At 37.8% G+C, this 70,991-nt stretch overlaps 4 protein-coding genes, 1 long non-coding RNA gene and 1 pseudogene across 5 annotated transcripts; 2 read left to right on the top strand and 4 right to left on the bottom strand.

Moving 5' to 3' along the window:
- Positions 1 to 27,002: 27,002 nt before the first annotated feature.
- Positions 27,003 to 27,814, bottom strand: LOC114934877 (uncharacterized). Its single transcript, XR_014924676.1, has 2 exons — positions 27,565 to 27,814; positions 27,003 to 27,363 (listed from the first exon to the last, which is right to left on the bottom strand). It is a non-coding gene; the product is annotated as an uncharacterized LOC114934877 (long non-coding RNA).
- Positions 27,815 to 39,587: 11,773 nt separating this feature from the next.
- On the bottom strand, positions 39,588 to 41,136 carry LOC146723244 (uncharacterized). The gene is made up of 2 exons (XM_085482719.1): positions 40,735 to 41,136; positions 39,588 to 40,166 (listed from the first exon to the last, which is right to left on the bottom strand). Exons 1-2 carry the CDS (start codon positions 41,134 to 41,136, stop codon positions 39,588 to 39,590), a joined length of 981 nt encoding a protein of 326 aa, XP_085338845.1.
- Positions 41,137 to 41,255: 119 nt separating this feature from the next.
- Positions 41,256 to 44,062, bottom strand: LOC146723243 (uncharacterized). Its single transcript, XM_085482718.1, has 3 exons — positions 43,901 to 44,062; positions 41,985 to 42,446; positions 41,256 to 41,672 (listed from the first exon to the last, which is right to left on the bottom strand). The coding sequence occupies exons 1-3, from the start codon at positions 44,060 to 44,062 to the stop codon at positions 41,256 to 41,258; spliced, it is 1,041 nt and encodes a 346-aa protein (XP_085338844.1).
- A 1,485-nt stretch (positions 44,063 to 45,547) lies between these two features.
- On the top strand, positions 45,548 to 46,618 carry LOC146723242 (uncharacterized). The gene is made up of 2 exons (XM_085482717.1): positions 45,548 to 45,789; positions 45,928 to 46,618. The coding sequence occupies exons 1-2, from the start codon at positions 45,548 to 45,550 to the stop codon at positions 46,616 to 46,618; spliced, it is 933 nt and encodes a 310-aa protein (XP_085338843.1).
- A 2,105-nt stretch (positions 46,619 to 48,723) lies between these two features.
- On the bottom strand, positions 48,724 to 49,299 carry LOC146723241 (uncharacterized). The gene has a single exon (XM_085482715.1). The coding sequence runs from the start codon at positions 49,297 to 49,299 to the stop codon at positions 48,724 to 48,726; it is 576 nt and encodes a 191-aa protein (XP_085338841.1).
- Positions 49,300 to 66,167: 16,868 nt separating this feature from the next.
- Positions 66,168 to 68,776, top strand: LOC146723240 (uncharacterized; annotated as a pseudogene).
- The last annotated feature ends 2,215 nt before the right edge of the window (positions 68,777 to 70,991 follow it).

The following is a 70,991-nucleotide window of genomic DNA, read 5'->3' as shown; positions in this document are numbered from 1 at the left end:
TCCGTAATATTTCTATCTGTCAATCCTAGCAATAAGTCGTGTACGCGTCTGTATCATCTGGTCGCGTTTCGTCCGATTATACTGTGCTGTGTATAATGGTTTGAATCACGGGAGAACCACAGGAAGGTGGCCCCGAATAAACTCTACTTTCACCAGAGCAACCGTGTGTCATTGTAAATCTGAGTCTCCCCTCTTCCCGAATCCTGGCACCGACGAGCCGATCCGTGGCGTCGGGAAAGGTGCTTCGTTACATGGCGCCCGAACAGGGACCTGACTCGACCGTCTGAGACTCCGGTTTGCAATCCACATGCTTGGGTGGATCTACCGCCTAGATAAAGAGGAAGCCGTCCGATACCTCGCCACCCGCGATCTAGACCCAGAAGGGAGATTAATCGACCTCCGCCGCCGCATAAGAGACCACGTAATGGCCAATCAGCCAAACACCGGAGCGGCCGAAACGCTCCACGCGCCGCTTAGCCGCGAAGAACGTTACCGGAGTGCACGCGGAACCCCCGAACCACCAGAAGCCGACCCGGCTAAGGCCCTCAACCAGATACGCAAATGGGGATGCCATTTTGATGGTAAGGACCCCCTCGCTTTCCTCGAGCATCTGGAGGAACTCAGTGTGGCCTATGGTCTGGAAGACCACAATCTTCTCACCGGTCTGTCCGAGCTGTTAAAGGGCGACGCCCTTCTGTGGTGGCGAAACACCAGAGAACAGTGGTCCACATGGGCCGGGTTCCGAAAGGATTTCTTGGCCCAGTATCTATCACCCGGGTACAAACGACAATTACGACGGGAAATACAAGGCCGGCGACAGAAGCCAGGAGAAGCGTTTACGCGATACGCTACCGCCGTACAGACAATGATGCGTCGGGCTGGCGGCTACACTAGCCAGGAACGGCTCGAGCAATTATACGAAAACGCCGACCCGGAACTCCAGCTATACGTTCGATTGGACGAACTGCACTCCGTTTCCGCGCTATGCAGTCGTGCCGCCGAGTGGGAGGAAATCCACCGGCGTCGCCAAGAACAACGCCGCGAAACATTACGGTCCACCGAGGCGAATCTTGCCGCCACTACCTATGACCGTGCGAGTTGCTGTTGGCGATGCAAACAGCGAGGGCACACACGACTCGACTGTCGCCGCCCAGCACGGAAGTTCTGCTCGCAGTGCGGGAAGGATGGCGTCCTAACGCGAGACTGCCACCCTCCGACGGAAAACGACCGGCGGGTCGGAGACGAGGCGGCCATCGTCCGACCCGCGTCCAGATAGAGTACACACCGCGGCCGCATTTACCAGTCCAGATTCACCGATTCGACACCTGGGCACTTCTCGATTCCGGATCCGAAGTGTCGTTTGTGAACGCCGCCATGGCCAAACGCTTGTCTGATCGCGGCCTCCAGATCCAGCCGTCCGAAGAACCGGTCAACTTAGCCGACGGCTCCAAGGCACCCACCTCCGGTTCGATCCGCTTCGCCATCCGAGTCGGCCCTCGCTCTGTCCGCCACCGCTTCCAGGTCCTGGATAACCTCAGCAGCGAGGTACTAATCGGAGTCGACCTATGGGCTCGGTTACGCATTACGCTGCCGCCTCCCCCATCCAACCGACCAGGGAGGACGGCTCCGGCCCAGGTGGCGTCCGCCTACGGCAAACTGTCCGCCGGAATCTCCCCACGCTCACCAGAGGAAGACCAGCGTTTCCGGCAGTTCTTGGATACCGAACTCCGGTTATTTGAGTCCGTGCAGGGGCCCACCGATCGCACCAAACACCAGATCAGATTGCGGCCTGGAGCCCCAATAAAGCAGAGATACCGACCCCGTAATCCGGCCATGCAGGCCGTCATTGATAGCGAGGTGAATAAAATGTTGGAAGCCGGAGTGATCGAACCGTCCAACAGCGCCTGGAGTTCCCCCGTAGTCCTGGTCAAGAAGAAGGATGGAGGACACCGATTTTGTATCGATTTCCGCAAGTTGAATCAAGCCTCCGACAAAGATGCCTACCCACTGCCGCACATCCTCGCTACCCTCGATAAGCTCCGAGGGGCCCAGTACCTTTCAACACTAGACTTAAAGGACGGATATTGGCAGGTGCCACTAGATCCGGTCAGCCGTCCAGCCACCGCCTTTACAATTCCTGGGCGAGGACTCTACCAATTTAAAGTCATGCCTTTTGGGTTACATTCGGCACCGGCCACGTTCCAGCGGTTGCTGGATAGTGTCCTCGGCCCGGAACTCGAGCCACACGTATTGGTCTACCTCGACGACATCATCGTAGTCAGCTCGTCACTGGAGACCCATATGGAACATTTGGCCGAGGTCTTCAGACGGTTGAGACAAGCGCGCCTCCGCCTTAACCCACAGAAGTGCCACTTCTGTTGCAGCCGTCTCAAATATTTGGGGCATATAGTGGACAAAGACGGCATTCGAACTGACCCAGACAAGGTCAGCGCGGTAGCCGCGTGGACGACCCCGACAACCGTACGTCAAGTGCGCCAATTCCTCGGCGTCGCCTCCTGGTACCGCCGTTTTGTACCAGACTTCTCCACCACCGCCGCACCGTTGACACGCTTGACCCAAAAAAGAGCACGTTTTGCGTGGGGACCAGAAGAAGAAAAGGCGTTCGCCGAGCTGAAGCGGGCGCTCACCACCGCACCAGTTCTTGCTTGTCCCGATTTCAGCCGACCATTCACCCTCCAGACCGACGCCAGCACGTGTGGGCTAGGTGCCGTGCTCACCCAAGAACTATCCGAAGGCGAACGCGTCATTGCCTACGCCAGCCGTACACTAAATAGCGCAGAAAGGAACTACAGCGCTACAGAGCTAGAATGTCTGGCGGTAGTGTGGGGAATCCGTCGAATGCGCGACTATCTGGAGGGTTATCACTTCACGGTTGTCACCGATCACCAGTCGCTTCGATGGCTGCAGAGACTGGAAGCTCCCACCGGTCGCCTAGGGAGATGGGTATTCGAGCTTCAGCAGTACGACTATGACATCCGGTATCGTAAAGGAAAACTGAACATCGTGGCCGACGCTCTCTCTCGTCAACCCGAGGCCTGTGTCATACAAGCCGCTCCAGACTGTCAATGGTACCGCCGCCTTTATCACCAGGTACAACAACACCCGGCCGAACATGCGGACTACCGCATCCAGAACCGACAGTTGCATCGACACATCCTGCATGATCTCAACTTCCACGACTCGCCAAGCGAGGAGCAATGGAAACAGTGCGTCCCGAAACCCCAGCGCGCGGAAATACTGCACCGACTGCATGACGACCCGACCGCCGGACACTTTGGCATTGCGAAGACCATCGCACGAGTAGCGCGCTTATATTATTGGCCAGGAATGTTCCGCGACGTCACTCGATACGTCCGTGACTGCCGAAACTGCGCCACCCACAAGGCCGCACAAACCTTGCCGGCCGGGAAACTTCGAGCCACCAACGTCACGCACCCGTGGCAACAGGTCTCCATTGATCTGGTCGGACCATTGCCACGATCGACCAGTGGCCATACCTGGCTGCTGACCATGCAGGATCGATTCTCCAAATGGATAGAGATGACGCCGCTCCGCCAAGCCACCGCCGCCAACGTCACACGAGAAGTAGCTGGACGTATTATATATCGTCACGGCTGCCCGGACATCATCGTCTCTGATAACGGGACTCAGTTGAGATCGCACCAGCTCGAGGGATTACTACGATCCTTCGGGATCAAGCATAGAACCGCCCCCGCCTACGCACCGCAGTGCAACCCGGTCGAGCGAGCCAACCGCACCATAAAGACCATGGTGGCGCAGTATGTGGAAGGCCGACATCGCCGTTGGGATGAACACATTCCCCAGCTCCAGTTCGCTTTCAATACCGCACGACAAGAATCCACGGGATACACCCCGGCCTTTCTGATGTACGGCCGGGAGTTACAATCACCGCATCCCGACGACCGCCGCCCGGCAACGACCAGCAACGCTCCTGAAACAGTTCGACGTCGACTCGAAGACGCCTACGAAATTGTCAGAATCAACCTGGCCCGCGCCTTCCAACATCAACAGCGAAACTACGATTTACGTCGACGCGACTGGCGTCCACAAGTTGGAGACCGAGTATGGAAAAAGGAGCACCCGTTATCGAACAAAGAGCGCGGCTTTAATGCCAAACTAGCACCAAGATTTGGTGGCCCGTTGACGATCAGACGCATTATCTCCCCCGTCATCGTGGACCTGAAGGACGACCGAGGTCGATGGCATCGGCACGTCCACGTGAGGGACTTGAAATCCGCCTCCGAACCGCGTCCTGCGACCGAACCCTAGTCCGATACCCGAGCAACGCGCGCCGATTAACGCCGCCGGTCAACCGTTAGGTATGTTCGCGGTTTCGAATCAAAATACGTGGAGCGGCACTCTTCATGGTCCGCGTCTTGTCAAAAATCTTTGGCCGAATACCGGGAACGACATTCTTCATGGTCCGCGCTTTGCCACCCGGTCCCGAACCGAGAGCGGCACTCTTCATGGTCCGCGCTTTTCCACCCGGTCCCGCACCGGGAGCGGCACTCTTCATGGTCCGCGTCCAGATCACCGAGGGGTATAAAGAACGGGCACCCTTGGGTCGGAACTCATCCCGTCACGATGGAAACATCAAACGAAGAAGCAAACCAGCGCTCAAAGGAAAATCCGTCCGTTTCCGGACGAAATCTGCCCGTTTCCGGGCGAACCACCCGGCCAGTACCGGGAATAGGGACCCGCATCCAGCAGTGCGACGCCAAGCAGCGACGTCGGGACTTGGTGCTCTTGGAGGCACCTCCGCCTCCCCCGGGCAGACGCCGACCTATCCCGGTGAACACCCGGCATCGACGACCACCGGTCCTCTCCGACTCCCCGGCCTCCACCGTCGCCGGCGTCACCAGGCCCACGACGACACCGGCCAGCGCACGCCAGCCCGCTCGACCATCCGCGAACCGATCGGTTCCCTCAACCGGCACCCGCCGACACACGCCATCCGCTGTCGCACCGCCAGCCACCACGCGCCAGTCAGCGACGCCGGACGAAGCGGACCAGCCAGCGCATCGCGCCAACACAGGCCAACAGGTGCGATCCCTTGTCGCGCCACCAGCCAGGGAGCCACCCCAACCGGCAACACGCCGACCTTCAACCGGCCAGGCCCCACCAGTGCCAGCACCACGCCCGGGACCGCCACGACCCATCCAGGTCACTCTGGGGGATGGCCAAACCGTCGACATACCGTACCACGCCGCCACCATCTCACGGCGGTATAAGGTACGCACCCCGACGGGCCGGTGGATCATCAGATTCGACCGACGAGGAAGACCGCGAACGATCCGTCGAATAGCCACCCCCCCCTAGAAAAGGAGGGTGATGTGACGACCCGATTAGCCGTCACTAGTCGCCCGCGCTCGTGTAAACGGCCCCTTTCGGGGCCACCACACGAATACGTTGGGAATCCGCCTTTTCGCCCCCACCCGTCACTCGACCCCCTCCAAGCTAGTCTTAGAGTGGGGTGGCCGACGGGTATAAAGAGCGGCGCAGCCGAGACTTCGACACCAGTCCCGTCCTGGTCCCTCGAGCGTACTCAGGGATCACTCCTCAACTCCCACACTCCAAATCACCCCGGCCGACGAGCGTTCTCGTTGTGCAGGCCGAGCGTTCTCGGTCACCGGGTCCTGACCGTAACTCACCCCGGCCGACGAGCGTTCTCGTCGTGCAGGCCGAGCGTCCTCGGTCACCGGGTCCTGTCCGTAAATCACCCCGGCCGACGAGCGTTCTCGTTGTGCAGGCCGAGCGTTCTCGGTCACCGGGTCCTGCCCGTAAATCACCCCGGCCGACGAGCGTTCTCGTTGTGCAGGCCGAGCGTTCTCGGTCACCGGGTCCTGACCGTAACTCACCCCGGCCGACGAGCGTTCTCGTCGTGCAGGCCGAGCGTCCTCGGTCACCGGGTCCTGTCCGTAACTCACCCCGGCCGACGAGCGTTCTCGTCGTGCAGGCCGAGCGTTCTCGGTCACCGGGTCCTGTCCGTAACTCACCCCGGCCGACGAGCGTTCTCGTCGTGCAGGCCGAGCGTTCTCGGTCACCGGGTCCTGTCCGTAACTCACCCCGGCCGACGAGCGTTCTCGTCGTGCAGGCCGAGCGTCCTCGGTCACCGGGTCCTGTCCGTAAGTCACCCCGGCCGACGAGCGTTCTCGTCGTGCAGGCCGAGCGTCCTCGGTCACCGGGTCCTGTCCGTAAGTCACCCCGGCCGACGAGCGTTCTCGTCGTGCAGGCCGAGCGTTCTCGGTCACCGGGTCCTGTCCGTAAATCACCCCGGCCGACGAGCGTTCTCGTCGTGCAGGCCGAGCGTCCTCGGTCCCCGGGTCCTGTCCGTAAATCACCCCGGCCGACGAGCGTTCTCGTCGTGCAGGCCGAGCGTCCTCGGTCACCGGGTCCTGTCCGTAAATCACCCCGGCCGACGAGCGTTCTCGTCGTGCAGGCCGAGCGTCCTCGGTCACCGGGTCCTACCTGAAAGTCACCGGCGCCCGACGGAGCTCGCCCTTCTCAGGGCGCCCGTACGCGTGTCCGCGTTGGAAACTCTAGCAATAAGTCGTGTCCGCGTCCGTATAATCTGGTCGCGTCTCGTCCGTAATATTTCTATCCGTCAATCCTAGCAATAAGTCGTGTCCGCGTCCGTATAATCTGGTCGCGTCTCGTCCGTAATATTTCTATCCGTCAATCCTAGCAATAAGTCGTGTCCGCGTCCGTATAATCTGGTCGCGTCTCGTCCGTAATATTTCTATCTGTCAATCCTAGCAATAAGTCGTGTACGCGTCTGTATCATCTGGTCGCGTTTCGTCCGATTATACTGTGCTGTGTATAATGGTTTGAATCACGGGAGAACCACAGGAAGGTGGCCCCGAATAAACTCTACTTTCACCAGAGCAACCGTGTGTCATTGTAAATCTGAGTCTCCCCTCTTCCCGAATCCTGGCACCGACGAGCCGATCCGTGGCGTCGGGAAAGGTGCTTCGTTACAATTTTATGTCCTAGTTTGTTTTATATATTTTTAATTTTTTTCTATATTTTTATTGCTTATTGCTTGGCATTGTGTAAGGGCTTTTAACAGAGAATCGAAGAGTTTGATTTGGTCTGACAATTTGGCCCTAAAACAGGGTAGCAGTCAAAAGATCGCTTTTATATACAGGGTGTCCGAAAAATCGCCTACTCCGGAAATGAGTTAAAAAAATCCCAAAAACTTATAATTTAAAAAATTAAAAATAAAAATTAAAAATTAAAAATTAAATAAAAATAACAAATAAAAATTAAAAAATAAAAGTTTTTAATTTTAGAAATAATTAAAAAAGAGAAATGCCAAGCGGATTCTAACTTACAATTTTTGAACATAAAAGTAGCTATAACTCGGAAACGGCTTATTTTCAGACCTAAAAATAAATTTATTAATAATAATAGTAATAATAATAATAATAATAATAATAATAATAATAGGAAATAATAATAATAATAATAATAATAATAATAATAATAATAATAAAGAATAAAGGTAGCCAAGAGTCGCGAATAGCATCGATTTTATTCCAAAGCAAATGCTATAAATTGTACTAACTAGTTCTTTTACACATGTATAAATACTGAATACAATACTCGTCTCTTCTATATTGCACGTGAAATTTAAACGAAATCGCAGAAGAGTTTTTGACACTTTGTTTCTTTCTCCGTCCCTTTCTCTATATCTTAACTCAAATGTATTTACAAAGAAAGAGGAAATGCCATGCGATTTTTTACGAAAAGGTCTTTTGTTGAATATTCAATTCATGTTATCGGTTGTCAGCGCAAGGGTTGTAAGCACCGATCGCCGATTTGGATTCACTCCTAGATTTTCCCAATTTATCTAAGACAAGCATGCTGTCAGATCCGGAACAATTATCGCAATATTTAATACCTTGAGAAATCATAATATTACGCAATTTTTATAAGCTGACATGTTGCGAAATTCATGAGATTACTTTATTTTATTTTATTTTATTAATTTAATTTTATATGTATATATTTAATTTTCTAAATAAATGCACGTTGTAACTCGTTTTCGATAAATCTGTACAAAAACTTACATATAGAAGATTCAATCCTGAGTAACAAACGCTCGAAATTAGGCTGCGCTCTCTTATAATTCTTGAGATATTTTAAATTATAGATGTATAGCTAAAACTAATATCGAGAAATGTTGATAGTGTCTTAGAATGTTACACAAATTTCAGAAATGAGTAGAACATATATTTTATTTGTCGTAAAAAATCATATATATATATATATATATATATACAAGATGTTCGGTAACTAACGGACCAACGAATACAAATGGATTCTTTGGTCAATTTGGGAACGAATTTTCTTCAGCGAAAATGTCGAAAAAGGTCATCATTTTTTACAACTTTCCAATATTTGTCATTATGTATTTTTATAACTAAGCCTCAAATAAAAATTTTATTATAATAAACTCTACTTAAAATTAACTGAAGAATGTAATTATGTTAAACTTTTAACTCCAAAACGTTTAGTTTTCAAAAAATTTATTTCTTTCAATCGCTTATAACTCGAAAATTACATTTTTTGCTAAGGAAAAATCGTCTCCAAATTGGCCAGAGAATTCGCCCTTAATCATTGGTCCGTTAGTTACTGGACACTCTGTATAAATTACCATAACATAAAAATGATATAAAATCGTATTAATTATAAGCACTAAATTATTATTTATATTTTTATTTTAAAATTAATGCATGATCGGAAGAGGGAGTTTTCTGTTTTCTTGCATCGCCACTTTCAAAATTTAACATATCTCTAATTTATTTTTTATTTAAAATTAAAATTAAAATTATATTTGAATTGAGTTAAATTTTTTTCAGGTTGAGAAAGCAGAAAGAGATTCTCCCCTGCACACTTCTATTAATTTAGATATGCAAACGTGCGACTAATATAAAATTTATGTTTGATGAGTCAATATTATTACTATTAACACTTGTTATATCAACTTTATTCATTAATAAATAAATTTTTGTTAATAAATAATTTTTGTAATAAATAATAGACAAGAACTAAAATTTTTTAAAAATTATATTCAGATTTTGTATATATCATAAAATTATCTTACTCAGGAATAAACCCTCTATGTCAAGATGCTGTTTCTTTCGTAAAATTACCATTTATAAATTACAAATTAAAAAAAAAATTATAAAAAATTTGTTAAATAATGTCTTCTTTGAAATAATTTTCTTGGAAACAATTGACGGCAAATACGTAGTTTATAAGACAGATAAAAACACATTTAATTCTTTCGTTTTAATTCAATATTAAATAAAGAATCTTGTATAAATACTTATTTATCTATTTCATGTATAAATTATTAAGCTACAATTATTCAATATTACAACTTACGCAAAAATACAGTCATTCTAAAATAATAAAATAAACGTTTCGACCGCACGCGGTCTTCTTCAGTATAATTATTAAAATACAAAATCATAAAAATATTTCACATAATATCGAATTTAATTTTAGTTATTCAGAGTCGAGATTAATGAACAAAAAAATGAATTAAATTTAAACAAAGATTCTGAGTTACTCAGCGCATCGTATTTTGATATTTTGGATGAATTAGCGAACAATAAATAATAATAAGACAAATAGGACATTAACGGTTTAAACATAGATATTAGATCATATATAAACACTCACACACTTCGATCAAGTAAAGTTTAAAATGAGGTGTCTTTTTATATTGTTGGTTTGTATTGTGTCATCAATAACTTTTTCAAAATAACGTGGTTAAAATTGTCAAGAAGGACGATGTTAAGTAAGCATATTGCTAATTGTTGGGGATATATATTGTAATTTCGACATATGTTAATCGTTAATTTTTTATTAATCGCAGCGCCTACGGAACGTTTTAATTTCTCGCATATTAACGATGAAACTTTTCGTGATCTGATTAAAATCAAAGATCATATTGAGGCGAACATTGTTGGACATGACGGATTAAAACACGCGTTAACTGCTCATAAACTCTCGACTCTAAATAACTAAAATTAAATTCGATATTATGTGAATTTTTTTATCATTTTGTATTTTAATAATTATACTGAAGAAGACCGCGTGCGGTCGAAACGTTTATTTTATTATTTTAGAATGACTGTACTTTTTGCGTAAGTTGTAATATTGAATGATTGTAGCTTAATAATTTATACATGATATAAATGTTATTGGACTGAACAACTCTAATAATTGCTCGATAAGTTGGCCTTTCATTTATCACTTTTTGTATTTCAATATACGAGCGAAACTTTGTATCAATTGATTTTTAAATAGTTTATTTTAATTATAAAAGTTTTTGAAATTAAAATTAAACATATCGGTTTCTGAACAAATCCGATTCCTGAATAAACATAGGCATTCTTTATTTTTATTTAGGTAAACTTTTATTTTGAAGACAAAATTTATACGTCAAAATATATAGATTTTAGCGAGAAGAATACTTATTGCATATGAAATTTAATTGTTTTATTTGAGTTATGAATTTAAAAATGTTTAATATCATAAAAACGCATATTTTTATTCATGAATTAGTTCATGTATCTTAATAGCATATAAATATAAAATTTTTATATCAATAATTAAATATTACATTATTTTAATTTATATAAACTTATTTAGCGTCTAGTTTTATGCAACTTTAGCAAAAAGAAACGAAGAAAACGATAATATTTTCATTCAGGTATACTGTTCAGATCTGTGGAAGAATAGAGGGTAAAAATGATTGTATAGAAAATATTCAACCATTTCCAGACTTTTGGGACACCTTGCATATATGTATATATATTTGCTTGATTTGTTCTTAGTGTATTTGTAGACGATGATTGTATACACAAATTTGAAAACTCCAAAATGTTTTTGTCACATTATATGATAATATAGATAATATCATAAAGAAATATATTTAAGACAATTTGATACATGCAGACTTTATCTGTATATTTTCAACGGATACATCTTATCGCAATTTTTTCTTTTATTTAATTAGAAACACTTTTCGATTGGAAAGCATGACCCTATCGGTAAGCAGATAGGCAACCCGGCAATAATGTATATGTATCGGAAACACCTTGTACGCTATTTTTGTATCTTTAAAAATAACGAAAATACTCCAAGTGAACAAAGTTATTAGTTCAACCTGTATAAGAATGAATATATTAATAGTTTTATGAATATATTAATATATTTTGATGACAAATTATAATCGATAATAAAAATATAAAAATTCAATGTCTGTGTTTCAAGTATATTTAACGGATTGTGGCAATAATATTTAACTGTAAAATCAGTAATAATTGTACATGTGTAATTTTTAGAGAATTTCTATTTAGGTATTTTGTATTGCAATTTTTTGAAAGAATTCTTGAGAAAAAATAGAGACATTTACGTATACATACCTAAATATACACACACATTTGAGAATTACATGTAATATATTTATCTTTATTATGTTAATTTTCAGATATTATATATATGTTTCGAAGTTGACAGTGTTGGGTAGTATCTAGATACAGTATCTAGATACATTTTGTGTATCTGGCAAGGAAGCTTACGAAAGTGTATGTCCAAAATTTAAAATGGCGGATTCAACATAATGATTAAAATTACAAAAATTTTCCTGGTTTGAAACGCTCTGCAGTTAGCCAAGAAAAATTATAGTTTTCAGAGTTTACTGCAGACCGATTTAAAACCCGTTTCTGTACATATTTTAATGGGATGCTTGATTAAAGTAAGTCTCTTTACATTTCACTATTTGGGGTGCTTATCTCTAATAGAAATTTGTCACTAGTAACGCCAATTTATCACTTATTTCGAGTACTTAATCACTTATTTCGAGTACTTAAATTACTGTATATTCATATTTTAAGTACTTGAAATAAGTGATTAATTAGTGTTCCTAGTAATAAATTTCTACAAGGGATTTATAGTGAGAAACTTTTTTCTGATTTCTATTTTAAAAATCACTCTTTATCATGAGATGTAATCGCTATATTGGATCCGCAATTTTGAATTTTGTAATTTTGACATCAGATTCGGAATCAACTGTACTAAAACCCTTTTGGAAGTATTTTTTCTTCTAAATTAAATGATTACTTTCTGTCTATGCTTGGCCGCTAACGTCAGAAGGTGGTTTTTACCCTTAAACTCGCACCATTGCCGAAATAAAAAAATACGTGTCAATTATTTTTCAAATGTATATCAAGATACATTTTGAATGTATCTTACCCAGCATTGGAAGTTGAAAGCCAATCAGTGATTAAATCAGAGAAACTCCTATTATATATCTCGGCAGTTATAACAAATTTGTGAGGATAAATTGTTGCCATCCTTTTAATTGGCACGTAATGTGTACCTTTAAATCCAAGAAACTTAACGACCCATTTTGCTATTCTCGAGATATACATTTTAAATATATTTTACTTAGCACTGGAAATTGAAGGGCAACCGATGCTTAAACGAGAAAAATTCCTGTTCCATACGTTGGCAGTTATAGCAGAATCTTGAGGATAAATTGTTGCCAACCTTTGATTTGGTAGGTAATGTGTACCGTTAAATGCACAAAAATAACGACCTATTTCGTTATTCTCGATCCATTGCGGCGTTGTTAATTCCAAAACGTCTAAAATACAAAGTGCAGCTTAAAATTATAATGTAAATTAGAATCTATTTTTTTTTTAATTGATTAGAAGCCGCACATATGAATGATATTTAAGTCTCGAATTGAGGTTTAATTCCAAATAACGCTTAGCATCGTATCAAACAAAATTCATGTGCACAACACAATTATTCAGTTACAGCAAAAAATTCATTTCGTTATTACTGACACACTATTATCTGTTTACACTCTTTTAATCAGTTAAATTCAAATTTCTATTCAATATATATAATATATATATATATATATATACATATATATATAGATTTCAAAATTTTTAATAAAAGTTTAAAAACTACGATATAAACAACATAATCAGTAAAATATAGATAATAAAATAAAAAATAAAAATAATTAAGAAATAAATAAGTTAAAAGCTACCAGGAGATGCATGAGTTCGTAGAATAACCAAATATAATTTTAAATAAAGACATATTTTAATGATATTCATACCTTCTTTCACATAACAAAATTCGTTATAGTTGTTAAGAATTATGTAATATGTGTTGTGCATTTGGTAATTATGACAGTAATTTATTGGCATTAACCATTTGTGCTCACGTGTCAAGCAGAAATCAGTCCAACAATTAAGTCTTTTCGTTTTTTTTATTATGAACTTAATATGTTCATCTTTGTGTCGATGCCATCCGATTATTACACCTGTACAACTATTAACACCATCTGTATGTTTTATTATCATTCCAACCGCAAATTTTACGTTTTCCCGACTTATATTCATTTGTTTGTTGAAGTGTATTTGGAACTGGAAAATATAATATTCGATTTTAAATGATTTTTCTTGTCATTTAATTTCTAAACAGATTTTTATAGCACGTTAAATTACAGTACATACCACTTAAATTATAGATATTTTTAACTTGTATGTAAATGTATGTAATTATCAGAGAGAGATCTCAAAGAAATTATATATATATATATATATATATATATATATATATATACATTGTATGTATGTATACATGTATTATATAGTGCTTAACATACCGTAATTTCTTCGAAAGATTTCCATTTATGCGGAGACAAAGAATGTAAGAAATAATAGAAATTTTTTGTTATATTCATATATATTTTCATCAACTTTAGCATTATCTGTAAATAATTAAAAAGAAATGAAAATTAAAGAAGACAGCTTTAATTACAAACAAAAAATGTAAGATTGTATAACTGTTTCAGCCTACGTATAAAGCGTGTCTCATTGATTCACATTTTTACGAACATATTAATTAAATTAGTGTTAATATTAATAGAAATTATATATGTATGATATAGTAGTTTTTACCTCTTCAGATGTTACAATTAAGTTATAATTTTCAGAATTGTCATTTGTCAAAGGCTGACTGTAAAAAGAATTTTGGATATTCTTAGAAAATTTGTTAAAGCACCTTATTTGGTCCGGGTTTCTGGTTTTACGAACAATAAAAAATTATGTATATATGCATAGGTGTATATAATAAGAGTAATACTGGAAGATATAGATAATTTCAAATCTAATATTACACTTACAATTTCCAAACTAAAAAAAACTTGCAATTTTTGTCGTCTCTCAGTACCGTACAATCTATACCAAGTCTTCTGGCCACACTTTTACATATTATTAATACAATTATTTCTTCGCCATATTTTGCTTCTAAGACCTGCGTCAAAAATCACAAAATACAAAAATTAATTACAGTGCAGATATTTTAGATCCTTTAATTAAAATATTTATTATAAAAATTATATATATAAAACTAACATTATCTATACATAAATATTTTATGTTAGAGTGTTTGCCGCATAATTGAAAGTTTAATTTGGTAAATATATATTCATGAATTGTATTCATAATCGCCATTGATTCTATTTCGTTCCAATGATTTTCAAAGACCATAAGATTTTTATTTTTCCAACGGAAAAAAGTTTCATTGGCTGTCGAGTGTATCGAATGTACGGGATATTCTCTTTTGAGGGAATTCAGCACATTCGTAACCATATTATCGATTGATGTTTCTATGGACTCATAAAGTACATCCTCTTCGGGTTTAATCCATTGTGCCATAGCAGTAGCAATCTTTTCAAATATACCATCTTTAAGAAACGTTTTTTCCGCGGAAATTTGCTTTAAATGGCGAAATAATTTGAAAACGCAATATCTTATGGTTAAATCGCAACCAGGTCTGAAAAAATTAATACTGTGCAATAAGTACATCAATTTATAAAATGAATAGAACTATATATAATGGTATTGAAAAACGGTATCCTACCGTGAAGTACATGCAAACATGTACTTAAGCTCATCAATGATATAAGTGTATTTTTCAGGCGCAGTCGTTATTTCAGACAAATAATTGTTTAAACTATCATTTACATCAAATATGTCTGTAAAATTTACGAAATTATCTATTACACAAATATATTGATTATAATCAGAAATACTTGATTTATGAAACATATTTTTTCTTATATCATTCACAATTTTCCGTAATTCTATCAAATAATTTATGCCTTTGATCACAAAGTTAGTAATAGACTGTTTGTCATATAGTTTTCTTGCAGACGGCCATCTAAAATTGAATCAAAACATTTTGTAATAAAATACTATTGCAACAGTAATGAATTTTCAATAAATTTTTCCATAAATTTTTTGAAATTTTATGTATCTATGAGAAAAACAACTATAAAGTAAATAAATTAAAAAAACAGAAAACAATATTTTACTAAAATAAATAAAAAAATAAAAGCTAAAATGTAAAAAAAGGAATATGCGAGAAGTTATTTATAAAAATTTTAATTATTATAGAAAATAAATTTAACTAAATTTAATAACATTTAAGTAAAGTAAATTTTAAATTGAACAATTGAAAAAAATTTTATAAGATCTTGACTGCTCGAATATATTATTTTCTTTTATCTCTCATTAATCGTATTTCTATTTTCCTACTCGTTTTTTATATTGATTTTATTTGAATTTTTTATCTGTTTCATATTATATAATATTTTTAATATTTTATAACTATTTTATTTTTCTAGAATTCTTATAAAATTTTCTGTAGAAGTAATATATTGCGAGTGACCTGTGTGAAGTTAGCCCCCCAATATTAAAAAAGTCAAAATTTTTTTCTTGCAAACGTTTGCCCATCGTTTGCCCACGAATGCCCCGTTGGAATTTTTGTTTGCCTCCCTCTAGTTCAAAAGTGACAGCCAAATCAATTTATGGAGGGCCAACTTCACACTGGCCCCCCAATATTAAAAAAGAAAAATTTTTTTTTATGGAAACGTTTGCCCATCGTTTGCCCATGAATGCCCCATTGGAATTTTTGTTTGCCCCCCTCCAGTTCAAAAGTTACAGGCAAATCAATTTTGGGGGGCTAACTTCACACAGGGGGGTTTGCGAGTGATAGATTAATGAAAAAAGTTACAAAATATTTATAAACAGAAAAAAAGTTACCTCTTAGAAAACATTTTTTCTATATTTTCGTCATATCCAACGAATCGGGTATTCTTGTATTGGGAAATGATATTCTCCATAAATTTGCAACTCAAAATGTCCGTCATCTCGAGAGGTAAGTTCGTATCTACTATAACTGCAAAAAAATAAAAACGAATTAAATAAAGTCGATGATTACACTATTCCCGTATAAGTTATTTGACAAATTTCTTGCTTTTTTTAGAAACATCGTTGTCATAATATTCTTTTGTTCTCTTTTTGCTTAACTTTGTTACAGAGCACTGTAGCTTTACAGGTTCTTCACAATTTGCCATTTTCTTTAACTTCTGAAGAACTACTGAGACATTGACCCTGAGACCATAAACTTTTCTACAACCTGCAGTTGCCTGTTCTCCGCTCTACTCCCATTGGTAAGGGTACAAAATCGAATCGTTAATTCCAAAAATAGGAAGGGTCCATGGGCGTACACATAAAAGAGCAAAAAGGACTTTTGCCTTGGAATTAAGCATTTAAAAAAATTAAGCATTTGCTTTTCTTTTGACATCACTAATTAATACTAAAATTTATTTGCATATTTAATATAAAAGAATGAAAATAAAAAATAAAATTTAAAAGAATTAAGAACAAAATTTTTTTTAATTTAATATGCTTTCTCCTGGAAAGAATCCTGCGGACGCCCATGGAAAGGTCGTTTTTATCTCGGTTTATTCTTAGCCCTCGTTTGTTCTGCATTTTCCCGATAATAAGAAAAGTGCAATTTGCATAAAATCTTCATTTGTCCTTCCCCATTGGAATTAGTAAAAAAATTAAACATTTGCTCTCCTTTTGACAACACTAATTAATACTAAAATTTATTTGCATAATATAAAAAAATAAAAATAATAAAGAAATAAAATTTAAAAGAATTAAGAACAAGAAATTTTAAAAATCTCATATGTTATCTTTTAAAAAAAATTTTGCGGACGCCCATGAAAGAGTCGTTTTTACCTGGGTTTATTTTGAAGATTTCTTCTGCATTTTCTCGAAAATATAGAATGGAAAAATGCATTTTGCATAAAATGTAGGAAAAAAATGCAGATTGCATTTCTCCATTCTATGCATCCTTGGAGTTTAAAATTTAAACTGTATCTTTAAAATTTGAGACATATTTTTTTTAAATATCCCTTTGTATTATTCTATAGATTTTAATAATTTGTAATAATTATTTTTATAACAATCAAATATTAAATTTCGTTCGCCAGGAATGAAATACTAAGGTAGTAGATATTAAACTGACTACACTGGCTGTCTATTAGATTTGTTAAACTATATTTATTGACGTTTCGACCATACGGGCTGTGGTCCTTTTCAAAATTACAATCGAAGCATTCTAAAAATTAATGTACATGCAATCAGAATCAACATTTAAATTAAATTAAAAACCTGAAATGTAACAAGTGAGACTTACAATGAGTTACTGCATATCGTTATTGACAATTAAAAGTACGCTCCGGTGAGACTTAGCTTAAGATCGGATGGTAAATTCACTGTGTTTCACTCGTGTCATCTTGCCCCGACTGAGCACACTGTACTAACGAATAAACACGCCGAAAATTATGTCAAAGTTAAAAGTTAACAATATTTACATTCTTGCTAAATTGTGATGTACCATATGGCAAATTACTAAATTAGAATATAAAAATTAGAATATAAAAATATAAAATAATAGAAAGATAAATAAATATATAAATAAATAAACATATTCGGTTCGCTTATGTCCTCCTGCCTTTACATACCAATAATAACCTAATAATAATAGATCTTAACCATGTATGTTATAAATTTTTTACTTCAATTTCTAAACAAACTGTCATATATCGTACTAAAGCTTTCAGTGTCTTTCTGTAAATTGATAGTGGAATTCAATTTCTTGATAAAGTAAATTTCGGCTATTTCTCTTTTTCTTCTATTGTTTTCTTTATGCAGAATAAAAGGATTCGACCAATCAAATTCATGTCCTTGATTAATTCTGTGCTCACTAACAACAGAAAAATTGCTCGCTGAATTTTTAATATTACGTCGGTGTTCGTTAATCCTAGTACTAAGATGTCTTTTTGTCTGCCCTACATAATTAGAATCACAATTGTTACAATTAATACAGTAGACTACGCCGGTTTGCTTATTAATATCTAAGTTATCTTTCCCCAATTTTATTAGACAGTTCAGTTTTTTGGGGATGGTAAAAATTACGTTAAGGTTCTTTTTGTTTAGAAATCTATATATGTCATTAGTGAACCGATTACAATATGGAATGACAATGAAATTCTCCCTCGAAACATCCGTCGAATCTACATTTATAATTTTTTTATCCTCATTGTTTATAGGTTGTGACAGCTTGTGGGTTCTATCATTAACATATTTATTAATGAGATTTTCCGGGAAGCAATTATTTTTCAAGATATTCTTTACAATTTTTAAATTAGAGTCATGAAACCGTTTGTTAGATAAATTTATTGCGTGGTCAACTAAATTGGTAATGGTGTTAATTTTATATTTCGTCGGATGATTCGAGAAAAAATTGATATATCTTCCTGAGAATGTTGGTTTTCGGTACCAGTTAGTTATGAGCTTATTATCATCCCTGTGGACAATTGTGTTCAAAAAGCTGAGTGAATTATTCGTTTCAATCTCATAAGTGAAAGTTAGTCTTGGGTGATAGCTATTAAACACCTCGCTCACCTCTAACAGTTTATCGTTAGGAAGGATCATGAATATGTCAACTACATATCTATAGAAACAAGATGTTTCGAAATCAAGCAAGGACAAGCACATAACGACGCAGGACATAACGATATGCAGTAACTCATTGTAAGTCTCACTTGTTACATTTCAGGTTTTTAATTTAATTGAAATGTTGATTCTGATTGCATGTACATTAATTTTTAGAATGCTTCGATTGTAATTTTGAAAAGGACCACAGCCCGTATGGTCGAAACGTCAATAAATATAGTTTAACAAATCTAATAGACAGCCAGTGTAGTCAGTTTAATATCTACTACCTTAATTATTTTTATATTAAAAAAAAGTTCTTGAAAATACCGCGATAAATTTCTTGATGACAGGTTGATGAGTCGGGGGGGGGGGGGGGGAATCATCTTTAAACACTTTCTAGCATATTTTTTTTTTATTTTTAAGTATTTTTTAAATTCTCTACATAATTCTCTAAAAAAAACGATATGCTTGTTTTATTGACTTTTTTATAATTTAATATATAATCTTCATTTTATAACTTTCTTTTTCGTGGTCTGTTTTTTTATTTGTCCAACGATTATCTAGAAGTCTCCTTTGTTGTATTCTTTTGAAAAATTTGTAAAATCTTTAAGGTAAACAATTATTCTTTGTTAATAATTTCTCGTAGTCTAAAGTCAGTTTATCGGCAAAATCCATTTTTTGTACATCGATGACAATGATTGACGTTCCTTTTAACATTGATAAATATTTTAGTCTTTCAAATTGGTTAAATTAAAGCTGTCTTTTGCTGCGGATTCTTCGCCGCTTGATTTCGCAGTTGAATTCCTAAGCAAGAATCTGTCTTTTCTGGACAACTTTTAAGAAGAAAAACCTACAAGAATACGAAAAAAATTATAACAATAATATATTATTGAAGAACTATTGTTATATGAATAATTTTTTTATTCTCGTAGTTTTTTTCGTACTGGAAGTAAGTGTTTCATGTAACTTTGGCATTCGACAAAGGTCTATCTTACATATTTATTTTTTTCTTTGGCTCAAGAAGACTAGAGACCAGGAGACCGAACTCCTTAGAATTTCAATGGTGAAGGTAAGTCAAAATACGATGTCATTTCATGAGCGCTGTTCACCCTTGTGGAAATTTATCTCTAGTCACGACAATGAATAATTTAATATTATTTTATTTTTTAAGAAAAATTGATCATTGACGATTATATTTTATTGTAACTTCTTAAGTATATAAATTTATAAATTATATACTTTTTTCTATTAAGATTTAAGAAATATTAAAAAGAATTGAATTAGTATTATCATAAAGTTTCAAGATTTGCAGTTATTAAGATTACAATAATTACAGTCATATCTACTTATTCTTCTTTGAGAAATTTTATTATGTTAAGAAATTTCTTTTGTTTTATTCGTTAATTATTTGCTTATTAAAGATCTTTATACTGCAAATTTACTCTTATTTAATTTATGTTATTAATTACATTTTATTATACTTCTTGCATCTAAAACAGATAATTATTATTCATAAACGATAAAAAAAATAGAAATAAATTTGCAAATTAATGTAGTATCTTACCAAATTAAGAAAATATGTACATACCTTACTTTTTCAATCTTCTTTACGATTTCCTAAAGAGTCTTTGACAGAATCTCAATTATCTTATTGAAATTTCTTTTACCGAATATATTTTTCAAACAAAAAAAGAAACAAATGAAATAAAATTCACACTTTGATATGATCGATATCGATTAATTTTTAAATTGTACTGTAATCCATATTCAAGATTAAATAAAATTATGTAGATTAATCGAGATGGTCAATATCAGTTGAGAATAATTAAAGAAAATGCATAAGCGGACTAAATAATTTTTCGCGAAGAAATAAATCACACTTTAGTCCATGATAGATTATTATGATAAAGTCGTATTTCGAAAGCCTCATCATAGCCTGTTAATTGTACGCACGTACAAATTGATTTGACATATTAAGAAATTTGAAAGTTTTTTTCGTGAAATAATAGCATCAAATTTATTTATTGTAAATAGTTTATTTTAATTATAAAAGTTTTTGAAATTAAAATTAAACATATCGGTTTGTGAACAAACCCGATTCCTGAATAAAAATAGGCATATTCTTTATTTTTATTTGGGTAAACTTTTATTTTGAAGACAAAATTTATACGTAAAAATAAAATATATAGATTTTAGCGAAAAGAATACTTATCGCATACCAAAATTTAATTGTATTATTTGAGTTATGAATTTAAAAATAGTTTAATATCATAAAAACGCATATTTTTATGAACTAGTACGTTCATGTATCTTAGTGGCATATAAATATATTTTTAAAAATAATTAAATATTATATTAATTTTAATTTATATAACCTTATATAGTGTTTATATAGTTTTATGCAACTTTAGCAATAAGAAGTAAAGAAAGGAAACACAGAAAACGATAATATTTTCATTCAGGTGTACTGTTCAGATCTGTGGAAGAATAGAGGGCAAAAATGCATTGTATAGGTAATATTCAACTATTTTCAGACTTTTGGGACACTCTATATATATGTATATATATTTGCTTGATTTGTTTTTAGTGTATTTGTAGACGATGATTGCATATACAAATTTGAAAACTCCAAAATGTTTTTGTCACATTATATGATAAAATGTAATAAAGAAATATTTAAGACAATTCGATACATGCAGATTTCAAAATAGAAACAAGTCAGGTCCAAAAATAGAAAGGATCCATGGACGTCCGCATAAAGGAGCAAAAGGGACATTTGCCTCTCCCTTTTGGAATTAGTAAAAAAATTAAGCATTTGCTCTTTTTTTGACAACACTAAGTAATACTAAAATTTATTTGCATAATATAAAAGAATACAAATAACAAAAATACAATTTAAAAGAATTAAGAACAGACAATTTAAAAAACTAATATGTCCCCTTCTAGAAAAAATCCTGCGAACGACCATGGAAGGGTCATTTTTACTTGAGTTTATTTTTGGCATTTGCTTAAAGGTTGCTTCTTCATTTTCCCAAAAATATAGAAAGGAAAAATGCATTTTGCATAAAATGTAGGAAAGAATGATGCAGAATGCATTTCTCCATTCTATGCGTCTTTAGAATTTAAAATTTAAACTGTATCTTTAAAATTTGAGACATATAATTTTTTTAATATCTCTTTGTATCACTCTATAGATTATAATAATTTGTAATAATTATTTTTATATTAAATAAAGTTCTTGAAAATAGCGCGATAACAATTTTTTTATTTTTAAGTATTTTTTAAAATCTCTACATATATTTCTCTAAAAAAAACGACATTCTTGTTTTATTTTAAATAAAATTGCCTTTCTGTTATAATTTAATATTAAATCTTCATTTCATAACTTTCTCTTTCGTGGTCTGGACAATTTTCTCATTTGTCCAACAATTCTCTAGACGTCTCCTTTATTGTTGTATTTGCTCGAGAAATTCGTGAAATCTTTAAAGTAGATAAATTATTCTTTGTTATTAATTTCTCGTGGTCTAAAGTCAGTCTATCGGCAAATTCCAGCTTTTTGTAAATCGATGACAATGATTGACGCCCCTTTTGACATTGATAAATATTTTAGTCTTCCCAATTGGCTGAATTATAAAGCTGTCTTTTGTTGCGGATTCTACGCCGCTCGATTTCGCAGTCGAATTCCTAAGCAAAAATCTGTCTTTTCTGAACAACTCTTACGAAAAAAAACCTACAAGTATACGAAAAAGTTATAACAATAATATATTATTGAAGAACTACTGTTATATGAGTAATTTTTATAATATCTAAGATAAACAAAATAATATAATAAAATAAGAAATATAACAAATAAAATAACTAAATTAAAAAAGAAAAGAAACGAAATAAAATAATAACAAAATATATAACTAATGTATAATAAAATAAACAAATATATAGAATATGGCGTTTCTCGACATTTTTGTTGAAGAAAAATCGTTTCCAAATAACAAGATCTACATTTATATAATTTACCTTTTATGCCAGACACCCTATATATATATATGTGTGTGTGTGTGTGTTTGTGTAGGATATATATATATATATATATATATATATATATATATATATAGGGTGTCTGACATAAAAGGTTTTACATTAAATATATGTATATTATATTTGATGTGAAACCTTTATTTATATGTATATATGCATATATATATATATATATATATATATATATATATATATATATATTGTAACGTCCCGCGTTATTGGATTAAAAAAACAGCGCGACTTCCGATTTGGTTTGACGCCCGTCGAACTACGCAAACGTATTATATAATCACAGCGTTATTTTGTGTAATTTAATGTCAATTATATTATTCGTTATTGTTTCATTGTATTGGATTTTAACATTAAAGTTTATGCTTTCATTTCGTGAGTTTATTCGTACCGAACGCGTGTGAGAGAATGAGTGAGTGCGGATTTTTTTTTGCGAACCGTTCGAGAAATCTGGATGCTCGTACGGGATCAACGAGAGGAAACGAGCAGCAGGATGTCGACGGTACATTCACCAAGAAAAACACAAACTCCGGCGGCGAACTTGACAGAAATGAATCCGTTGCGGACAATTCTTCAGGATAGGACAGATGAGAGAGAAGCAGAAGATAGAGTGAAAGCTGATGCAACAGGAGCTTTTTCGTCAGAAAAATGAAACGTTACACCGATTAGAGCAGGAAATCGCCCAGATAAGTCGCTCTAATAATATTGCGAATACCGAAAACGAGCGTATTGTGAATGTCGAGAATGAGCGTATGAATTCAGCAAACACAGTATATAAATGTTATATACTCCAGCATGTTACATGTAACGTATATGTTAGTTGTAATTTCTCACTCATAGATGTAACATTCTTAATATTACATATATTACATTGTAGTTATATTGTCATTATATCCCAAGATAGCACTGACTTATCAATACACCAATGTGCTATTTGGTACTTAATTACAATACAACTACAATGTAATATATGTTATATTAAAATGTTACAACTAACATGGATGTTACATGTAACATACACGCTATATTACCTGTTATATTCCGTTTTATTATATAGCAATGTAACAATTATATATCGGTGTTTGCTGGGTGTGTGAAAATTATTATTAATAAGGTAGTAAATAATTTAAGAATTATTTTGGCGAAGATACTTTTAATTTATAGGTTTTCTACTTTAAATTTATAAACTGGACAAATGCCGAGGTGAAGATTTAGGGATCCTTCGAGATGAGGGACCACGGAACAATTCCTCTCCCCCCCCCCCTGTCTAAAGAATTTAAGAATGCACGAAAAAAAAAACGTTTTTCAGGTAAACGTTCCCAGCAAACACAATATATAAATGTTATATACTTAAGCATGTTACATGTAACGTATATGTCAGTTGTAATTTCCCACTCATAGATGTAACATTTTTAATATTACATATATTACATTGTAGTTATATTGTCATTATATCCCAAGATAGCACTGACTTATCAATACATCAATGTGCTATTTGGTATATAATTACAATATAACTACAATGTAATATATGTTATATTAAAATGCTACATCTATGAGTGGGAAATTACCATACAACTAACATGAATGTTACATGTAACGTACACGTTATATTACCTGTTATATTCCGTTTTATTGTAGCAATGTAACAATTATATATCGGTGTTTGCTGGATTCATTACGGACTACAACGACCCTGGTTTCTTCAAAAGTGTTAAGACTTCCTAGATTTAACATCTTGTAAACTGGCCATTTCCTGGATGGTGTCAATTGAACAAACACTCGGAAAGAACACACCAAAAATATACAAATAGATCTTGTTATTTGAAGATGATTTTTCCTCAGCAAAAATATTAAAGCATCAATAATTTTTGAGTTATAAGCGTTTCAAAATTAAGAATTCGCTGTAAACTAAGCCTTGTGAAAATAAAATATTTAAAAATCCACATTCTCCAATAATTTTCAAATAGAGTTTTTTTTAATAAAATTTTAATTTAAGGTTTTCTTATAAAAATATATGATAGCAAAAATTGGAAACATTCAAAAAATGATGGCGTCCCTCGAGATTTTTGTTCAAGAAAAATCGTTTTCAAATAACAAGATCTACTACACTTGTATAATTTCGATGTGACATCTTATGTATAACACCCTGTATATATTTATTAAACTTGTTTTCTTATCCTTTTTTCATTGATCTTATCTCTTATTATATATCTTTGGTGTATTTACGACGCATCAAAAAAAATCGTATACCCTTATTATAAACTATTACAATAATTCGAAAATATTCTCTTCTACTTATTATTTTTATATGTAATTAAATATTTTTTAATGTGCAATTTCAATGTTTTATGTAACTTTAGCAAAAAGAAACTCATAAGACGAGAATATTTTCATTCAGTTGTATTGTTATACGATCAGATCTGTGGAAGGGTAGAGGGTAAAATGCATTGTATAGGAATAGGAAATATTCAACCGTTTCCAGACTTTTGGGACACTCTGTATATGTATATACGTACAGGATGTCCTAAACATATTTCAACTGTATATTTGTCATTTTGAACGAAATCCTAAGACTTAAAAGGTCTACAAAAGAAAGGAAACTCCTCAGGTAGTACAGTAATTCGTTTTAGAAACGTTTCATAACCAGCTCTCAGAAACGTTTATCAATTGGATAAAATTTCCACTCAAAAACGTTTAAGAAACCGTTTATTTTAAAGTTTGTTTTAAATCGCATATTGAGCAATAATTTTTGCAATGCTGTAAAATATTTTTTGCAACGTTAATATAACATTTATGAAATATTGCACAATATTTCTTATTTTTCATTTTCTTCATTTATTTGTCCAGTTTTTAAATAATCAATTTAATCTGTTGAGATTGTATCAAAATAATTAAAGTGATAAAAATGATTGATTGTAATAGTTACTTTTTGCATGCTTTATATTTTTATATAATTCTCTGACTAAAACTTAATAGCGAGATAGATAGCTCAGTTTGCGGCGCATAGCGGTAAATAAAGGAACTATGTGATTGCATTATAATATAGCAATAAAATTTTGCAATGTCTTCTATAAAATATTAACTTATAATATTTGCATAATATTGTTGCAATATTTCTAATGTAGCTCAATATTGAAATATTTATTTTATTGCAATATTTTAGCAATATTTCGTGCCGTGGGGATATAAGTTAAACGTGAAAAAAATGTTTCTTAAATTAAACGGTTAAAAAATTTAGGAAACATTTCTGAAACGTACACCTGCTACCTGGGTCGGAAAATGACAATCTGTCGAGTCTATTGCACTCATTCAGGTATGTGTATAAAAATAGATCGTTAGAATAAGACTCTAAAGGTTCTTTGCTCAACAAGGCAACAGAGGCAATAATAGGAACAGGGAATAAAAAGTTTCCAACAATTGGAAAAGAGAATAGATATTATTTTCTGATTTATTTGATGTATTTATTATATTTTATGTCTTAGTTTGTTTTATTTATTTTTAATTTTTTTCCATATTTCTATTGCTTATTGCTTGGCATTGTGTAAGGGCTTTTAACAAAAAATCGAAGAGTTTGATTTGGTCTGACAATTTGGCTCCAAAACATAACAGCAGTCAAAAGATCGCTTTTATATACAGGGTGTCCAAAAAATCGCCTACTCCGAAAATAAGTTAAAAAAATAAAAAAAAATTATAATTTAAAAAAATTAAAAATAAAAATTAAAAATTAAAAATTAAATAAAAATAACAAATAAAAATTAAAAAACAAAAGTTTTTAATTTTAGAAATAATTAAGAAAGAGAAATGCCAAGCGGATTCTAAATTACAATTTTTGAACATAAAAGTAGCTATAACTCGGAAACGGCTTATTTTCAGACCTAAAAATAAATTTATTAATAATAATAGTAATAATAATAATATTAATAATAATAATAATAATAGGAAATAATAATAATAATAATAATAATAATAATAATAATAATAATAATAATAAAGAATAAAGGTAGCCAAGAGTCGCGAATAGCATCGATTTTATTCCAAAGCAAATGCTATAAATTGTACTAACTAGTTCTTTTACACATGTATAAATACTGAATACAATACTCGTCTCTTCTATATTGCACGTGAAATTTAAACGAAATTGCAGAAGAGTTTTTGACACTTTGTTTCTTTCTCCGTCCCTTTCTCTATATCTTAACTCAAATGTATTTACAAAGAAAAGAGGAAATGCCATGCGATTTTTTACGAAAAGGTCTTTGGTTGAATATTCAATTCATGTTATCGGTTGTCAGCGCAAGGGTTGTAAGCACCGATCGCCGAATTCGATTCACTCCTAGATTCTCCCAATTTATCCAAGACAAGCGTGCTGTCAGATCTGGAACAATTATCGCAATATTTAATACCTTGAGAAATCATAATACATATTATGCAATTTTTATAAACTGACACGTTGCGAGATTCATGATATTAATTAATTTTATTTTATTTTATTAATTTAATTTTATATGTACATATTTAATTTTCTAAATAAATGCACGTTGTAACTCGTTTTCGATAAATTTGTACAAAAACTTACTTATAGAGGATTCAATCCTGAGTAACAAACGCTCGAAATTAGGCTGCGCTCTCTTATAATTCCTGAGATATTTTAAATTATAGATGTATAGCTAAAACTAATATCGAGAATTGTTGATAGTGCCTTAGAATGTTACACAAGTTTAAGAAATGAGTAGAACATATATTTTATTCGTCGTAAAAAATCATATATATTGTATATATATGTCCGGAAAATAAGTGTACTGAGCTCGGGAAAAAAAATTTATTGTACTAATATTCCTCAAATAGGTCCCTTGTGAATCGATACACTTGTCCCAGCGGCGTTCCCATTCCTGGAACGCTCTCGCGAAGGCATCATCGGGGACCTCTCGAAGACACGTCGTCACGGCCTCTTTGACGGCGTCCAAAGTCCCGTAACGCGTTCCTTTCAAACTGTTTCGTACTTACAACGACGATCATAAGATAGCCAATCGTAAAATATAAGTATTAGTCGAAAATATGGTCTTACGCGATTCGCGGATAAAAATACGTGGGGATAGCCCCAAAATATAAATAGAGAAGCAAACGCTTCTCCGACTCATTTCTCAACATTTCTCTGTAATTACTTCTCGGCGAAAATATACATAAACCTGCGCGTGTATCGACAACAACCTTTTGTACTCAGACGAGCGGTATACTTGGACGCCGCTATAATAAATCCTTTACTACAAGGAGCGGAACATAATAATTATTCAGTGTGGATATTCCACACGGGTTTATATATCCTTCGTTACATCCTGCAATCAGAGGAGTGGCCTCACGGCTGGAACATCATCTCGCAATATAAAAAACGTTGGGTAGAGAACGCGCCGGCTTACAACCGGCGCATCAGTTCTCAAATTATTATTAAACATTTTGGTCCTTCGAGCCGGATTAATTTCCGGAGGCGTCGGACGTCTCGGAGGAGACGAAACCGACTCAAGTCTGAGTGCGGATCCACGGCGAGGGTGTCGGCTACGTACCAGGACGACAGCCAGTTTGGAGGACAGTGACCGGGCCTGCCGAGCTGCACGCAGGGAGAGACGATATTCGTCGGAGCGGCACCTCGAGGGGCGGCGTGGCGCCAGGCAGAGAAGAGGACACGTAACTGGGTAAGCGGTACTTAAGCCTGCACCAATTGTATTTTTTGCGCTGCGTAAGTGACCTATTTATTTATTTATTTGCAAATACTTGATTCGCGTCGGTCATTATAAACTGTTTGTAAATCGAAAAAAGAAAAAAAATGCCGATCGACCGTAGCCCGGGTACAAGTAGCGCGAGTGCGTCGACGTTACATGTGACGGCATCAGAGATAGCGGCGCTGAAAGAAGGCGCGGAATAATAAAGGGTTCGTGCACGCGGATAGAAACGGTCCTTCGGGATGCTGTCGCGGGCCCCTCGGGAATAGTCATCTCTGTCTTGAGATGCAGGCGCCTGTTTTCTCCCTTCAATATCGCAGACAGTCGGCTCTCCGATGCTGTAAGGAATTTCAGAGCAGTAACGGCCCTTATGTGACTTGGTACGATAAATTCTATTAATTCAATGACTTACATGGCCCCGCGCGTCTCGGCCATGCCGCTCCATCCTCTTCTTTTGCTCCTCTCCGTGCCTTTTTTTCCTACAACATTCCTTCTCGGGACTCAACTCGATTTCCGTTAACAAATCAAAAATGGCGAGTCGACGACAGAGTCGCCGCTCGCCCGCAAAAACCAAAATCGGAGCGCTATCCGAACCCTCTCGGCCGGGCGCATCCGCCTTTGTGACGAGTGCAAAATGCCACGTCACAATATATATATGGTAATTGTATAAGCTTATATATTTATACAAATTTGGAGTGAAAAGTGGTCCAGTAAGTAAAGTCGATAAGCCTAAGGTCCCAGGTTCGAATCCAGTTCGAACCAAACATTTCACATGTCTGTCGGGAAAAGGTAAAGAAGGAGGATATGGAGAGATGAGGAAGAAGGGAGGCAGGTTCAGATGGAAGGAGAAGAAGAAGGAGGGAGAGGAAAGAGAAGGAACGGAAGGAGAAAATGATAGAGAGGTGGAAGGAAGAAGAGAGGGGAAAAAAGACAAGGATTTGGAAATGGAAAAGGAAGAAGGAGGAGGAAATTGTAATGTGTGAGTTGATTAAGTTGATTAAGATTGTAGAGGTTTGGGAACGCCCTTATCAGAAAAAAGCGCCGTATTGTATTGTATTGTAACGAGTTGGATAAGAGAAGTTGTAAAGATTCGAGAACGCTCCTATAAAAAAAGAGCACCATAATGTATTGTATTGTAATGAGTTAGATAAGAGATTGTAAAGGTTCGGGAATGCTCCGATTAGAAAAAAGCGACTTGTAAATCCCTAGGGAACACAATAAAAAATGTTATGTTATAATTATACAATATAAAATAAAAGCTCTATTCGATAAAATCAAATTACAAAAAGAGGGCAAATGTCGTAGCAAGAAAGTCGTGCTATAAAAATACGAGGGTGACTATTTATATTTCGGGAACTGGCAACACTGATGTCATGTGAGTCCATCTGACGGTTCCATCGTGAAGCTTGACATTTATTTATTTTATATTTAGTTGAAAGTTTTGTTTCGGCAAAAGATGGAACTGAATCGTGAACATTTTTGTGCGATGATTTTTTTACGACTTTTGACGTGGATTATTACAACAAGAGTGCATCAATCAACTTAATTTGACTTTTGGCGATGAAGCTCTATCAAAAACCACTGTGTATTGTTGGTATAGTAAATTCAATCGTGGTCGTAGTTCGCTGTCCGACAAATTTTGTGAAGGTCGTCCAAAATCGGTTATCTGTAGTGCCAACATCGATGCTGTGTAGGAAATGATTAAGCAAGATCGTCATGTAACCTATTGTGAGATTGAGGCATCCCTAAGCATTAGTTCCACCAGCATATATACGATTTTACATGAACACTTATCTGTGCGAAAGTTATGTTCGCGTTGGATCCCACATAATTTGATAATCGCTCAAAAAAGGCTCGTGTCGATTGGTGCAAAGAAATGCTTAAGAAATACAATCGCGGTGCTTCAAAAGACGTTTATAAAATCGTGACAGGTGACGAATCATGGATATATTCGTATGAGCCCGAAAGTAAGAAGCAGTCGACTATATGGGTGTTCCAAGATGAACCAAATCCAACAAAAGTTGTTCGCGCACAAAGCACTTCAAAGAAAATGGTGGCCTGTTTCTTCGGAAAAACTGGTCATATTGCAACAGTGCCTCTAGAGGATCGTAGAACAGTAAATTCTGAGTGGTACACAACTATCTGTTTGCCAGAAATCTTCGGGGAAATAAGGAAAACAAACAAGAGACGTCGGATTGTTCTTCATCATGACAATACGACGAGCTCTCACACATTGGTTCAAACAAGAGACTATTTGAGCACTCAAAACATTGAATTGATGGGTCATTCGCCGTACAGCCCTGATTTGGCACCCAATGATTTCTTTTGGCTCCCATCTGTGAAGAATAAACTGTGTGGTCAACGATTTTCATTGCCCGAAAAAGCTATTGAAGCGTTCAAAAATCATGTTTTGGAGATACCTCATTTGGAATGGAATAAATGCTTTGAAAATTGGTTTAAGCGTATGCAAAAGTGTATCAATCATCGTGGCGAGTACTTTGAGAAACAATATATTCGCAGCTTAACTATTTGTTTTTGTTCCTATTCCCGAAATATAAATAGTAATCCTCGTAATTGACTAATATGTCAAGTAAAATAAGAAATAAAACGTTTCGGTTTATTTTAAACCATCTTCAGTTAAAATAGAGTTACAAATTATAATCATTTAAATATTAAGGCGCAGTGAAATAACAAATACAAAACGCACGCATTATACGATAAGTGTCGCATTGGAATTGGCCAAGATATTAAGTCTTAGGAACAAAAAACTGTAATAATACAAAATAATAATTACTTGTAAACGATTCTACTCGACATTATATGAAGATATGACTTTTTTTTAAAGAATAATTATTATCATATTAAAAACAGAAAAAAATCTATACTAGATTATAATAAGCTTACATTAGGGGGTGAAATGGTAGATCAGTAGGTTAAGTCGTAAGACAGTATGCCTAAGGTCCCAGGTTTGAATCCAATTCGGGCCATTCACCCTACATGCCTGCATGGTTCAACTGGAAGGAGAAAGAGAAAAAATGGATTAGGAAGGAGAGGAATTGGAGACAAGGAGTAAAGAAATGGAAGAAGGAGGAAAGGGGAGAGTAGGTGCGAATGGAATAAAAGGGATCATAGAGGTTTGGGAACGCTCCTAACAGAATAAAGCGCCACATATGTAACATATTGTAACATACTGTAACAGGAGAAGGAGGATGTAAGGGGTTTGGCGGTCCCCTTGAAAACGCCCCGGCAACCTACAGGGAGTCCGGAATAAACTTGAATTGAATAAGCTTACATTATACAGTGTTATAAAATTTAAAAAATATATAAATATAAATGTAAAACGGTATTATAAAATTAAAATTAATACTGATTGAAAAACGGTGTTATAAATTAAATAACATGTTTAAAAAATTGGCAAGTAACAAACATATACTCACAGATATAGCTCATAACGAATACGCACATTGACAGCTGCATGAGAAACTTATATAATATAGGTAGAGACCGGAAGAGAGCATGTTATGTATGATAGTAATATCAGAGACCCACTGAGAAATGTTAGGATGTCAAACTTTTAGTTAAAAGAGGGCCTAAAAAGAATAAAACGTAAGAGGGTGGGGGAACTGAGACAAGTTAGTGGGGAGGAAGCGAGTACAGGATTGGCAAATAATCTTCAGATAGCGACTCACAAGGGAAGTTCGGCAAGTGTAAAATTCAAAAAAATCTGAAACTTTGTATAAGTTTAGAGTAGATGAACCTAATCACGAAACAATTTTTTTTAGCTGCTGATATTCGGTTTTAGGGGTGCAGCATCCCCTTAAATAAAATCGGTGTTTACGTTTTCAAGCGAATATCGCCGAAATAATGAGAAATATAAAAAAATGTTTCCAGCAAAAGTTTTATGGTTTCGAAAGCTCTTTATAATGGCATGATCATATTTTGCAAAAATGTTTAATTTTTCAAAATACCCCCACCACGTATCTTTTTTTTTTCATATTTAAATTTTTCTTGCAACTAAAATTAAAGTTTATTTCACGCCAAATTCAACCATATATAATAAAATTGCGATCCGTAAACGTGTTTTTGAGAAATAAACTACGTACAGCTTGAGGTTCCGATGGATCATCAAAATCAAGTCCCCAATCATATTCAATCGTAATATCGTCTTTTAGAGAATCCCTTATTAAATTTGAAATTGCATCGTGGAGTTCTACTTCACGATGATTAACAGGAGTGACAGCGAGATTTGCAATGTGAAACGTTGTAATTAACAAATTTATAACGTTCGCCGTATTTATGGCCAACATTTTGACATAAATGCTTGAATAAATGTTATATGAAACTTTCCCACAGAAAGTATCACACGTACAATATATTAAATAACATGAATGAAATGCAGAAGCGGATGGCTTTTATACTAATTGTATAAGGAAAACGAACATTAAAGATAGCCTTCCCATAACCTTCCCTTTTATTGCATCACATCAATCTCGATAATCCTTCAACCTTTCAACTATTCAAAGTTGATACCGTTCTCATAAATATAATGACGTACATAACAGGAAATATTACATATACGTTAGTGCATCCGTGTTTATTTCATTCTAGACGATAATCTTTAATTTTTTTTACCAAAGGTCTAAATCAGAAATTACTTTATCGATAACTTTGATTTTTCTCTTACGATATATTTTGACTACTATATTATTTATAAAATGTGTAATATACAAAAATCAGTTACGTGATTAGATTTATTACGAACATTTGTTTCATCGTTATCTTGTATTGCGAAAAATTACAGAGAGAAGGGGAGAAAGAGAAGTCGTAGCCAAAATTAGCGGGCCGATAAAATTGACAGCATACCCTGTAAGGATGTTTTCAGTTTATTTCTCAAAAACACGTTTACGGATCGCAACTTTATTATATATGGTTGAATTTGGCGTGAAATAAACTTTAATTTTAGTTGCAAGAAAAATTTAAATATGAAAAAAAAAGATACGTGGTGGGGGTATTTTGAAAAATTAAACATTTTTGCAAAATATGATCATGCCATTATAAAGAGCTTTCGAAACCATAAAACTTTTGCTGGAAACATTTTTTTATATTTCTCATTATTTCGGCGATATTCGCTTGAAAACGTAAACACCGATTTTATTTAAGGGGATGCTGCACCCCTAAAACCGAATATCAGCAGCTAAAAAAAATTGTTTCGTGATTAGGTTCATCTACTCTAAACTTATACAAAGTTTCAGATTTTTTTGAATTTTACACTTGCCGAACTTCCCTTGTCAGTGTCATTTTGTTTATTCAAACCCCTAAATTGTCTTTTAATATGTACCATTTCCGATATGATTTTTTCCCAAAGTTTCGGTTCTTCATCCAATATTTCCACATTGTTCCAATCGAAATCACGATATATCATAGTATTCTATTTTATGGGTGGAAATGACCGAAGGGGATGAAATGTTGTTAATATCAGAACGATGTTCTTTGATTCTGGTTATCAGTCTCCTTTTTGTCTGTCCAACACGCTTCGCAATCCGAACACTTTATCTTATATACTACATTACTACGAGACGAGTTGTTTAGTTTATCGTTACCTGATTTGATAAATTTATTTAAAGAGTTAAAATAAGAGAAAGAAATATTAAAATTAAATTTTTTTAGTAAGCCCACGAAACTTCTCTGATATATTTCTGACATAGGGTATTGTAAAAAAGTTATTATTAATTTTGCTAGTGGAACGGTCAGTATTATTACATTTATGGATTAATTTTTTTATCCTTTCGTTGATTGTAGTAAAAATTAAAGGTAGCGATAATCATTCTCAAGAAGGAAACTAATAATCAAAACCAGATTTTTTTCGTAAAAACATGGGTCCGAAATTCTAAGAACTCTATCTATTAAGCCAAAAATCACACCTTGTTTATGAGAGATGGGATGGTGAGAGTGAAAATTAAGGAACCTCCCAGAAAAGAGTTTATAAAACCAGTCAAAAACCAACAAACCCCTGTTAACAGAAATGGCGATATCTAAAAAACTGATGTGGTCACCACCAATCTCTATCGTAAACTATAGTCTATTATGAATTTTTTTAACATGTTTTTTAATTTATAACACCGTTTTTCAATCAGTATTAATTTTAATTTTATAATACCGTTTTACATTTATATTTATATATGTTTTTAAATTTTATAACACTGTATAATGTAGGCTTATTGTAATCTAGTAGAATTTTCTCTGTTTTTAATATGATAATAATTATTCTTTAAAAAAAGTCATATCTTCATATGATGTCGAGTAGAATTGTTTACAAGTAATTATTATTTTGTATTACAGTTTTTTGTTCCTAAGACTTAATATCTTGGCCAATTCCAATGCGACACTTATCGTATAATGCGTGCGTTTTGTATTTGTTATTTCACTGCGCCTCAATATTTAAATGATTATAATTTGTAACTCTATTTTAACTGAAGATGGTTTAAAATAAACCGAAACGTTTTATTTTTTATTTCACTTGACATATTAGTCAATTATTTTTATAGCACGACTTTCTTGCTACGGCTCTTTGCCCTCTTTTTGTAATTTGATAATTATACAAATTCGAAGTTGTGAATAAACTTTTAAATTACATAAGTCTTGAATTTTCAAATTATTATTTTATAACGTTTTCAAAGAGATGAGCTTTTTCTTACCGTCCAATTTCCTCTGCCATTGATTAAGAAATTTTCCGGAATTTGTCCACGATTTCTTCTATATCGACCAGGAAAACGTTCTAACGATAATTCATGAAACAAGTCGCTAATAACAATTACGTGTTCCAGACGATCCATATTATACAAATTATTAGAAGGATTCAATTGTGGCGGATCACGTACAATGAGGGATCCATACTGTCCATCTATCATATGCACCGATATATGTGAATGATAGAAATGTGTACCTGAATTGTTTGCTATAAATTGGTACCTGTGGAAAAAATTCAGAAATAATGTTAAAGAAAATTTAAAAAAACTTAAGAAAGAGATAAAAAATAGCTTTAAAACTTTCACATATTGACTATTATAATTCATCAAAATTTTTGCATTAGAAAAATTTTTGTTTTATTAATTAATCACTCTTGATATCTTATTATATGTGTTGAATACTAGTGTAAGGAATAACCATACTTTAAGATGACGGTAGTTGTCAGCGTGCATGGCAATTACATGGAACATAGGCGCATGCGTTCTGCGATATCGCAGGTGATTGGCTTTTGCCTTCAGAGAATGTAGAAAGGGCAAACGCGAGTCGGTCAGATGAGTAAATCTTGTTAAGATAAGGGAATAAAGATATTGTTTAACCGGGTCTTGGTGTTTTGCATCTACCTAATCCACGTTACTACATTCTATACGTTTGCCTTTTTTCAACGTTTTCTCTGAACCTCCTCTACGAAAAGACCATTCTACAACCTCAGAAGTGGGATGGAGGCTTTCCTCAGACGTAAAAGTGGATGTTTCTTAAAAAATTTTTTTTCTTCGGGTTGGCTTCAGTCTTTGTTTGTGCGTTACGTCGGTCGTTGTTCTTGCGTCGGTTGATGTAGCCTATTTTGCGTGTTAACGGGAAGTAATACATCCGGCGTCGGTGATTGTTTCTATCGTCGCATATGATTGTTTTGCCATTGACTTATAGGTTTTATGGCCGTTCTCAATTGAAACGTGACCGGTCCTTTGGCTTCGTCATCTTGTACACAGGAAAATTATATTTAAAGAAGAAGCGGCCATATTGGGATGCGCAGTGCTATTTCCGAGATCTCAGAGTGAGCGCAGAAGAAAGGAAGAAGAAAAAAGCCTGCGTGAGCGAGTGGGCGACACATCTAATTTGTCTACGGTATCAATCACGTTGAACTCATACGCAGTCTTTAACGCATTAAACTCGTTCGTGATGTCGTCCGTGTTGGACTCGTTTGTGATGTGCAAAGATAATTGCTTGGACCTTGCCTGCGACGTTAACTAAGTTAAACTTGTCTGGGGTGCAGCAATAACCGCGTTAGATTTGTTCGCGGCGTGTAGTGTTAACCACGCTAAATCCGTTCGTGACGTTATCCATATTGGATCTGTTGCAGTTACTATATAATATTAATAGACTTTCTATAAAGTATATAGCGCTGTAAAATAACGGACATTGTCTTGTGAGTCGTTCCCAATCTTGAAAATTTTGGGCGCGCGTTGCGATTGTCAGTCATTTTGGATTGTGGTGGTAGTGTGCGGGAGAACTTGTGTCGTGTTTCTCTTTTGGCACTGCGGTTATTGAAACATTATGTCAATTTCCGGTACATCGATCGAGCGCATAAGAGAGCAACTTAAAAAGTTATTGCTTTCCTTTCTAAGAAAAGAAGCGAAAAAATATGATATCTAGTTGTCTATAGAGGATTATCATCAATGGGTCGATGCAATAGTTGGATCACTTATTAAGGAATGAGCCTCTCAGACAGAATGCAACCTAAGTGGCAGGGTTCACTGACGAAGCCCATTCACCTGAAGCTGCAGCAGTAGTAGTAATTTACAAGATGATTCTGCTTTTGTTATTTTTCTTTTTGACTCAGGACTACAAACACTTTGTGGACAAAGCTCAATCACAATCAAACTCGCTAATAATGGAACAGCTTTTTATGCAAAGAGAGCAAATGGCTCAGCAGCAGAGAATATTACTGCAGATGTCATACCAACAGATATTAATTCAACAATTCTTCACTGCCATGCACATTAATCAAGGAATCCCACAAAACCAGTCATATCTCAGCAATAATATGGGATTATCTTTTAATCAAGATCCAGAGCCTCAGTCAATTAATAGAATTCCAGATATCTCTTCAGCGACTACAGGTCAAGCTGTGAAATTCTTATCATCGCAGATCTTCACTTTTAGAGATGAGACAGATGATGAAGACATTGAAAATTGTATAGAGAAAATAAAAAATGTTGCGGAAGTTCACAACCTGTCTCCGGTAGTGATGTTGGCAACCTATCCACATCCAAATTAACTAAGATTGCACGGCGTTGGCTAGATTTAGCCACAGTAGAAGTCAATCGCTTCTGGTTTTCTTTCAAGTCAGCCATCATCAATCACTGCAAAAAGGAAGTCCTTTTCCATGTCGTTATGCAGAAGATTAAAGTACGCAGATGGAGTTGTGTCTCAGAAGCTTTCAGAGATTATATAATGGACAAATTGGCACTGTTGCAGTGTCTTAAGCTAGAAGATCAGAATAAAATCAAACTACTAATTAATGACATTAATAATCTCTCCGTCAAATGTGCTGCAGCTCCTCTGCGAGTGAGTTCATTTAACCAGTTTATAAGTGAAGTACATTTTATTGCTTAATCTTGGCAATGTGTTCAAAAAGTTAGTATACAAACTCTAAAGACAAAACCAAATACATAACTGTTAAAAGTGTCAAACTAACAATAAGTGCTTTATTTTCCAATACAAGAGAGTTTACAGTGCAGTGGCTCAAAAACTCAGGCATTACATTTATTGTCACGAGTAGTAATACTAGGGGAGTTCTAACCCAGGGGCAATGAGGGGGGGTGAGGGGCGGGGGGAATCGGGGGCGAGGGGGTGACGTCACGCGGGGGAGGGGGTCTTATCAGTAGATAAGCTTATCTTTTGTTTATAAACATATCAGATTACCTGATAAGGGGATCATGTTATCTGATATGTTTATAAACAAGATAAGATAAGGGGATCATGTTACCTGATATGTTTATAAACAAGATAAGATAAGGGGATCATGTTACCTGATATGTTCATAAACAAGATAAGATAAGATAAGCGGCGTCTTTGAGCGGTATCGAAGTTTTCGCAGAAAATCCAAGATAAGCGGCGTCTTTGAGCGGTATCTAAGTTTTCGCAGAAAATCCAAGATAAGCGGCGTCTTTGAGCGGTATCTAAATTTTTAGAAACAAGATAATATAAGCGGCGTCTTTGAGCGATATCTAAGTTTTCATAAACAAGATAAGATAAGATAAAAATTCTACGAATGGCTGCCGCCGTTTCTTAATCCAGGCTGAGCGCCGACAATTGGATATCTAAGTTTTCTCTGAAAATCCAAGATAAGATATCTATTACAGCGATATCTATTACAGCGATATCTAAATTTTCTCCAAAAATCCAAGATAAGATAAGATAATTCTGCGAATTATTAATTTAAAAAATGTTTCCTTTCTTCTTTCCTTAGATATCCTTATAGAAAAAATATGTATAAAGAATAATGTATAAAATTATGTAAAAACTAATGTAAAAAATATGAATAAAAAAGTAATGAATAAAATATTAACAATTTAAAAAAATGTTTCCCTCCTTCACATCTCTCTCTCGCCGCAGGCCCGAGCCGCCACATCCAGGCTTGGATCTCTCTCGCAGCATCTCTCGTTCACCGTCGCATCTCTCGCCGCAACATCTCTCTCTCGCCGCAGGCCCGAGCCGCCACATCCAGGCTTGGATCTCTCTCGCCGCTACCTCGAGCCGCCACATCCAGGCTTGGATCTCTCTCGCCGCAGGCCCGAGCCGCCAAATCTCTCACTCTTAAATGTGTGCGTCTTCTCTCTTACTATCACGCTGCATCAAATGCGTGCTGAATCCAGGCTTGGATCTCTCTCTCACTCACTCTCGAAGGCGTACGCCTCGTAAGATAAAATTATCGATTTTCTCTCGCTGTCGCTGCATGGATGGTCTTATCTCGTATGATAAAAATATCGATTTTTTTCTCGCTGAATGCAATGTCCTTGACACAATAATTATATCTCGCAAAGTATGTAACGGGTGGAGCGCAAATAAAGTACACCATGATATATACATATAAGTATTTATTCATCTTATATTTAATACATAATTATATATAGTTTTATTACATATTAAAAACTAAAGCCACCAGCTCGCAATCGACAAGTTGGTGCATGTTGAAGGCATTGCTAGCGCGTATCGCATTCGACAATTCTCTCGCATTCGTTACAGTGGATGCAATATTGGAGAATTGAGTATATTTGATATCAACCGTTGTGACGAGCCTCGTCAAACGATCGAACATTATTTCAATACATGAATCGAGCTCGAACATACGATGTAACGTCGATTCGACCTTCATCATGCGCACGTCCGCTGATTCGAGACTTATGAGCTTGGTGCCGTTTATCTTGTGAAATCGCACTGTTAGCGGCCCGACACTTATGCAATTATACACATCGTTGTTGGAGGAGGAGTCATTGTTCAGGTAATTGTGAATAGCGTGGCGTTGCTCGTAGAGTCCTTTCCACGTTTCAAGAGATAGTAATAGCTGTTTTCCCCGATGATCTCCTATGGCGATCTCCACATAACTCGGCGGATCCACTCTGATGCCGATTTCGAGGAATTTGAATTCCGTTGCCGTCAATGCGTATCGTCTTCCAAGTATGCGAACCGCACGAGGCTCCAGCGAAACGCCGTAAAAATTAGATAAAAAAGATAAAATAAAATTAAAAAATATAAAATATATAAAAGATACAAAAAAGTTATACTTACTCGTCGCATTTCTTCTCGCACGTTTCTTCATGTCTCGGCATGTAGTAATTCATGCTGCTGCTGCTTCTTTGAACCGAGGGTATTAAAAAGTGAACCGTCAGTTAGAACAGTCGACGAAAGACTGATTGTATAATAAGGTACTAATAATCGAGTAACGGTCATTTTTAAAATATTAGGAGAGGGGGATTCTTAGAAATATATCTGGAGGGAAAGACAAATTATTAAAAGTAGTGGGGGTAAAAGAAATTCTTAAAAATACGATTGCGTGAGAAATTTTTAAAAGTAGTGGGGGTAAAAGGAATTCTTAGAAATATCTGGTTAGGAAAAATAACAAAGAGAATAGTATGTAAATAATATGTTTATTCAAAAAACGGATGATCGTCGCGATTAGCCGACCACCAATTGAATAATTTAAATACATTTTGTAACGCGCAATTTTTTACATGTTTATTACATCGTAGAGTATATGTGGGATCTAATTTATTTAATGCAGGCACATCTTCATATATGGCATCCAAGGTCTCAATCATGAAACCGCTGCACACATCGTCCACTATTTCGGCAAGCCACTCTCGCTTTTCGAGTCCTTTTACATACACGAGAGAGGACTCTTCTTCTTCCTCCTCGTCTTGTTCATTTATGCCATTGATAGCTGCCGTGATCAAGCGCTGAGCCATGCAGTATGGAACATTTCCATCCTCCCATTGCAAGCTGTGATGATGCTGAGTTATCCATGAGGCCTGGCGCCTTTCCGACTTTATAAGCACGCTCCACGGCACAGGGCATGCGAAGAAATAGTGCGACATGATATATCCTCTTCTCAGGATTGCCGCTTTCTTCACGATAAATCGCTTGTTTAGGATAAATCCTTGCAGGTCGACAAACGTTGGTGCGGACATGATCTCTTCGATGTGAGTCAGTCGAGAGGTATTACTTCACTAACATCAGACATCTCGCATCATCATGATTATGTATCCTCCTCCTCCCCTCTCTCACGCGCGTAGTTGTGTAAACAATTTTAGGTGATTTTGCGCACAACGTTGGTCAACGGGTTGTACTGGATCACGCGATCGTGCATGATGAGACAATATGCTGTGGTATTATTAGGCACGTTTTCCTTACACTCAAATTCCAATCTCACATCCACCGTTGCGCTCTTGACCGATTCGTTTTGTCGAGAACAATCAATAATCACAAACGGACCGTAACGTAGAAATAACGAGACGGTGAGGCTCGGCTCGAGATACTCGTATCCGTAATAATTTTTGCAGAAACGCGCATACGTGTCATACAGAATCGACCATCTGTTTCTATCGAAATCCAGATTCATATCGTCGTACGGATAACATTCCGAGTTCAGATAGAGTTTCACGTTGGTTAATTTACAGTTGTCGAATCGACTCGTATCCTCGGACATGACGTTTTTCCGCCCTGTCTGCAGGACAAAAATTACATATCGCGGCTTCTCCAGTTGAGTCGCGGTCTTAATGGCCCACGAATGCTTGGTCGTACGCTGCAATAGCGGAAATTCGTATAGATCCCACGAGCGGAAACCCATGCTGAGGTAACGTCCGCTTTCCAGAGCGCGCAGCATCGACAGCTTCTTAATCTCGCTCAACAACACGTGTGGCATTCGCCATTGTATCTTGAATATGTTGATCGCAGGCTCCAGTGCAGAATTTCCATACAGACAATTATTGTCGTTGCGCGCTCGTATTAGGATCAACTCATGACGCGCATTAATAACCACGCGTTTGTAATCCTCGCAAAATCCCAGCAACATGTGCAGCGGTACGCAAAAATTAAAGTATCCATTCACAGTAGTCGGGCTATCCCAGCCTGCATTTCGCATAATCACGCTTCTATCGGATGACATTGTCACATAGTTTTTCAGCAGACTTGTTATTCCCACATTCCTGTTGCGATCAATCTCCACGCCATCGAGCTCGTAGCGAATTTCGTCAAACATGAATGCGACGCAATTATTTCCCAGCATCACATTGGATCCCTCAACTGGATGAGTTATCCGCAGTTCACCCTCAATGTAGAGGAAACTCTCATACGGCAACGTATATAAATCCTGTTGTTGTATGGGTATTCTTATCTCGTCGCTGTATCCAAATGTTGTGTTGGCAAACGGGTTGTATGTGTGAGTCTCAATCTTGACAATGCGATCGTCAAAGACTGGCTCTTCCTCGATGTTGAGAATCTCAGTCAATGTTCAGATGGCGCGCACCGCAAATCCCAAAGATTGTAAAAACGCAACGTTTGACGAGGTGAGTCTCTTCTTCGCGGTTGATTTGATATTAGCGAATGATGTTGCTGCTGGCCTGATTGTGTTCTTCGTGTCTTTATTCAACACGAGTATCTCGTCGCACGAGGGTGGCCCGCCGTCGTACGTGCAATCTAACTGTTATCTCTTCACCTCGAAAATCAAGCAATCGTCTCTCCTGGTCAGCAACGCGTAGCACTAAATCAGTAATGCTCCGTACGAAGACCGGCAGGTAAATGATCTGCGCCGGCGTTTCCGATATCTTATATCCTGGTGGTACCCTCGGTGAAAATTCGTGTATCGTGTGAACGAGTTTATCGTTGCTGTATGCACCCGCGGTCACGTTACACTCTATGCGGATAATGTTCACGTTGATAATATTAATCGCCACGTTCGATTGGTGCCATTTTCGCGGTTGCAGTATACGATTCGAGAATCCCAGCAGCGATCCAATGTTGTTGGGCATGCTAAAGTTTACTCTGTAGGCACACTTGATCTCGCTTCTCATCGTATTGTAATTAGCGCGGAGCACGATTGGGTAATCTTCATCGTCGACACCTTTATCACTAACAGCATTATGTTTTCGGGAAAGTGCGCGTTTCAAAAATTCATGTATCGCTTGCAGCTCGTACGATCCCTCGGAAATCGTAATTTCCGCATCGTCTTTGCCGTAGTAAAATTTATTATTCGAGGAATTCACATTCGATATAGTGTGATAAGTTTCAAAATCCGTCAGACCGAGCTCGTAGTCCGCGTCGCTCAAATCTATGGGTGGAAAGTAGGTCGCCGCGAGGACGCTACTCTTCCCAGTCAATGTTAGTGTTAGCGACATGTTGACAAAACTGAGTTAAATAGCGCAATGTCAGTCTTTAAATTCGCTGCAAGTTGAACTAAAATTCAATCTCTCGGAGAAACTGCAAGCACAATTGTCCACAGATACTCTGATCATACGTTTGATAAGAGGTGTAATTGTATTCCAATTTCGGCACGTTTAAATATCGCACCAATTCCTCGGGTGGTCGAAGATTGCCAAAACTGTCGAAATAGATTGCGCGATTTCCCCTTTTTGCATACGCCACCCAATGAGTGCCAGGACCGTCTGTGCTGTCCAGATTGACGATACCGCTCTCATTTTCTCGCGCGCCATTTATCGGTAAATTATTGCGCATAAATACGCCTTTAAAATATGGAATGTGCATACGTTTTGCAAGTTGTAGCAATTGCACATTTGTAGTTACACCTTGCGGCATTTTTAACGTTTTTTTGACGTTTTTTTTTTCCTCGCTCCTCGTCCATATTTGTAAGGGGCGAGATACAGTCCGCGGCCTTCCATGGCGCGATTGTGGCGTAGTATCTCTTGCAACTGACGTTGCGCGGCTTTATTGTCGTACCGCTTTTGCTACGCCAGCCACTCCGCCGACCAGGGATCCGAGCGCGCCCAGCATTGGTAAAATCGGTAAAAATCCGCCTCGTTTCGCTGCCGAAAGTATCCTCCTCTTCGTCTTCCTCTTTTTCGTTTTCAAGCCCATGCCGAGCTTCGTCTTGGCTTTCATCGCTGCCCAGACAACTGCGGCCGCGGCTCTCTCACCGAGACTCGAGTCTTTCGCGACGATGCGAGTTTTCGCTTTCTCGGCGAGTACCTCATCCGCCGCGTGTCTCTCGGTGAGTTCGCTGCTCCGAGAGTACGCTATATCGTGTTCACGACACGCCGCGTCCAATGGGTTGACACCTTGATCACCTCTAGCCAATCGCTGTTCCAAATGAGTTCCCGGGCCGCAAAATTGATAGCCGGGGATATGAAGCTCGACCGGAAGTGCGTTTATCGCACGATTTAATACACCTGTGCCTATTTTCGTTGACATCCGCTGCAATCTCTAGACGATACTGAGCAAAGCGCGAGTCCGCGCAGCTATAAATAGACGGACGTTGGAGGTCAAATCGGGAGTGAGAAAATGCAATTCGTGCGACAACCTCTGACGATACGAGTGATGAATTACGACGACAGAGTACGCTGCAGCGTGAACGAAGGTGTGCGCAAACACGGTACGATGCTACCGACAACTATACGCGCGATCGTTTGCGGCCCCTCAAATTGTGGTAAAACCAACGTGTTGATAAGCCTGCTGGAAAGTCCGCACGGTGTGCGTTTCGAGAACGTGTACATGTACTCGAAATCGCTGCAACAGCCGAAATATCGCTATTTGAAAGATTTATTGACGCCGATTGACGAATCTTTCAAATAGCGATATTTCGGCTGTTGCAGCGATTTCGAGTACATGTACACGTTCTCGAAACGCACACCGTGCGGACTTTCCAGCAGGCTTATCAACACGTTGGTTTTACCACAATTTGAGGGGCCGCAAACGATCGCGCGTATAGTTGTCGGTAGCATCGTACCGTGTTTGCGCACATCTTTGTTCACGCTGCAGCGTACTCTGTCGTCGTAATTCATCACTCGTATCGTCAGAGGTTGTCGCACAAATTGCATTTTCTCACTTCCGATTTGACCTCCAACGTCCGCCTATTTATAGCTGCGCGGACTCGCGCTTTGCTCAGTATCGTCTAGAGATTGCAGCGGATGTCAATCGGCTACTTTACATTCTCAAATAACAGTGACGTTATTCCACCGAGCGAGGCATGTCCAAATTCAATTTTTGTCTTTGATGACGTGGCATGCGACAAGCAAGATACGATAAGAGAGTACTTCTCAATGGGGCGCCACTCGAACATCGACTGCTTCTATCTCTGTCAGACATACGCGAGAATACCGAAACATCTTATACGCGACAACGCGAACCTGCTAATCCTGTTTAAACAGGACGCCACCAATTTGAAGCACGTGTACAACAATCACGTGAATACCGACATGTCGTATGAGGATTTCGGGGAGTTATGTCGTACATGTTGGCAGCAAAAGTATGGATTTCTAGTGATAGACAAGGACAGCTCGCTTACGAACGGGCGATACAGAAAAGGATTTAACGAGTTCGCGATACCGTGGAGCCATTAGTCGTCGACAGCACTCTCTAGAGTTTAGGATGGCTGATAATATTTGCGAGCGTGAAAAGGTTGCCAAGGAGATTGCGAAGACGGCCGAATCGATCCGCAAGAAACATCGCGCTCTGAAGACCGGACAGATCGATGATGATATCGCCGTCAAGACTCACTTTAAACCTATTATCGAGCCGCTACAAAAGATTGTCGACAACGCGACGATTTCGGTGAAAAACGAGCCTAACACCGACGACGACGACGACGACGGTGTGAAGATCGAGACACAGTATGAGGGGGAGACACCGAAAAAGAGAAAACATAAAACTATCAAGCGATATAAAGAGGAGGAGGAATTGAAAAAGAGAAAATATGATATTGCGAAGCCATTGGACGCGTCACTGCCGATAACCTTTACACCGATAAGCGCACAACCTGTGATACCCAAAGCACTCGTAGACGAAAATGTTTTGGAAACCACGCGTAACCTGTCCGAAATACCCCTTCGACACTGGTTAAGATCGCCGGAAGGTCGACAAATGATGCGAAAGAATTTGGGGCCATTAGGACGAGAATACATGGACGCTCTCCTCGGTGCTGATGAGAAGAAAGAAATTGATAATGTATACGGAGTCTACTTCGGCGAGAATGAAATGCGGCTCGGCAGCAAGCGATTCGCGATTGACAAAGATGACAATATAATCGTAGGCGACACGCGGTACATTGGAACGCCCGGATTGTACGAGTTGATCTTCAAGAAAAGACCCGATTACCAGGAGGACGATTTGCAAAAATACAAACACATATTATTGACGACAAACGTGCATAAACGCAATTTTGATGTACAAGGTCGTGTGAAGGGTAGCAAGGGGGACAAGTACAAATATATAATCGCACCGTTGACGCGGGTGGAGAGCCCAAAATCTGGCACTGGAATGCCTCGCGCTATGACGCTAACCGACAATAAGATTGATTACGTGCACTGGGACGACCCCGACGAGCTAGTGGATCGCCTACGATTGCTCGACGCTTCGCGCCAAGCTGGCAACAACGCGCACGACAACGAGATCCTGTCGATCATCGAGAAACTGCGGGAAGCGGGCATTATTATAAATTAAACAAGGGTTCTGACAATCTATTCAGTCCATCGCGTGACACTCTACAAAGCATTGCAAAAATGTCTATCAATAAATTTGGATTATTCGAGAGGAGAATTGATACAACCGGCGATCATTGGCACACATTGATGAGAAGATGTGTGCGTAAAAACGCTCTATGTCGCGTCGCTACAGATTATGACGCGAGATCGCGCAAGATTCGCCGTGTAGCGCAACCTAAGGCGGATACCGATGCCGTCAACAAATTGTACCTGGAAGAGTGCTTTAAAACATTGATGGTCCAACAGAAAGAGTTAGATGAGAAGCTGGCTGCGTTAGAGAAGGATGAGCGTTGGAGACTGCGATAAAAGAGCTTCTGCGTGCGCCAAACACTACCTCAGACACAGGCATCTAATGAGCGGTTGGCTCAGAAACGTCCATCAAACAAACGTCTAGAAGAAGTGGTTACGATCGACGTGCTACCAAACAACAATGAGTGGTATCAGTGACCGACCCGGAAGCAGCAGCTGTGAACGACCCGGAAGCAGCAGTGAACGACCTGGAAACGGTGATGAACGTGACCGCTACGATCAAGGTTACGATCATGTCAAACAGGGTTGCGAACGAGGCTACGAACAAGTCCTTAAAGGTTACATACAAGGCTATCACCAACTCAGTAAGGGTTGCGAACAGGTCAGGGACGGTTACGATCGATTCAAAAGCGGCTGCAAACGGATCAGAAACGACTGTGAAAAAGGCTGCAAACGAGTCAAAGACGATTTTCGAATGGGTCAAGGACGGGAGTGAACAACGCTATAACGACTATCTAACCCGAAAGAACTTTAAGACAACGTGAACGAACCCCGCCCCGAAACAACGTGAAACAACCCCGAAATAACGTGAACGAACCCCGAAACAACGTGAAACAACCCCGAAACAATGTGAACAAACCCCGAAAGAACCCCGAAACAACGTGAACGAACGTGAAAGAACGAGAATGAATAGTGAAAATAACAACAAGCAACATAGTTTGGAGGGAAGGCAGTTGGTAAACGAGTTGCACGCGTCAGCGAGAAAAAATTTCCCTCGAAGACATGTCATAGTGCGAGGATACGATGATCTGTGGCAAGCCGACATTGTCGAGATGCGTCCGTACTCCCGTTTCAACAGAGGTTACCACTACATATTCACCGTCATCGATGTGTTGAGCAAGTATGCGTGGGCTGTACCACTCAAGAGTAAAGGAGGAAGCAAGACAGCTGACGCAATCGCTGAGATAATTCGAGACAGCAAGAGATGTCCGAAAAACATGCAAACCGATAACGGGAAGGAATTTTACAACGCCAATGTGCAACGACTTATGCGAAAACATGACATTAATCACTATTCGACATATTCGGTATTGAAGGCGTCGGTCGTCGAGCGATTCAATCGCACGCTAAAGAACGACATTTGGAAGATGTTTACGCTGAATGGCACTTACAAATGGTTCGACATACTGCCACGCCTTGTATCAGATTACAACGGACGCAAGCATCGAACGATTGGTATGCGACCTGCCGACGTTACCCCCGCGATCGCCGAAAGACTCTTGGTTACCGTGTACAATCGTGTAAAAATCGCGGGCCCGGCAAAGTTCAAAGTAGGTAATCAGGTACGCGTCAGCAAGTACAAACAACTTTTCGAGAAGGGTTACACGCCAAATTGGACAACCGAGGTGTTTAAGATTGTTAAAGTGCAGCGTACTAATCCCGTAACATATCTACTCGAGGATTATCGCAAGACATCTATCGCTGGAGCGTTTTACGAGCACGAGCTGCATCGCGCAAATTGTCCGGATGTGTACCTCGTGGAGAAAATACTGCGCAGGAGGGGTGACGAGGTTTACGTGAAATGGCTGGGATTCGACAGTTCGCACAACTCTTGGATACATAAAAACAATGTTATTTTAATGTATTTTATTCAATCATTGTATAACACTATATTGTATACCATATATATAAAATATATAAAATATATATATATAAAATATATAACAAAAAATATATATACTTCTCATTAATACATCCTCACAATATAATAAATATAATAAATATAATAAATATAATAAATATAATAAATATAATTTACAACGGTATTCTATAATGTCCCCACGGCAAGGTGTCGGTCGACTCAGGTACAACATACCGTTTGTCATCGTAGGGACTTAGAGCAATTTTTGTCTCGCTGATGGTATACACTTTATGCAATTTCGATCTTATGCATGACTGCTGACGCGTCATTTCAATTTCGTCATTAAGACAACGCGTATAATCGTCGAATGTTATACTACGCGCTACGACGTTACTTTTGACACCTTTTGCCTTTTTAGTGTCCTTTTTACCGTCTACCCGCAAAGCATACATTTTTGCTCTAAGCCCGACGAATTCGATCATTATCGCGCCGTTATTCTCATCTTTCATCAGACCCGGCACCTTTTTATTCGCGAGCGGTATATCGTACGCATTATTCGCGGCGTAGTCGCTGGTATCGAATCGAGCGATATCGCGTTTCAAATTTTCATAGACATCTTGACATTTAATTTGATAAATTAAACTGTCCGTGTCGGTGTACATTACTCTACAATTGTCACGATAGAGCGGTGACATGTATTCGTGGTGAAATTCATAAAGACATACTTTTAATATGTCGAGTATGCACATGCCGACGTAGATTGGTTTGTAGATTTTAACTTCGAGTTTGCGTAATTCAATTGCAACTAATTTTTCCGAAAATATGCTAGTACTGTGGGATGGAGCACGGTTTTCTGTCCGCTCCACCCGTTATATTGTTTTGCGAGGGTTTTGATGGACCTTGGCGATGCCCGTGAAAACTCGGGCGTGTTGACGCGATCGCGAGCGACGAGTTAGTCGGGAAAAGACCGTGCGAGCGAACACATGTAAAAGATCGTGACGAATGCCGTCGAGGCCACATATATATATACATATATACCCATTCCTTCTAAATTCTGTATTCGCGTAAATCCCAATAAAATATCTATATTACATTTTATTTGTGGAAAAACAACCATTTCTGGATTTTCCATCGAACCTAGTCAATTCATATCCCACAAGTAAATTTTTGGGGGCTCGTCCGGGATTACGCATCGGATGGAAGGAGGCGGGTTTGAAGGTGGTGTAATGATGAGCGACGGCGGAACCGCACGGAACGATGGAGCAAGAGACGTTGTGCAGGCGGACGCTATGACGATTGTCCAGCTTAGAAACGAGTTAAGACGACGAAAATTGAGGACGACAGGCAACAAGGCTGATCTGGTGGAGCGGTTTCGGGCGGCGGTGTTTCTCGAGGGTCAGGAAGACGGAGACGAGAGTAGCGACGACGGTGGTGTGCGCGGTCAGGTGGATTGCGAGTCTGGTGATGAGTCGGAGCTCAGTGATGCGTCGGAGGATGGCCGGAGGCAAGGGCCGTCGCAGGAGCCGTTACGGAAACGTGAGAGGTGTTTATTGACATTTAAAGACGTTGAAGATGCTATCGATACATTTAGCGGTGATGATGGCAAGAACGTTAAGCAGTGGATCAGAGATTTTGACGAAACAGCAAGCCTGTGTCAGTGGAACGACGTGCAAAAGACGATATATGTAAGGAGATTTTTGCGTGGATCAGCGAAGCTATTCGTAAAGTATGAAGCACGAGGGAAGACGTGGAAGGACATCAGAACTACCTTGAAGCGCGAGTTTTCCCAGAAGACCAATAGCCACGATGTACATTTTCAATTACAAAGGAGGAAGAAGAAAACGGATGAGACGTATCACGAATACTGCTATCAGATGTTGGAAATCGCCTCCAGGGCGAAATTAGAAATCAGCGCGGTAATACAATATATAATAGATGGTATAGCGGACGATGAGGTAAATAAAATTGTTTTGTACGGCGCGAGAAGTATTTCGGACTTGAAATATAAATTAGATATATACGAAATAATGAAAATTAGATCTAGGCATTCCAAGACGGAGGATCGGAAAAGGAAATTTATACGCGCGGAAAACGATAGTAAGCAAATTGATAAACGGTGTTACATTTGCGGCAATAAAAATCATTTGGTCGCGGAATGCTCGGTGAAGGGAAAAGGCGTTAAATGTTTTCGATGCGGCACACACGGACATGTTGCCGCTAAATGTCCTACGGTAGAGAACAAACAGACGAATAAAGAAAAAAACTGTAACGCGACGCAGGGTGAGACAAAAAGTTGTTGTAAAACCGTTGCGATAAACTCGGTCGAGTTATCGGCTTTAATCGACTCCGGGAGTGACATCAGTCTGATGCGCGCGGATTCTTATGTTAAATCGGAGCGCCGGCGTTAATTAAGAGGCAAATGAAATTTCGCGGTCTTGGCTCAGATGAAAATGTAACATTAGGTGAAGTATATGTTAGCGTTTGTGTGGACGGATGTTTTTTCGGCGTAACGTTTCACGTGGTCCCTGATGCGCTGTTGCAGCACGCGATTCTTATCGGAACAGATTTTTTAAATAATGTCGAGTTGCAAGTAAAAGAAGGTGTCGTTAAAATTTCAAAAACTGCTGAAGCATTTTCCGAATTGCCTGCTGTAAACAGGATCGACCTTGGCGATGAAGTAAACGATGTAAACATAGAGCACATTATGGATCGAGAGTGTAAAGACGAAATAAGAGAAATAATATCGAGTTATAAACCCGAGAAAATTCGAGACGTAGGTATCGAGCTAAACATTGTGCTGAAGGACGAGACTCCTGTATACCAGCGTGCTCGTAGGCTGGCTGTACCCGAACAAAGGACGCTTGACGAACAAATACACAGATGGTTAGACGAGGACATTGTTCAACAATCGTATTCTGATTATGCCAGCCCGGTCGTGCTGGTTAAGAAAAAAAATGGTGCTACGAGAGTATGCGTTGATTATCGGAAACTTAATGAGAAAATAATAAAAACGCGGTATCCTTTACCAATTATAGAGGACCAGATTGATCGTTTGCGAGGAGCTAAAATTTTTAGTACAATAGACCTCGAGAATGGTTTTTTTCATGTTCGCGTGGCGGATGATAGTCGCAAATATACGGCATTTATAGTTCCAAACGGTCACTACGAGTTCTTGCGCATGCCTTTCGGTTTAAGTACGTCGCCAGCATATTTTCAAAAATACGTCAACGCAGTATTTGCTGACTTAGTGGCGAAAAATGTCGTGTCAATATATATGGATGATGTAGTGTATAGATACGCTACTGAGCGAGAAGCGTAAGGCGCACGCGTAGAGGTACACGCGGCAGAAGTAAGCTAGCATGGCTACGAGACGGACACGCGCAAAAGCATATAACTCTCTCTGTATTATATCGTGTAAGAGTAAGCAATAAAGACGTACATATACCTATATAAAAGGATACTACATTTGGCGACGAGGATAAGTCAAAAAAAAAAAAAAAAAAAAAGGAGAAGAGAGTTGAGACAAAGAGGATTAAGTCTAAGAAGAACATGGAAACGACAAATCTGCCGACATTCGACCCGAACACAGAAACGGGAAACGTATACCAAAGATGGACACGTTGGTTGAGGGCGTTCAAGCTGTTCCTGGTGAGCAAAAGAATAGAAGACGACGAGAGAAAGAAAGCAATGCTGCTACATTATGCAGGATTCGATGTACAAGACATTTTCTACGCGATACCGGATGCGGAAGTGGTTGTGGAAGGAGAATCGCAATACACCAAAGCCGTGCAAGTATTGGAAGAGTACTTCAAACCGAGAATGAATACGACTTATGAGAGACACATTTTCAGAAATCTGTCTCAAGGTACCGGGGAAACGATGGTACAATATGTTTCAAGATTGCGACAGCAAGCGAAGAACTGCAATTTTGAGGACGCAGATACAGAAATCTGTGGTCAAGTGATCGAAAAGTGCCATTCAACAAAATTACGCAGACGTTTATTAGAAAAATGCGAGGTTAAACTGAACGAAGTACTGGAGATTGCAAAAACAATGGAAGCCGTCTCGCTGCAGACGAAGGACATAGAAGGTGAAGCGGTGGCTCGCATAACAGACAGAAAAAAACAGGTGAAGACGGGAGTGACGAAGACAACAAATAGCGTCGAATGTTATCGGTGCGGATATAAAGGACACAAATATACAAACGAGAAATGCCCAGCGAGAGAGAAGACCTGCAGTAAATGTGGAAAACAAGGACATTTCGCGAGGGTTTGCAAGACAAGGATGGAGACAACTGACAACAACTACAAAAAAAACGGACAGAAAAAAAGGGTTCGACGGCTCGACGAGAGGACAGAAGAAGAAGAAGAAGGAAGGGAGCACGCGTTTGGCCTGAGGAGAGAAGAAATCCACGCCGTGGAGGGTAAATGTATCGACGCGGCGGTGGGAGGGGTCAATTTAAATCTATTAATAGACTCAGGCGCGTCGTGTAATATAATTGACGAAGAAACATGGAGATGGTGTAAATCGCGGAATATTAAATGTAAATCGGAAAAAGCGGGCGATAAAAAGATATACGCATACGGACAAGAAAAAGCTTTAAAATTGATAGGGGAATTTCATTGCGAGGTTGAGGTGGAAAATAAGAAAACTCGAGCGACATTCTTAGTTTTAAAAGGTAACGGAAGAGCGCTGTTAGGTTTTGAAACGGCTACTAAGCTAGGAGTTTTGCGGATAGGACCGGAAATACGTAATATTAATAATTTTGAAAGTGAACAAGATTCAATTTTTAGAGGCATGGGTAAATTAAAAGATTTCCAATTAACATTACCAATTAATAAGACATACACACCTATTGCACAGCCGGTTAGAAGGATTCCATTTAAATTGCGCGAGAAAGTGGAAAGACAAATAGAAGCACTGATAGCTCAGGATATAATAGAAAGAGTTGAAGGCCCTACAGAATGGGTCTCCCCAGTAGTTCCCATAGTAAAGAAAAACGGTGAGATAAGGTTGTGTGTGGACATGCGACGGGCGAACGAAGCAATTATCCGGGAACGATATCCGTTACCTGTATTTGAAGACATTTTAGACGTAATTAAAGGCAATAACTTGTTCACGACGCTAGACGTTAAAAAGGCATACCACCAAATAGAACTAGAAGAAGAATCAAGGAAAATTACTACATTTGTAACAGATTCAGGGCTATATAGATATAAAAGATTAATGTTCGGAATAAGCTGCGCTCCAGAAATTTTTCAGAGAATTGTTAAATCAATATTAAGAGATTGTAAAGGAACAATAAACTTTATGGATGATATAATCGTTTGTGGAAAGACACAGGAAGAACATGATAGAAGATTAAGAAAAGTTTTAGAAACGCTAAAGGAGAAAGGAATAACTTTAAATAAAAGTAAATGTGTGTTTAGACAAAAGGAGATAAAATTTATGGGATTTAAAATTTCGGGAAATGGATATCAACCGTTAGAATCTAAAGTAGAAGCAGTAGAAAAGTTTAGAATACCTAAAACAGCGGAGGAAATACATAGTTTTCTAGGACTAGTAAATTTCTGTGCGGCATTCATTCCTAATTTAGCAACAATAAGTGAGCCTCTAAGAAGATTAACAAGAAAAGGAGTAAGATTTGTATGGGAAAAAGAACAAGAAAGAGCATTTAAAATTTTAAAAAGGGGTTTAACAAGTGCGCAAACGTTGGGAATTTTTGATGTAAATGCGAAAACAAGGATAATAGCGGATGCAAGCCCAGTAGGTTTAGGGTGCGTAGTAACCCAACAAGATGACAGAAATCAATGGCGGGTAATTAGCTACGCGAGTAGAAGTTTGTCGGATTGCGAAAAACGATATTCTCAAACGGAAAAAGAAGCGTTAGCATTAGTATTCGCATGTGAAAGATTTTATAACTGGTTGTATGGAATAGAATTTGAATTAGTGACAGACCACAAAGCGTTAGAATATATATTTGCACCGCGAGCAAAACCGAACGCGAGGATAGAAAGATGGGTTTTAAGGTTGTTACCATTTAAATATAAGGTTATATATGAAAAAGGAAAATCTAATATAGCAGATATACTGTCAAGACTCTGTGGAAATGAGAACCGAAAAAAAGAATTTGAAGAGGACATCCAGTACATTCAATGGATAGCAACGGAATCGGTACCAAAAGCAATGTCATTAAAAGAAATCGCGATAGCATCGAAAGAGGATAAAAAGATTAGGGAAGTAAAATTAGCGTTACAGACAGAAGATTGGAAGGCACTGAAAAATTCGCGGTATAAAATAATAAAAGAGGAATTATGTATTTACAACAATGTATTATTAAGAAATACACGCATAGTTATACCCGAAACGTTGCGGAGAAAAACGTTAGCGTTAGCACACGAAGGACACCCAGGAATTGTCGCGATGAAACAACGGTTACAAAGTAAAGTTTGGTGGGAAGGCATTGATAAAGACGCTGAGAAATTTGTTAAATCGTGTAAAGGCTGTCAGTTAGTACAGCGTCCGATGGAACCACCACCAGTTAAACGGAATCAGTTACCGGAAAAAGCATGGGAAACAATTGCGATAGATTTAATGGGTCCCTTCCCGACAGGAGAACATTTGTTAGTAACTACCGATTATTATAGCCGATACATAGAAGTAGCAATTTTAAAAAATATATCGGCGAAAGTAATACAAGGAGAATTATTCGAATTGTTTGCGAGACACGGATTACCAAAGATAATCGTGTGCGATAATGGTCGCCAATTTACAGACGACAAATTAAAAGAATGGCTAAGTTCTTGCGGAGTCAAAGTCACACACGTAGCACCATATTGGCCGCAAGCGAACGGGGAAGTTGAAAGGCAGAATAAAAGTATCTTAAAAAGACTAAAAATAGCGCATGCGGAGAGAAAAAATTGGCGTAACGAACTATTAACATTTTTATTGATGTATCGGTCAACACCACACACAGTTACAGGAATATCCCCCGCAGAACTATTGTTTAAAAGAAAGCTAAGAACGAAAATTCCGGAAATTAACGATAAGAGTGAATTTGTAGAAGCAGAAATTAGAGAACGCGATAGTTGGTTAAAAGAAAAAGGAAAACAATATTATGACAAAGTAAATAGAGCCAAAGAATGTGATTTAGGTCAAGGAGATCGTGTATTAGTTAGGGCACCAAAGGAAAATAAACTAAGTCCAAATTTTAGTCCGGAAGAATATAAAGTAATAGAACGAAAAGGAAATTCAGTAACACTACAGTCAGGGGAAGGAAAAAAGTATAAAAGAAACTTAACACAAGTAAGAAAAGTCATAGATTTAGAAAGCGAGGAATCAGAAAGCGAGAAAGGAGAGGTGGAGGATAAAGAAAAGGAAAGAATAGAAAGGGATCAGGAAAGAACAGAAAGCGATGAATCAGAAAGCGTAAGAAGATCACAGCGCGAAAGAAAACAGCCGGAGCGTTATGGCAATTATAGGGCATACTCCATAGATGATAATTAGATGTAAGAAACATATACTGTAAGCGGTTAGCATTTTAAGGAAGAGAAGAGATGTAGTGTATAGATACGCTACTGAGCGAGAAGCGTAAGGCGCACGCGTAGAGGTACACGCGGCAGAAGTAAGCTAGCATGGCTACGAGACGGACACGCGCAAAAGCATATAACTCTCTCTGTATTATATCGTGTAAGAGTAAGCAATAAAGACGTACATATACCTATATAAAAGGATACTACAGATGACTTGATTATTCCATCAAAAAATTGTCAAGAAGGGTTATTACACTTAAAAGAAGTATTGCAAGTAGCAAGTTCGTACGGGTTAAGGATAAATTGGAAGAAATGCCAGTTTTTGAAAACTAGAGTAAATTATCTAGGATTTATTATAGAGGACGGAGACGTTACACCTTCCGACGAAAAAACTAACGCGGTAAAATATTTTCCCATACCGAACGATAGAAGAGCGGTGCAAAGCTTTTTAGGGTTGACTGGCTATTTCCGAAGGTTTATCCCGAAATATGCATCTGTTGCACATCCTCTGACCGAATTGTTAAAGGAGGGAGTTAAATTTTTTTTTGGTGACAAAGAAACGCGCGCGTTCGATCAGTTGAAGGAGGCTTTGGCGAGAAGACCTATTTTACGAATCTATTGCCCAAACGCGGAAACGGAGCTGCACACGGACGCCTCGTCACAAGGTTATTGGGGCTATTAAGGGGCTATTTTACTACAAAGAGATAGCGAAGATCGTCTTTTTCATCCGGTGTACTACGCAAGTGGCAAGACCACCGATAGCGAAGCAAAATTTCATAGCTACGAGTTGGAAGTTTTAGCAATTATTAAGGCGTTGCGAAAATTTAGAATTTATTTGATAGGTATACCGTTTAAAATTGTAACAGATTGTCAGGCGTTCGCGCAAACAATGAAGAAGACGGACGTCTGCACGCGGATTGCACGATGGGCTTTGTTCCTGCAGGATTTTCAATATGTTGTCGAACATCGGCCCGGAAAGAGTATGCGACATGTCGATGCGCTCAGTCGAAATGCATTGCCAACTGCAATGCTCATAACGGAATGTCAGGAGGGCATCATTGCAAGGCTGCAAAAAAATCAAGCAGAAGATGAGGAGTTGGTAGGCATCCGAGACCAAGCAATAAGTAACCAAGCGGAGGGATACGTTATTAAAAATGGACTTTTACACAAGAAATTGAACGGAGATACGCTAATTGTAGTTCCAAAGCTAATGCAAAACAATATTATACGACAAGCTCATGAGCGTGGCCATTTCGGTCCAGACAAAACGGAGAAGCTGCTAAAGATGAATTATTGGTTCAAGGGAATGCGTAGTAAGATCGAAAAGATTGTCCGAAATTGTATTAGCTGTATTCTGGCTGAGAGAAAATCTGGAAAACAAGAAGGCTGCTTACATCCTATCCCAAAAGGTGAAAGTCCGCTAGATACGTATCACGTGGATCATTTGGGTCCCCTGCCGTCTACACAAAAGAAGTATCGTCATTTATTCGTAGTAATCGATGCTTTTACAAAATTTGTCTAGTTATACCCCACGAAATCCACAAGCGCAGCCGAAGTATTAGACAGATTGACGCAACAGAGCGCTGTTTTCGGAAATCCGAGAAGGATCATTTCTGATCGAGGAACGGCTTTCACTGCGAATGACTTCGAAACTTATTGTAAAGACGAAAATATTGAGCATATCACTGTCGTTACCGGAGTCCCACGAGGAAACGGGCAAGTTGAGCGGATTAACCGTATTTTGATTCCAATGTTGACAAAGTTGTCAGCACCGAATCCTGCTCAATGGCATAAATATGTAATGAGAACTCAGCGATATCTAAATAGCGTACCTTCGAGAAGCACAGGCGCATCGCCATTTTATCTTTTATTTGGCACGCAAATAAAGACGAAAGAAGATCTCATACTTAAGGATCTTCTTGAAGAAGAAGAAGCTGCGGCATTTTTAGAGAAACGTAGTGAAACGCGACGACAAGCAAAAGAAGCAATCGCTAAAATTCAGGAAGAAAACAAACGGAGCTATGACAGAAAGAGAAAAGCACCAAGTATATATAAGGAAAATGATTTGGTTGCCATTAAACGGACACAAGGCGGACCTGGTCTGAAGTTTGCTGCGAAATATTTTGGTCCATATCGGATTAAACGAGTTCTTCGGAATGATAGATACATAGTGCAGAAGATTGGCGAAGGAGAAGGTCCTCGTATGACATCCTCGGCGGCGGATCACATGAAGCCTTGAAGCGATTCTTCTGAAGACGCTGTTTTGGAATAGACATCTGAGGCCAGAAGTCGTCGGATGGCCGAGTGTGGGATGGAGCACGGTTTTCTGTCTGCTCCACCCGTTATATTGTTTTGCGAGGGTTTTGATGGACCTTGGCGATGCCCGTGAAAATTCGGGCGTGTTGACGCGATCGCGAGCGACGAGTTAGTCGGGAAAAGACCGTGCGAGCGAACACATGTAAAAGATCGTGACGAATGCCGTCGAGGCCACATATATATATATACCCATTCCTTCTAAATTCTGTATTCGCGTAAATTCCAATAAAATATCTATATTACATTTTATTTGTGGAAAAACAACCATTTCTGGATTTTCCATCGAACCTAGTCAATTCATATCCCACAGTACTATGAAAATTTGGTTTCGCGATCATTGCCTCCGCACCGTACCGTCCGTCCCATTTTGTTAATAATTTTACATCCACATGATTGCGCACATTTTCCATCGTCTTGCCAAATACCGCATTATTCATCAATTTATATAAATTTTTTTCAAAATCGTTTTTCACATGTGTTCTAAACTGCGTGTTGAGTTTGATGTATTTTTGCAGCCACGCTGACTGCGTGAATTGTAGTATGCGATATATTTTTGTTATGCGTAGCCCGTGGCGCGTGCACTGCTGTAGATTACGATAGTGTATCACGTAGCGCTTCTTATCACAAAGCGTTGCGAGGAGTTTATACTCCCGCTTGCCGGGCGGCTTATCGCGCGTCGGGCAAAACGGTAGGTCAATGTGCGTGTCATGAAGATGCTGCGGATACTCTAAATCTACTTCGAGAACATAGCCTATAGGCGAATCGAACGCGATAGATGATACGTCAAAATTCGATATATCGTCGACGCACCGAAAATCGGCATACGGCAATGGTTGACACATTGCCCATCCGTACAAATTATTTACATCGAAATACATGAGGTACGATGAGGGTTTCGATGGGTCGTACGATTGCAAGTACTTGTTATTAGCCTGTGCGTATCGGCCTGAACATTGACTAAGGCCGCCGCGTATACCCCGTTCGACAAACATAACCATGTCAATGTCTGTTAATAATTCAAATTTTATATTCGTATGTTTTAACATGGCGTCCCATGTATATCCGGGGAGAGTATAATAATACGCGGGATCGAGTCCGTAACTTTTTATACAACTATCGCGAAAATTCTCAAATATATCGGCCAATAACAAGACATCAATTTTTAAATATAAATCGCTATATTCGCCTAGCGTTCGAAGGGAGAATCGGCTCCAGACGGTCTCGGCGTGCGCGTAATCACTCTCGGATACTGTGTCGCCGGTTAAGGAACTGTAAAATGAGTCGCGCGGCGGTAAACATGTGTCTTGTAATCTGTCCACGCAGTCTATGTATTCGTACGGAAAGACGCCCTTCCGTGTCAATAAATTGAATTTTTCACTAGTTAAATTTTGATATTCCGAATGTAAAATTTTTAGTTTTTCTTTATCCAAAAATGACGCTAATTTGTCGAGACTAGCGCTGAGAAACTTGTACTGAATCCGCCGCCACTAAGCATGGATTCACCGACATACCGTCTCTGCAAGCGCACCTTTGCACCCTCGAGTCGCGCTATTCTCGCCACCAGAGATTGTCTATGTCCAATCGAGAGACGCGGACGCTTGGCACGGCTGCGTTCTTCCAGCTCTTCGATAAATTCTTCGCACTCTTGCAGCCATCCGAAATATTCGCTCAAGTTAGCAACTTGGCGGGAACGCTCCAACAGGTCGCGCTCAACGTTCTCCATTTTTTGTAAAAAATTCACTTTTTCACATTTATTACGAAAAAAAACTACTTTGCACACTAAACTTTTTTTCTTGCACCTCGAATGAAGCGTGCGCTCGCCAGTGGTACTATGGCCCAGCAGCTGCATCGGTCCTCATTATATATCCCGATCATCCCTTTGTTCGTGGGATGATGATGCAATTGTTAATTCGCGAGAAATATTTGTGCGATATCTACCCGCTGATAATTCTTAGAAATACATAGATAAGGCCGCCCGTTACCTTCCTGGTGTAAATTTCACCCCGTCGCAAGACACGTCAGATCCTGCGCAAACATGTCGCAACCTGTATGGATCATGTATCAACCCGCTTGATTGTCGGCAAACCTTTTGTTCTTAATAATTCGCAGAATTATCTTATCTTATCTTGGATTTTCGGAGAAAATTTAGATATCGCTGTAATAGATATCGCTGTAATAGATATCTTATCTTGGATTTTCAGAGAAAACTTAGATATCCAATTGTCGGCGCTCAGCCTGGATTAAGAAACGGCGGCAGCCATTCGTAGAATTTTTATCTTATCTTATCTTGTTTATGAAAACTTAGATATCGCTCAAAGACGCCGCTTATCTTATCTTGTTTATGAAAACTTAGATACCGCTCAAAGACGCCGCTTATCTTGGATTTTCTGCGAAAACTTAGATACCGCTCAAAGACGCCGCTTATCTTATCTTATCTTGTTTATGAACATATCAGGTAACATGATCCCCTTATCTTATCTTGTTTATAAACATATCAGGTAACATGATCCCCTTATCTCTCTTATCTTGTTTATAAACATATCAGATAACATGATCCCCTTATCAGGTAATATGATCCCCTTATCAGGTAATCTGATATGTTTATAAACAAAAGATAAGCTTATCTACTGATAAGACCCCCTCCCCCGCGTGACGTCACCCCCCTCGACCCCGATTCCCCCGCCCCTCACCCCCCCTCATTGCCCCTGGGTTAGAACTCCCCTAGTATTACTACTGTCACGCAAAGAGCCATAATGAAGATAATTATCCAAAATTGAAGCGAAGGACTGTACGACTACGCAACAATCGAATCAACTTTCTACGGTAGTAGCGGAAGATTCCAATAAGGACTTGTCATCAACAATTGCGTGCGTTCTGAGTTTATAAAGAATTTGTGGGGAAATTTAGTAGATGAATAACCCCCTTAAATAGGATTAGCGTGTCAGAAAATATAAAATAAGCGAAGCCGAAATAACTATTGAAAGACTTTTATGCTGGATAGCACGAAATAAGAATACAGTCTATAAGTAGGTCAAAGAGAGACTTGCAAGACAACACGTTATTGTGTCAGCTGATCCGGCACGACTGCTCGATATCGAACCGTCGCGACAAGAAATCGATCCCTTCCCTGCGCCATCAATCCGCGCGTCTAGTAATTATCTGGTGACTAGTTTGCACGCATCTTAAACCAATTGTCTTATCGTCTACAAATTAGTTACTAATAACTCGTTAACCAGTTCACTGATAATGACTCATATATGGGCAAAAAAAAGTGCCACATCTGATAATGACTCATATATGAACCCTTTGCCAATTTTTAACGAATTTGAATGAAACCTGATATATCCATGTTTTTGGGGTCGCTGATTATGAATCTGGAATCAAATTTGAGAAATTCCTTATGGATTCAATATGGCAGCTAGTAATTAACAGTATTTGATTTGTAATGAACGATTCAAAAGATATTAATCTTAATACATATAGATATTATATAGTCTTGAGTGTATAATTTTCAAAATGAAATAACAACATAATGTTTTAATCAAATGAGAAATATTTTTATCGGCTCTCAATATTAAGAATAATATATAAAGAATAATATAATGTTTTAAATTAATTTGTTATCTGTGATCTAAATATCACAACACAAAACTCGTGTTACAAATCTATCGATATTTTATCGGTGTAAAGTTGCGCATATTGAATCAATCAATCTGAACTGACTAAACATAGTTACATTTTTACGTCTGATGGTATATGTAACCAATATATATATAAGTGACTTGTAAGACCGTGATCATAAGCGATTCAAAGGACAATGAACTTATCGAATTTGATCCTCTCCATTTAAAATTTTGAAATTTCAATCTTAAATTCATCATTAGCGATACCAAAAACCCTTTATAGTTAAATTTCCATATAAAATACGTAATTATTTGCTCTCACCAGTTTTGGCACAAAACGTTAATTTCGGGTGCACCAGTGAACTGGTTAACAGAAGTTATTGAGATTCTAGGAGATAATTGTTCATTATTTGCACTTGTTGATACAGAGAGTCCAATATCTTTTATTAACGCATTAACAATTACGAAACTTAATAATGCTACTTTGATATTACAGTCGTTACGGACTGCCATGTGCTAGTATTAGCAGACAACAAAGCGAGCATAATCCGCAAATCACTCGTTGGAACATTCTTAAATTCCAAAACTATAAATTCAAGATTATGCATAAAAACGGTAAGAAAATGGCGCATATAGGCGCATTCAGTCAGGTTGTTAATCATATACAAGCTCTTCCCTTTGAAAAGGAACTGATTTACAGACAGGACTCTAAAATTAAATCTGTTGCTATAAAACTCAAATCACAAAATCGAAGACTTCAAGCTTATTGAAGGTCTAGTTTTAAAAAAAAAGTCCCGATAAATCTCGTTTTGTAGTATCAGAATCTGTGATAACAAACGTTATTCGAATATACCACGATGGAATGTCTCACTGTGGAGTCGAGAAAACAGTTCAAGAAATCGGAAATAATTATTGGTCTTTTTGCATTAAGAAAAAAGTTCAGGATTACTAATTGCATTATGTGTTTAATAATTCCAATAAATGTCCAATTCTTCAATAAACGCGCGCAAAGGAGAGATGCAGATTACGGACACCCCTTCTCATCCGTTCGAAATCATGCATGTTGATCATTGCGGGCCCTTAAAGGAATCACTTTCGGATAAAAAATACATTCTAGTTAATCATCATAGAAGCCTTCTCACATTTTACGTGGCTCCTCCCAGTAAAATTGACTGTCTAGAGAAACCATTCAATCGTTATCTAGTTTATTTTTAAACGTATCCCATCGACGTTAATTTCAGATAGAGGAGCCGCTTTCTCCTTACAAGATTTCGCTAACTTTATTAATGATAATAAAATAACATACCACATGATGGCGGTAGCAGCCACTTGAGCTAACAGTCTCGTAGAAAATCAATAGATTTGTTACATCCTTCTTATTATTATTAATATTGAGAGCCGACATATATTTCTTATCTAATTTTATTTACGCCTGGGCCTAATCATGGCGTTATTTACTAACATCTACTAAAAGGCAAATGAAAAATTTAGGATTGAAAGGGTCTGAATAGCTTAGTTAGTAAGAGCAGTTGCCCGGAAAGTGAACGACGCGGGTTCGATTCCCGCTTCAGCGACTTTTCGGACCTATATTTTTCTCGTCTATTTTTCTCCATATGTAAGTTCGAGATTAATTTATATATGGAACTTAGTAATCTCAAACCAAGAGATACAGTTCCGAAAAATTAATTTTTCGCGCTTGGGCTCTATTGGCCGATTTAAAATTCATATATTATTATTATTAATATTGAGAGCCGACATATATTTCTTATCTGATTAACAATAATTATTTATTTATAAATTGTTTAAATAATTGAATTTTGCAATTTGGATAGTAGATTCGTGATCAGCGACCCCAAAAACCCCACAGTCAAGAATTTCAGGTCAATTACTCGATTTTTTAAATTTTGTTCAGCTTTTTTCGATTTGGCCATATTGTGATTTGAAGTAATTTCAACCTCTAATTTTGGGTAACTTTCGAAAATTTTCAAAAAACTAAAAGTGATGCCTCTTTTCATTTTCGATGACGATTAATTTGAGACCTGCTGAACCATTTTATGTTTTATCCTAAGCTCGCTATCCAAGTTGCAAAAACAGGCTAATTTTGCGGTCACTCTTTCTTATAACAACAAATAACGAAGTAAATCATGTTGACATTTTAATACATACAGTCAAGCGCTGCCATGTAGGTGAGGTATCGAGGGAGTTTCGCGAGAGAGGAAAAATCACAGAATGATGTAAGTAACAAAAACAAAATTTCTTCTGGAATTTTCTTACTCCATCTAAAGATATAGAATTCTCAACGTATTTTATAACAAGAGAGAAATAATTAATTATCTATTTCTTGTAACAATATCTAAAAATATTTATCTATTATGCTTATATTGTGCTTAAATGCGCAAACGTCGAACAATCTACTTAATCAGTTTTAAATATAAATATGATATTTTAAATCAGCCAATAGAGCCCAAGCGCGAAAAAATTAATTCTTCGGAACTGTATCTCTTGGTTTGAGATTACTAAGTTCCATATATATATATGGTCGCGTGTCGCTTCGTCGCGGGAGGCGTGGTGGGGGAGATCGCGACATCCCGCGTATTGTATAAATAATATGAAGATTAACAATGCAATCCATAATCTTTCGATTACTACAAGCGTTAAAAGGACAATATGGCAACGTATACAAACAAAGAATATTACGACATGTTGATGGCACTTGGCGAGTGTCACGGGCAGTACCACGTACCTACAAGACGATGCGCCGAATTATATTCACATCGAGCAAAACATCCGTCGGCCTCTGTTATACTTCGCACGGCTCAACGATTACACGAAACTGGCAATGTCCTTCCAAATAAACACGATATTGGAAGAAATCGTGACGCAAGAAATTTGCGAAACACAGAGCGAATTGTACGCGCTTTCGAGGATAATCCTGAAACGAGTATTCGGATGGTTGCTCGAAAACACAACTTATCGTACTCGACAGTACAACGAACACTCAAAGAAGAAAAGTTGCACGCATTTCATTACACACACGTGCAACATTTACGACCAGAGGATTACCCTACAAGACGAACATTTTGTGCAAATTTTTTGAGAAGAGTGGATCAAGATCCCAGATTTTCTTGTGTGATATTCAGCGACAAATCGTTATTCACATAAGAAGGACTTTTTAATTCTCATAATATGCATTATTGGAATGAAGAAAATTTCAGAGTCACACGGTTCACAAATATCCAAGTTCGCTGGAAAATAAACCTGTGGACTGGAATAATGGGAACGCAAATACTTGAACCAGTTATTCTCCCATATATTTTAACTGGCCAAACGTACCTCGAATTTTTAAGAGAAAATCTGCCAGATTTTTTAGAGGAAGTATCATTATTCGAAAAAAACAAGATTGTTTTTCAACAGGACGGTGCTGGGGCACACAACGCCAGAATTATTATAAATTATTTAAACGAGCAATTTCCTGGACAATGGATGAGTCGGTACGGCCTGATACGTTGCGTTGGCCCGCAAGATTCCCGGATCTTAATTCTTTGGACTTTTTTTTATGGAGATATTGCAAGGGACTGATTTACAAAACGCTTCCCGAGGACGTCGATGACTAGAAACAAGATTGCGACATGCGATCTGGAATATCGCGGACAAAGTAATGGAGAACGTTCAAGAAAATTTATTAAAACGCGTAAGAGCTTGCGTCAGAATGGATGGTGCTCAATTTGAGCACCTATTATAATTTACTTTTAATTAAAAATCAATCCGTTTTTTTTCAGAGCGACCAAAAACAATCCGCTTTTTTCAGAGCGATTAAGGTAGTTCTATCGCTACAATATCAACTAAAAGTTTCGCCTCTAATCGATAAGGAAATTCATCGTTTATACAATGTTACCGTAGCAACAATTTTAGTTGAGTCTGTACTGTCTGAACTTTTTTACATAGAAACAGCTCATGTATGAATACACCACTATCACATTTACGAAGCGGCGTGTTAATCGTGGCAACATTGCAGTTCTATCTCTTATTTTTTTAAGAAATATTAATTTTTTAACGGAATTTATTAATAATGTCAGATCAATTGCGTTTTAAAGGTCGGTTCGTAAAAAAAAAAGTCTTGATAAACGAAAAAAAGCCGTTGCGGCAATGTGTATAACAAATGCTGCTAAACGTGAACAGGTGCCACATAATCTCACTGAGAAATCACAAACATTTCAATTTGAAGGCAGACGTATTATTGATATAAGTTATGTTGCCAAACATTTAATATGCTGTAATTGTAAAAAAGACATCTCACTGAGAAAAACAATAAAAGAGACGCAAATGGGTTTAAATTCCATTTTATATATTATGTGTGATGAGTGCTGTATCATTACACAAGTTCAAACAAATAAAACACATATTACTCAAGATAATTTAAAGCATGCTGATGTCAACACCAAAGCTGTATTGGGTAAGTAAATTTTATATTTAAAAAAATACAAATTATGTAGATAAATAAATGTAGATAATTAATTGAGAGAATATTAAAAGATTCATTGAATTTTATATCTCATCAAATTATAATGTAAAAATGTATTTTTCAGGTGCTGTCTATTCTGGAATGGGGGAGACTGCTCTTAATAAATTACTCTCATGTCTGAATGTCCCTTTGGTCACCCCCAATTTATATAAACGATATGAGCGAGAAATTGGTCCAGTTTTAGAGGCTGTTGCAAAGGATTCATGCAAAAGAGCTGCTGAAGAAGAGAGACAATTAGTTACAGAAAATCTTCATAAATTATCTAAGGAGTTGTACGTTTTTCGCTGTGTTATTAATAAGCAAGGAGAATGTAGATACATTTTTTTTAGAATTAAAAAATTTTTTTTTTAGAATTCTTTTAATGGTGTTTTTATTTTTTGTAATCATGATAAATAAAGAATAATAAATTTAAATTTTCTTAACTTTATAAGCAATTAAAAATTCTTTACATCCTTTACATCCTGTATTTCTTCTTGTTTTTTTCTTAGACCAAAGGAGATTGTGAATGAGCTTTATCCATTTATGAACACCCTTCACTCTGCTACGGATGCTAATTTTGATGCTGATGCTACACAGGAAGATATTGTCACAAAAATCAAACAATTTGATGCAGCATTAGGGAACATTATTAATATCATTGTTTCATACAATATGGGATGGAGCAAACGTGGAAATGGGAGGAATTACAATAGCCTCAATGGCTATGGTACAATAATTGGTTTTCTCACTGGAAAAATTCTTGATTTTGCCACTCGAAACCGAAAATGCAAGTTTTGTGACACAGGTCACGATCAAAAAGATCATGATTGTAGAAAGAATTTTTCCGGCAGTGCAAAAGCAATGGAGCCTGATGTAGGGGCTGCTCTAGTCAATAATAGCGCAATTCTTCAAGAAGCTGGCTTAAACGTTAAAGTCTTGATAGGTGACAAAGATAGTTCAACAATTGCAGCAATAAATTCGAGAAATCCACTGAAAGTCCACAAATTGTCTGACAGTAACCATTTAAAGAAACATGTCATGAAAAATTTGTATGCACTGCAAAAAATTTCAAAGAGATGAGAAAAAAAGAGATCATTCCTCATCTAAAAAAATGTTTTACGTATGCAGTGTCACAGAATCAAGGACAAAGTGCTCAGCTAGCTAGGACTATTCGCATTATTCCTGTAGTATTGGGACTCCTCCATAACGCGTAAGTGGGTGATGCGGAGAAGGTTGGGCAGAGGGCCTAGGTAGCTTAATGGTTAGAGCAGTCGCCCGGCAAGCGGAAGGTTCCGGGTTCGAGTCCCGGTCTAGTCACTCGAAGGCCCGATTCTTTTTCGCGGATCCCACATTTGGGGGCTCGTCCGAGATGGAGGCAGGATTCGGTCTACACGAGGCAAAACGATGTTAGAGACGGTTTGCGGGTGTCGGCTGAAAGTGGGAAAAAAGGCCCAAAGGCCCGGTGGCACTAGCACGTGGCGACATTTGAGGGCGAATGTCAAAATGATGCGGAGAAGGTTAGGCAGAGGGCCTAGGTAGCTTAATGGTTAGAGCAGTCGCCCGGCAAGCGGAAGGTTCCGGGTTCGAGTCCTGGTCTAGTCACCCGAAGGCCCGATTCTTTTTCGCGGATCCCACATTCCTGACCATGCATTTGGCAGACATGAGAACTGCGGAACTTGGTGTAAAGATTCTCATAAAATTGAGCTAAAAGATAATAATCTTTATAGTGAATTGTGGGCAATATTTGAAAAATATGCAAAAAATGCAACAAAATTTGCAGTCATAGCTTCCAGTCAGCAAATGAAAGTGTCAATAATATGATGGCACACAAAGCTCAAAAAAAATGTTGCTTAGTGAATCAGCCGATTATCGACTTGCAAGTGTTGTTTGCACAAAAAATGATGGAAAAAATCATCTTTTGGATGTTAATACAAAGCTGAATGTATCTCCTGGGAAACACACTGCAATTTTAGCCATGCGATTGGATAAAAAAAGAGAAAAGAGAGCGATGAAGGCAAAATTACCATTGACTAAAAGTCGTAGAAATTTATTAAATCAAATGAAAGAAGCTTCAAGAAAGTCACAAGAAAGATCTGAGGGTGTACAGTATCAGTCAAATTGTGGTATGAATATCAGTATGGAAAATGCCACATTTATAGATTCACAACGTTTTGCTGACAAATTGCCTAATGTTTCCGTGTCCCCTGAAAATTGCAATATTGTTTATTTTGATTTGAAGACTTCTGGTTTTTGAAAAAATGCAGAAATCCTACAGATAGCAGCCAAGTTTGAAGAATATACATTTACTGTGTATCTCACTCCTACCAGACCTATTGATGCTGATGCTTCTCGAGTAACAGAACTGACATATATCAAAGGGAATCTGTACTTCCATGGAAAACCAGTCCTAACTTTTTCACCTCGAAAGGCGTTGCAATCATTCCAAGAGTTTCTCAACTTTTCTACAAAATCTTGCATTCTGGTAGCTCATAATGTACCATTCAATTCTGCTCATTTACTTCGATTGATTATAAGTCATGATATGATTGAAAATTTCTCGAAAATTGTTGGATTTTCCGACAGCTTAACTATATTGAGAAAACTTTTCCCTGAAAGGAAAAAACAAAAAGATTTGTTTAAACTGCAAACATTGGCGCGAGATTTGCTGAAATTGGAAACATCTGGACAATTTCATGAAGCATTATTTGATGTTGAAGTTTTAGAAAAATTGAGTCTTTCATCAAAAAGGAAAGTTTATGTGCAATCTGTAAGCCTTATAAAGAATCTGTGATAGCTAAAATTATATTACCATTCTTAAAAAATTTTAAAAATGTAATTTCAAATAGTATTATTAAGAAAATGGCAGGAATTTCCTATGGAATATTACAACAGGTATATTCGGAAAAGGGAGAAAAAGCTGTTGAACACCTTTTATCAAAAGAAATTACCTCACGTAAGCCACTGATTACAAAATCCAAAAAAGTAATTTAAAAAGTAATCCAAACAAGATAATCACTGATTGGTATCACAAGCCGACATTCTCGGGGAGATATTTACACTTCTTTTTTCAGCATCCTTTGTGTCAAAAGAGAGGAACTATACGGTCTAGTGGATAGAACAATTTTATTGTCACATCCACGATTTCATTATAAGAATCTCGTTACCGTTGTCAACATACTTTCAAAAAACTGTTATCCGCTTGACGTGATCTTTAATACTATTAACCAACGTCTATTAATTTTATTCAAAAAATTAAAAAATACCACAACCAACGGTAACAACAATAATAATAATAATAGTGTAAAAAAGTCTTTTTTTACTATTCCATTTTTACCCGGATTGACGGAACAATTTAGAAATATTATTAGGAACATGAATATTAAATTATCCTTCTTTAGTTTAAATAAATTAAATAAATACATAAGAGTACATAAAGATACTATTTCTACAATGAATAATACAAACGTTGTTTACAAAATTAATTGTTCAAACTGCGACGCTTCTTACGTGAGCCAGACTAGTAGAAGACTGACCACAAGAATTTCTGAACATAAGAAACACATTGTTAGAAATACTAATACTAAATCAGTAATAACGGACCACCGCGTTAATTTTAACCATGAATTTGTGATTGGGACAACATTAATATTTTAGATAAAGAAATTTATTACGGAAAAAGATCAGTATCAGAAATGATATACATAAAAAGACAAAATAATAGTCTCAATTTACAGACTGATACTGAAAATCTATCCGATATTTATATTGAAGCTATAGAGAAACTACCTAAACTCTAAGGTTAAATAACAAATACAAAATGATTATAATTGTTTGTCACTTTTCGTTTCCAACTGAGCTTCAGTTTCCTCTGAGCCGTTCTACTGACATGAGGATTTCACTAGCGTTACTGTTGTTACTGTTACAATTGAAATATTGTCACATCATAAATACATGTAAGTTTTTATTAGCATTTTTTATACCATATGTTAGGTTATTGTTTTATAACGCACTTGACTTTTGGATCTTATAATTATTGAGGTGTATTGAGAAAATTATTTTAATTTATAGGATGCGATTAATTTATATTTAAAAAAACCCCGGAATGAGTTTATAAAAAAAAAATGAAGGATTTTGCTTCCCACAGAACGGAAAGTGATAGTTAGAAAGGCTTATTTAAACTTACGAAAAAAATTTTATTTTGTTTACTGTGTAAGGCCCTTTTAAAATGTTTTTTAGCATTAAGTAAAAACATTTTAAATTTTTTGAGTTTAATTTGTTTTTTTTAATGCGCTGGGAAAATCCGAAAAATTTTAAACGAAACGTTGCCTTTTTTTATTTGTTTAACTTTCGGTCATGTTTTTAATTTAATTTTTAAAAGTTTTTTAATCAGTGAATTGATTTTAAATGAATAAATTTTTTTTAAATTTTTATTTATTTCGGGGTTTTATCGGGCCCCTAATGGTAATATT

This window comes from Nylanderia fulva, unplaced genomic scaffold (assembly GCF_048542155.1).
Source record: "Nylanderia fulva isolate GAGA-0341 unplaced genomic scaffold, ASM4854215v1 Scaffold214, whole genome shotgun sequence".
NCBI lineage: Eukaryota > Metazoa > Arthropoda > Insecta > Hymenoptera > Formicidae > Nylanderia > Nylanderia fulva.
Note: the sequence above shows the minus strand (reverse complement) of the source record. Positions and strands in the feature narration are given on the sequence as shown.

Coding starts and splice junctions, on each gene's coding strand:
- LOC146723241 (XM_085482715.1), bottom strand. CDS start 49,299: ATGTGCATACTCGACATATTAAAAGTATGTCTTTATGAATTTCACCAC.
- LOC146723242 (XM_085482717.1), top strand. CDS start 45,548: ATGGCTGATAATATTTGCGAGCGTGAAAAGGTTGCCAAGGAGATTGCG. Junction 45,790..45,927: donor GGTGTGAAGATCGAGACACA/GTATGAGGGGGA, acceptor TACACCGATAAG/CGCACAACCTGTGATACCCA.
- LOC146723244 (XM_085482719.1), bottom strand. CDS start 41,136: ATGTCCGCACCAACGTTTGTCGACCTGCAAGGATTTATCCTAAACAAG. Junction 40,167..40,734: donor TGGATGCCATATATGAAGAT/GTGCCTGCATTA, acceptor TTTTTATCTAAT/TTTTACGGCGTTTCGCTGGA.
- LOC146723243 (XM_085482718.1), bottom strand. CDS start 44,062: ATGAAAGCCAAGACGAAGCTCGGCATGGGCTTGAAAACGAAAAAGAGG. Junction 42,447..43,900: donor TGGCTGGCGTAGCAAAAGCG/GTACGACAATAA, acceptor ACATTGACTGAG/ATTCTCAACATCGAGGAAGA. Junction 41,673..41,984: donor GCGAGGATTACAAACGCGTG/GTTATTAATGCG, acceptor TTTGTCCTGCAG/ACAGGGCGGAAAAACGTCAT.